At 44.5% G+C, this 72,089-nt stretch overlaps 3 protein-coding genes and 1 pseudogene across 5 annotated transcripts in view; 2 read left to right on the forward strand and 2 right to left on the reverse strand.

Moving 5' to 3' along the window:
• Nucleotides 1–3,413: 3,413 nt before the first annotated feature.
• Nucleotides 3,414–15,382, reverse strand: LOC133472595 (coagulation factor XIII A chain-like). 2 transcript variants are annotated; one of them, XR_009786764.1, is made up of 5 exons: nt 15,095–15,382; nt 11,073–11,263; nt 10,742–10,987; nt 10,193–10,318; nt 3,414–6,322 (listed from the first exon to the last, which is right to left on the reverse strand). XR_009786764.1 is itself a non-coding variant. In XM_061763667.1 (4 exons), the coding sequence occupies exons 1-4, from the start codon at nt 15,097–15,099 to the stop codon at nt 6,279–6,281; spliced, it is 486 nt and encodes a 161-aa protein (XP_061619651.1). In that variant the 5' UTR covers nt 15,100–15,382; the 3' UTR covers nt 3,414–6,278. The 2 variants fall into 2 exon arrangements, 1 of the variants encoding a protein (XP_061619651.1); XM_061763667.1 differs by lacking the exon at nt 10,193–10,318.
• On the forward strand, nt 6,804–22,991 carry LOC133472598 (calpain-1 catalytic subunit-like; annotated as a pseudogene).
• Nucleotides 22,992–29,879: 6,888 nt separating this feature from the next.
• Nucleotides 29,880–40,234, forward strand: LOC133472564 (zinc finger protein OZF-like). Of its 2 annotated transcripts, none has more exons than XM_061763586.1 (3): nt 29,880–30,333; nt 33,677–33,834; nt 37,192–40,234. In XM_061763586.1, exons 2-3 carry the CDS (start codon nt 33,708–33,710, stop codon nt 38,421–38,423), a joined length of 1,359 nt encoding a protein of 452 aa, XP_061619570.1. In that variant the 5' UTR covers nt 29,880–30,333; nt 33,677–33,707; the 3' UTR covers nt 38,424–40,234. The 2 variants fall into 2 exon arrangements, with proteins under 2 accessions (XP_061619570.1, XP_061619568.1); XM_061763584.1 differs by having other exon boundaries at nt 33,680–33,834.
• A 9,413-nt stretch (nt 40,235–49,647) lies between these two features.
• The window catches only part of LOC133472530 (oocyte zinc finger protein XlCOF6-like), a 26,682-nt gene continuing 4,240 nt past the window's right edge, over nt 49,648–72,089 (reverse strand). Inside the window, exon 3 of the mRNA XM_061763478.1 lies at nt 49,648–53,711. Within this exon, the coding sequence (XP_061619462.1) occupies nt 51,487–53,711 (2,225 nt within the window). The 3' untranslated portion in view covers nt 49,648–51,486. The remainder of the gene's footprint in view (nt 53,712–72,089) is intronic.

The following is a 72,089-nucleotide window of genomic DNA, read 5'->3' on the forward strand; positions in this document are numbered from 1 at the left end:
CATATTTACATAATGCGTGACATTCCAGCGGCACGGTGGACGCCTGGTTAGCACATCAGCCTCACAGTTGTGAGGACCCAGGTTCAAATCCAGCCTTCCTGTGAGGAGTTTGCAGGTTCTCCCTGTCTGCGTAGGTTTTCTCTGGGTACTTCGCTTTCTTCCAACATTACAAAAACATGCATGATAGGTTCATTGAAGATTCTACATTGCCCGTAGGTGTGAATGTGAATGGTTGTTTGTCTTTGTGTGCCTTGCGATTGGCTGGCGACCAGTTCAGTGTGTACCCGGCCTCTCGCCAGCTGAGAGAAGTTCCAGCTTGCTTGCGACCATGATGAGGATAAGCGGGACGGAAAGTGGGTGGATGGATGGATGACATTCAATCATAGTATATTGTGAATAAAAAGCTCTTAGCAGGCTAAAAACAGGGGCAGCTATCATGTAAGTATACGATGAGATTGTACTTTGATTATTTATTACTGTATTTACTTGTACACACAGATACAGCTGCGCGCACACACGCACACACACGCACACACACACAAAACAGCCTTCTGACTTCTGTAATGAAAGTTAAGTTGAGTGGATAACTAGTCTCAATTTAAAAGATGCTACAATAAAATAAATAACATGCACACAGTCGACAGTATTTTGACATGAAAATATTTTTTTTAAATGCGCATTTTTGCAACTTACTCTTAGAGTCGCATACTTTACAATAGGTACTTCTTTCCATGCTTAACAAAGGATTGGCACCTCCATAAATAAATGCCAAACTGCGAGAATGCAGGGGTCCACTGTATTACTATTATCGATACTTGTTGTTTCATGCATGTTATTATTTTACAATTATTCACATTTTATTGTTAATGTTGACCTGCCTATTTTTATTATATCCAATAAACCTTAACTCAACTGACTGTCCTAATAAACTTAAATATGAATATGACATATGACACAACATTTAAGTCAAACATGACAATTGACATGACCAAACCATGTGTGTTTGTCTTCTTGTGTCTTGCAGACATCAGTGAAGATCTTCGTCCTGGGCGGCAGGAGCAAGAGCCCCCTCAAATTAAAGAGGGAATGGAGGATGAAGGGGTCCACCGCATCAAAGAGGAAGAGAAATTGGAGCCCATTCCCATTAAAAAAGAGGATGAGGAAGAGCACCCCCACATAGAACATGAAGTGGCGGAGGACATCAAGTTTCCATCGACTGGTGTCCCTTTGAAGAGTGAAGATGAAGGTCAAAGTGAGGAGAGCAGAGGGGCGGAGCCTCCAAGCAGCAGCTCAAGTCAACACATGACAACAGAAGCTGATGGAGACCACTGTAGAGGATCACAAGCAGACGCTGTCAGATTGTGATGACACGATGTCACACCCTCCTCACACTGATGTTGATGATGGACAGAGTGAAGGTGATATGACATGTCACACTGAAAACAAACGATGGAAATGTGGGAAAATATTTGCTTTTCAGAGCAATTTGAAACGACACATGAAAATACACACAGGAAAGAAAGCTTTTGCCTGCTCAGTGTGTGGTCAAATATTCTCTCAGAAGGGAAACTTAGAAACACACACAAGAACGCACACTGGTGAGAAACCTTTTGCTGCTCACTTTGTGGTCAAGGATTCATTGAAAATGGAAACTTAAAAAGACACACAAGAACCCACACTGGTGAGAAACCTTTTTCCTGCTCAGTGTGCGGTCAAAGACTCATTGAAAACGGAAACTTAAAAAGACACACAAGAACCCACACTGGTGAGAAACCTTTTGCTTGCTCAGTTTGTGGTCAAAGATTCATTGAAAACAGAAGCTTAAAAAGACACACAAGAACCCACACTGGTGAGAAACCTTTTGCCTGCTCAGTTTGTGGTCAAAGATTCTGGCATACGTATCGGGCTAAAACACACAAGTTTGGAGTGAGAAAAGCAGTGATGAAGAAGCTTCAAATGAAAAAGTAAATGTTTAATATCAAAGGAAATTACGATCATTCTGATTTACAAAAATCGACATTCTTGTATTCTGTCTACCATCTTTTATTTTTTCAATCTTTTCATTTTCTTTGTATCTTCTAAAAGCCTCCTGTGGACAAATATTGAGAATTATCACTGGTGCCAAAATACTTTTGTCTAATGTTTTAAAATGAGCAAATGATTGATCGAACTAGAGTGTGATTCGATGTTTGACTTTTGGTGAAACGGTTGAAAAGTGTAAATGGGATCCTTCATAAAATACAATTCTTCCAACATTGAGAGTGACTTACTTGTCTTGTATGTCAAATTCAGTTTCCCCGTTGAAAAGAACTGAAACGCCTTTAATCCTTTCAAAACCCCCCAAAACAAAAATGATGGCAACGCAAAGCAAAAAATGGCCCAAGCGACAAGGCCGAAGTGGAAAACTGCTAAACTGGGGCACTGGTACGTCAAGGTAGTGTGTTACTTGGCTGACTTTAACCACAATTAAAAAAATCTGCATATCAAATAAGGGAGTGAGACTTTGGAACAGATTGAGCGTGGAGCTGAAACAATGTCCAAGCATGAACCAAATCAAAAACAAATGCAAACAAATTACCTCGACAAAACATGAGGAAATGTCATCTCAATATAAATATCTATCAAAACAAATTTTAAAACAGACAATTAAAATAGCCCAAAAAATATTCAAGAATCCACCCCTTCCCCACAATGTAAAATCAGAATCCGAATTGTCTTTATTTTGCCAAGTATGTCAAAAAGTTGGAGCCGATCTTGTACGACAACAGACAATTGACTTAGAATACTTTTGAGACATAAAGACATTGAGAAAAACAGTCACTGAGCAACAACAGGTTGCTAGTAATCTGGTAATGCCGGTACAATTTTTTATTATTTTTTTTAACCATTGTGCAAAAAGATGCAGAGTCCTCTAGCAATTAGAGCAGTTTGAATGACTAATATTGCAATAGTCCGGTGCAATGACCATTGTGCAAAGGGTGCCGAGACTTCAAGGAATGTACGCAGTTTAAAGTAACTAGTAGTGCGATCACCTGGGACAATGTTGATTGTGCAAATGTTGCAGATACTCCTCAGTCAGTGTGCAAGTGGTGCAGATGCTACTCTGGCATGAGTGGCAAGTATTGGTCAACAAGATAAACAAAAATAAACACACAAAAAAACACACGAAAACACCCACCCACACATACACAAGCACACAGCACACATAATAATAATTAATGATTATAATGATTAATAACGGTCGTTTAGCAATATGGTCAGGTAAGGAGAAATCATTATTATTATTATTATTATTATCTATCCATCCATCCATCCATTCAATTTCACTACTGCTTAATATTCACTAGGGTAGCGGGAGAGCTGGAGCCTTTCTCAGCTAACTTCGGGCGAGAGGCGGTGTACGCCCTGAACTGGTCGCCAGCCAATTGCAGATTATTATTAGAGGCATAACAATTCATTGTTTATATCGATGTATCGATTTATATTCCTAAAATCCAATTGGATCAATCTGTCCTCAGCTAAAACAAATAGATTTAGATCATTGTAGAAGACAACAAATTGATTGTATCGATACTCGGAAATAACGCAATTGGATTTCCGTACGGCAGACTTGATATGGGTGAATGTGTTTTTTTTAACCACTTTTAATAAAAAAGATGGTCAGCATTACTCGATTAAATTTCCTGTCTGAGAAGCAAATCAAATCTCTCATGCGCAGTGCAGGAAATATGACGGTGAATCAGTCACTGTGCAGAACGCAAAACTTCACGAGTGTAATCTGCAAAGGTTGAGTCAAGGCAACTGTACTGTTCTTGTTTGTTGAAGATGTTAGAGAACACCCACCAAAGTTTAAATCCGAAGTATGGACGCATTTTTGATTTGCAGTAATAAAAAAACGTTGGAGGAAATAACATGATGGCCATGCAATAAACTGTTTGCTGAAAGCCGCCGCTGTCGACAAGTTGTGGAATATAAGTAATATGAAAAGCCACAATCACCCGAAGTAAGAAGCAAGCTGAGGCCAAACATCAATTCGTGAGACATTTCAACCAGGTTTTCGCACGATGGAGAGCTAAAAGGTTGGTAAACACATTTGCAGCACGGTACAAATTTCCATCACATACTGTACTTCAGCAAAACGCTAACGCCGACACTTTACTAAGAGACAGACCAAAGCAGTCAAAGAGAGCATCGAGCAGGCAGACTGGAAAGTGTCTCACCCTGGACAGATGGGAACTTGGACGTTACAAGCTACTCAGAGCTACGTAACCACGACGTCACACATCGTGCCGAGTAAAAAATATAATTAGAAAATTTGAGCATTCCATGTTTTGTGTCCAACCACAACAAGATGATTAATTATTTTTATGTCGAAAAAGACATCAGTGTCATGGTGTGTCCCTGCAGTTCCCTTTTTGGAACTCTGGTGGCGCTTTTTGCCTCGCCTTTCCCTCCCTCTCTCTCTCCCTTGCAATCAGCACCTCATCCGCGCACCTGTTCCCAATCAGCACTCTACACTGCCAGCATTTAAGCCTGCCAGATCCAGGAATCCAGCGCCAGAGTATTGACGTTCATCTGTGGCCAACACAGGCCAACTTTCATGACTCCTCCTCGTAAGTTCCTCGACTACCTGCACTCGACTACCTCCACTTCCTACACCTTCCCTGTTTCAACGGACCACCATCACCCCTCGGATGTCCTACACGCTGAGCGATTAATTCCTCCGCTTCCGTCTCCTTTTGGGTCCAGTCCAACATCATACGATTACCAACTGTGACAATCAGAAGTCGCAGGTAAACCTACTATTCATCAAACCTGAAACCATTTGATTTGCACTTTATTCAAATAAAGTGGAAATGCATTTGTCATCATTATTTGCCATTATGTTTTTTTGTTCACACCTACGGGCAATTTAGAGTCTCCAATTAATGCGAGTGCGGATGGTTGTTTGTTTGTATGTGCCTTGCGATTGGCTGGCAACCAGTTCAGGGTGTACCCCGCCTCCTGCCCGATGACAGCTGGGATAGGCTCCAGCACGCCCGCAACCCTAGTGAGGAGAAGCGGCTCAGAAAATGGATGTATGGATGTGATAAACAGGAGGGAAATGTCAGAATAAAAGTATATGTTATCTCATGTTTACTCTAATCCTATTTCAAAGCATGCATTTAGCAGTATGATGTTGATTGAGTATAATGTTGATTGTATCATGTAAATTGAAGTTGTCTGTGAGTCTGTTTACATGTTGCTGCTATGTGCTCCCCCAACTTTATAGCAGCAACAGCTGTGTAACTAGGAACCGCCCTAAGAAAATAAAAAGAGAGGGATCGACAGAGTGTGTTCAGAGCGGTAGGAGTTTGTAAACTGCGAACAACTCTTAGCGTTCTCCTCGTGAGTATATGAACATTCTCGTCTTCCTTTCTTGTTTATTGTTTATTAAATGTTCTAGGTTTGAACCTGACAGCTGTTATTAGTACTATCTAACTCACAATTGCGGCAGATAGCCACTGATAGAATGACATATAGGACCAACGTTCGGTATGCAAGAAAGTCCAAGTGGGCTTGGTTTTAGCCACGAATAAAAAAATCCAGAGAACTGAAATGGGGAAGGAGTTTACACGGTCCATAATTCACTTACAAATTGGCTTAATGTATTTTTTGCTCAATACAATGAAATTGTCAGACATTTCTAACACCATCAATCAGTTTTGTCAATAATTCATTGCACTTTAAACGCACAGTTTTCCATCACAAAAATCGACCTGTCCTGGTGTAACATCAGTCGCAGAGCTGGACACCAAATTCACTGCATAGCTTGTGTGGAAAAAGGAATTTATTAAATTGGCAGTATTAACTCATATTTCATATAAAATCGCTGTCGGGCGGAATTTCCCCACCTCCAATTTGACCAGTTTTAACGAAAAAACAAACAAAATACAAAATCTTGCTTGAGTTTCCAAACATCGCTTTGTTCAAGTTGATATTATATTTTACATTGCTATCATATACTGTTGTACACTCACAAGAACACAGCATTAAAAAAAATTATGTTCAATCGCTAATTTAATATGCTGAAATTTTTTTTAATTATTAATTTATGCTGAAACAAAATTATAAGGGTGTTGTAGCAGCCTGGTTGAAATTAAGTTCCAGATTAATGATGGTCAAATGGCCTTTAATATCTATGTCATTCCTATGACCACCGTGGCTCGTTCTCCTCTTTTGGGCCACAAAGTTCCTCCTCGTACTCTGCTGTCCTTGCACACATTTTCACACGACGATCACAACACTTTCCGCTCTGCGTTGGAGGGATTGAGAAAAGCAACTGCAAATCAGATGTGAAACAATGACATTCAGGTTACGATTTGAACACTGCGGGTTAAACACTACGTTAGTTAAAATGGCAAAGCACCAAAGTCAACAAGAGGAAACAGAAGAACAGAATGATGCATTTTAAGAAATATGAGACAGAAAGAAAACAGCTCATTTGTGACATAGGGAGAGAACATTTGTGTTAGAACATTGTCGAGATTCTACAAATGGATTCATAAAATAGGTGTTACAGGATGTTATTTCAGTATCTCAGACAAACAAAGCTGATCATCGAGTTGTTTTTTAATCTAATTTAATTGTTAGTATTAGATATTCTGGTCCACGTCCTAACTAGTAGGTGACAGAAAGAAAAACACTTTACGCTCAGGCTTTTTCTCCGCTTAGCGAAATGTTGATCCCAAACGTGTCTCTTTGTTAGCATGCTAAGCTAAGCTAAGCTAAACTAAGCTAGGCCGAATGGCTTCAACGTGCACGAGACGACTCCAACCGGACACGAAGATTGCACGAATGATGTTTTAGTCCTGTGTGTCATGGTCTGCGTTTTGGTTTGGGTTGTGTTTAGTTTTGTTCCATGTTTTCCTGTGTTCCATGTTTGTCGTGTGCTCATTAGGTTGTTGTGTCCACCTGGTCTCGTCTACTTTGTGTCAACCAATCAGCTCTTTCCAGCCACTCGTGTCTTGTCCAGGTGTTCCTCGTTGTCTCGTCAATTTGTTTGTATTTAGTTCCCTGGTTTCTTTCAGTTCTTGTCGGTTCATTGTCGTTGTCACATGTCTTTGCCATGTCATAGTCGTCAGTTGTCTTTATCATTGTGGTATGTCATTGTCAGTTGTCATTTTCCCTATTCTATTCCACGTCTTACTCACAGGTCATAGTTTGTTTCCAGTTTTAGATATTCAAGTGTTTCTTTGTTTGATTATCTGTCGTGGGACTTCGTTCAGTTTTGCTTTAGCCAATATCCTTGTTAAAATAAATGGATTCAGGTTTCCCTTGCCCGGATGCGGGTCACCAGTTCCCCCTCTGGAGCCAGGCCTGGAGGTGGGGCTCGAAGGCTAGCGCCTGGTGGCCGGGCCTGCACCCATGGGGTGGCACAGCCCGAAAAGGTAACGTGGGTCCCCCTTCCCATGGGCTCACCACCTGTGGGAGGGGCCATAGGGGTCGGGTGCAGTGCGAGCTGGGCGGTGGCCGAAGGCGGGGACCTTGGCGATCCGATCCCCGGTTACAGAAGCTGGCTCTAGGGACGTGGAATGTCACCTCTCTGGCAGGGAAGGAGCCCGAGCTGGTGTGTGAGGTCGAGAAGTTCCGACTAGACTCGCCTCCACACACAGCTTGGGCTCTGGTACCAGTCCTCTCGAGAGGGGTTGGACTCTCTTCCACTCTGGAGTTGCCCACGGTGAGAGGCGCCAAGCAGGTGTGGGTATACTTATTGCTCCCCGGCTCGGCGCCTGTACGTTGGGGTTCACCCCGGTGGACGAGAGGGTAGTCTCCCTCCGCCTTCGGGTGGCACTGTTGTTTGTGCCTATGCACCAAACAGCAGTTCAGAGTACCCACCCTTTTTGGAGTCCTTGGAGGGGGTGCTCGAGAGCGCTCCCCCTGGGGACTCCATCGTCCTGCTGGCCGACTTCAATGCTCACGTGGGCAATGACAGTGAGACCTGGAAGGGCGTGATTGGGAGGAACGGCCCCCCCGATCAGAACCCGAGCGGTGTTCTGTTATTGGACTTCTGTGCTCATCACGGATTGTCCATAACGAACACCATGTTCAAGGGTGTCCACACGTGCACTTGGCACCAGGACACCCTAGGTCGCAGTTCGATGATCGACTTTGTGGTCGTGTCATCGGACTTGCGGCCGCGTGTCTTGGACACTCAGGTAAAGAGAGGGGCGGAGTTGTAAACTGATCACCACCTGGTGGTGAGTTGGCTCCGATGTTGGGGGAAGATGCCGGTCCGACGTGGCAGGCCCAAACGTATTGTGAGGGTCTGCTGGGAATGTCTGGCGGAATCCCCTGTCAGAAGGAGTTTCAACTCCCACCTCCGACAGAACTTTGCTCATGTTCCGGGGGTGGCGGGGGACATCGAGTCCGAGTGGACCATGTTCCGCGCCTCCGTTGCTGTGGCGGCCGACCGGAGCTGTGGCCGTAAGGTGGTTGGTGCCTGTCGTGGCGGCAATCCCCAAACCCGTTGGTGGACACTGACTGTGAGGGATGCCGTCAAGCTGAAGAAGGAGTCCTATTGGGCTTTTCTGGCCTGTGGGTCTCCTGAGGCAGCGGATGGGTATCGGCTGGCCAAGCGGAATGCAGCTTTGGTGGTCGCTGAAGCAAAAACTCGGGCATGGGAGGAGTTCGGTGAGGCCATGGAGAAAGACTTCCGGACGACTTCAAGGAAATTCTGGTCCGGCGTCTCAGGCGGGGGAAGCAGTGCACCATCAACACTGTGTATAATGGGGATGGGGCGCTGCTGACCTCAACTCGGGACGTTGAATACTTCGAAGACCTCCTCAATTCCACTGACACGCCTTCCCATGAAGGAGCAGAGTCTGGGTTCTCTGAGGCGGGCTCTCCTATCTCTGGGGTTGAGGTCACCGAGGTGGTTAAAAAGCTCCTCGGTGGCAAGGCCCCGGGGGTGGATGAGATTCGCCCGGAGTTCCTCAAGGCTCTGGATGTTGTAGGGCTGTCCTGGTTGACACGCCTCTGCAACATCACGTGGACATTGGGGACAGTGCCTCTGGATTGGCAGACTGGGGTGGTGGTCCCCCTTTTTAAGAAGGGGGACCAGAGGGTTTGTTCCAACTACAGGGGGCTCACACTCCTCAGCCTCCCTGGTATGGTCTATTCAGGGGTACTGGAGGGGAGGGTCTGTCGGGAAGTTGAATCTCAGATTCAGGAGGAGCAGTGTGGTTTTGGTTCTGTTGGCTTCATCAAGCCATGATCTCCAACTCTCTCTGGAGCAGTTCACAGCTGAGTGTGAAGTGGCTGGGATGAGAATCAGCCCCTCCAAATCTGAGACCATAGTCCTCAGTCGGAAAAGGGTGGCGTGCCCTCTCCAGGTCGGGGATGAGATCCTGCCCCAAGTGGAGGAGTTCAAGTATCTTGGGTTCTTGTTCACAAGTGCGGGAAGAATGGAACGGGAGATTGACAGGAGGATCGGCGCAGCGTCTGCAGTGATGCGGACTTTGTATCGGTCCGTTGTGGTAAAGAAGGAGCTAAGCCAAAAGGCGAAGCTCTCGATTTACCGGTCGATCTACGTTCCTACCCTCACCTATGGCCACGAGCTGTGGGTCGTGACCGAGAGAACGAGATCCCGGATACAAGCGGACGAAATGAGTTTCCTCTGCAGGGTGTCTGGGCTCTCCCTTAGAGACCGGGTGAGAAGCTCGGTCATCTGGGAGGATCTCAGAGTAGAGCCGCTGCTCTTCCACATCGGGAGGAGCCAGATGAGGTGGCTGGGGCATCTGATTTGGATTCCTCCCGGACGCCTCCCTGGTGAGGTGTTCCGGGCACGTCCCACTGGGAGGAGACCCCGGGGACGACCCAGGACACGCTGGAGAGCCTATATCTTTCGGCTGGCCTGGGAATGCCTTGGGATCCCCCCGGATGCTGGATGAAGTGGCTGGGGAGAGGAAAGTCTAGGCGTCCCTGCTAAATCTACTGCCCCCGCGACCCGACCTCGAATAAGCGGTAGAAAATGGATGGATGGAAAATGTATGGATAATCTTAAAAGATGTCTCTCTAACTTTGTTCCTCATTAGATATCTCTTCGGTAGGAGCCAGACCTGGGTCCTGACCCATCAGTTGAGAATCATGCACTCGACCACTCCTGGGGCCTCATGTATAAAAGGTGCGTATGCACAAAAATTTGGCGTACGTTCTTTTTCACAGCAAAGTTCAGATGTATCAAGAGTGAAATGAGCGTGCCTCACGCCAACTTCATGGCTGGCGTACGCACGTTTCTGAAGTTGTTGGTGCTTTTAGGCGACACGTCGAGGTGATGCTGGGAAGGGTTAGAGAGACACATGGATTAAAGCAATTCTGGAAGGCAGACTGGCCCAAAATATCATTGACAGTTATAGAAAATGCGTGACTTGAGTTATTGCTGCTGAGGGTGGCCCAACCAGTTATTAGGCTTGGCGGGCAATTACTTTTTCACACAGGGCCAGGTACCTTTGAATAGTTCTTTTCCCCTTAATAAATAAACTCACCACTTAAAAACGGCATTATATATTTACTCGGGTTATCTTTGATATTTACACTTGCTTGATAATGTTAATATTGATAACTTTACAAAAAGCTACTGAAACACGATCATGTGAGAGCTTTTCAGTGGTGTCAGTGATAATCCTAATTCAAGTAATCCTGAATTACCTATCGGCCCCTTATTTCTCCAGGCCAATATACTAGAGCAGGCTGAACTCACCTGCCTCCCATGGATTGACGTGAACATAGATGTAACGACTCTTGTACCGCTTGGTCGTGCGGATGCCGTATAGGTTCGCCTCAGCGGCATACATCTGGTACTTGCCCACGATGCAGTTGGCAGCGGGCATGACAACCACGGTGAGAACGTCAGAGGTCCGGATGACACGGCCCGGCCAGGAGCTCTGTCTGTCCTCGGTTGAGAAGACAGGAACGTAGGTGTTCTTGCTGTACTGAGGATTGGAAACTGGGGGATGGTTGACAACATAAAAAAAAATCAATGGTGGAAAGTAACCAAGCACAAGTACGGCTGTGTGGATGCGTTCGCTCACCGATGACAAGCTCCACGGCAAACTTGTCCTTGTTTGGGTTGTACAGACGGTTGAAGGTGATGTTAACCTGGAACTCTTGCCCTCTTTGGACAATGAGATTCTCCGAATGGTAGAGGGCCGTATGGTCGAGAATCTTGTTGGTCTCATCTCGTTTCTTCATGTCCACATCCCAGATGTCGAGGAACTCAATTCTACGAGCAATTTGTAAATATTATTTAAAATACTCAATAAGTCTTGGGCATCCCCTAAAATTGTTGTATTCTCTTGTCCCTCCCTTTGTTGACCAACTTAAATATCAAATATACCAGTGAAAATTTGTTGGAAATCAGCTTTTGTGATTTTGTTGATACATCTTCCTTGTCGTGACTAAAACTTTATTTGAAATAGTAATAATTATCCTCTCAAGTTATGGTTCCCAACATGTCAACGCAACACTGTTACTAAACCTTTTTCGCCATCTAGTGGGAGAGAAAAAAAAAAGTGAGCTACATGAAAGAAGCTCATTGCTCTGAGGTAAGTCCTCTCTCCCATTTCGTTCTATTTTTTTTTCAAATGAAATGTCACTCAAACCACTCATCAACAGAAAAAGACATTAATACACTTTCCATCCCCCCTGGTTTATTATTATATAGCTAAGTTTGTTCTTGACCAGTTCAGCGTAGCAACTAACACCTGTTCCTGCAATACCGTAAACCTTCCTGCAATACCGTGAGCTTTCCCACGATATCGCATTAATTATCATACCGTGACATAAATACCGTAATAGAATTGAAACCATGAGATATCTTCATCATTACATCCCTAATATAAATATATGTATACATATATATGTGTGTGTGTGTCTGTGTGAGTGTATATGTTGCAAATTAAATAACTTAATGGTTGAACTGGATGATCAAAGTTGGTTTGATGGTTTGTCAGCTGTTTTTCATGAAAAAATATTAATGCTAAAATGAATGGGCAGTAATGTAAAAAATTGGGGCCGCCATAAGATAAGTAGAAAAAATTAGAAAAAAAAATGGTCAGAATAATGTATTTTTCTTATTGTAATGGAAAATGTCTCTACTTATCACAAGTGAAATTTAGCTTGACAAAAGTGACAATTGTCTAAAAACAACTTTTTAGGGGATAGGGTCTTAAAAGATGTTATCTGGCAGCACAATGACAACCACGTTACATGTTTGGACGATGATTAGCCATGCGAGTTATTAGCATGCGTAGCTGTCTGCTCAGCCGTCTGACAAAAAAGCCTTCTGTGACGAGGTGACAGGAGCAGAGTTCATCCTGTTTGACTGTCAATCATTGGGTCATTCATCTTGTCAGTCGTATGCACAAAACTCTGGCATGTTTCCGACAAGATAAGAAGTTGCGTTCTTCGGCAGAGGTAGCAAAATTACTCACCCTAAGTGTTTAAGTAGATAAAAAAATAAAAACTTCCCAGCTGAAGTACGGCGTCAACATCAGTTCCTTAAATAAAGGTAAAACGTACAGACTGAAATTTACTTAGTACAAAAGTGAAAATGATTTCATCATATTCACTACTCTTTTGTATAACACTGGACACAGCTTTGCTGCAAGATAAATTTTGACAGGTCTTGCATGAGCAAAACAAAACGAAAAATACTAATACATTACATACACATACGATGTATCACGCCCTTTCTGCATGATATAGGTTTTAACTTCAAATAATAAAGCATTAAAAGTGCTGTATTTTGTTGTTATTATTATTATTAGTAGTAGTAGTATTTTGTATTATTTTTTTTCCCTCTTATCTTTGTTTTCCTTTTACAGAGGAAGTAAGCATTTTCAAATGTTGGGAGTAAAAGTATAAAGTCAGAAAAATAAATACTCAACTGAAGTAGAGATACCTGAAAAACTTACCAACCCGTCCGGTCGGTCTCTACACATGCTATTCGTTTCTGCTTTGCTTTCTTTTTTTTTTTTTTAAAGGTGCCCTTCCATCAGAATAATTTTTTTTTGCTACTGTTTTATGCTTAATATAGGTCAAAATGAGTCTGTGACATGGTTTAAGGTTGACATCTATGCGGATTGTTTATTTGGAAACTTTTGAACAAATTTGGAATAGGAATGAGACGGGTTCATTTTAGGGCACTACTTGTTCAATTTCAGGCACTTCCTGTTCAATTTGAGGCACTTCGGGGTCACTTCTTGTCCATTTTGGGGCACTTCCGGGTCATTTCCTGTAGAATTTTTCGGCTTTTATTTTGAAAATCTAGGGAATCAGCAATTTGGAATACTTCATGGTTTGTATGAAATGAACAAATTAAAGTTGGAACGGTTCAAATCGATTGGAAAGGTAAATTCATACAAATTTTGCATTTCAGGCTTTTATTTTGAAAATCTAGGACATTTTAGTAGTTTTGTCTAGTTCATCGGATGGCTTGAATGAGCTGAACACTTTGAAGTTGGAGCGGTTCGAATCGTTTGCGAAATAAGCAGAGGTGGGTAGAGTAGCCAAATATTGTACTTAAGTAAGAGTACTGTTACTTTTGAATATGACTCAAGTAAAAGTAAAAAGTAGACCTCCAAATAATTACTTGAGTAAGAGCAAGAATGTATTCTGTATAAAAACTACTCAAGTAGTGAGTAACTAGTGAGTAACATGATTTATTTTTTAAATCAGCGTATGAACGTAAAATAAAAATAAATTAATAAAATATTATTGTGCAAATTCAGATATTGCTCAACAATATCACTTATAATCTAAAAAACAAATACAATTTTAGAAAATCTAATTTTTGTAAAATAACTAATTTAGGCAAATTCAGCTCCAAGGAAATGGTCTTATACTTGACTGTTTCTACTTGTTAAACAGCAATAGTGTAGGCTCACCAAAAACGGGAACAAGGCTGCAGCCAACACCCCTGTTCAAATGCCAGGGTTTCGTGTTGATAAAAATAATTAAATCCTATTCGACAAACAAGTGCAAGAACCAATCAAGAATAGGTTAAATGCACAAATCAAATTAAAACAATTAAAAACAATAGCACAATGTACGCAGAAACACAACTGCAACAATTTTTCAACAATCACAAAAAAATCCGCTCACACAGTTATCCACTCACACACACACACACAAGCTATTCACTCACACTCTCTCTGTCCACCTTACCATTACCTAACTTGCCTCTTTTTAAAAATAAGTAATATCTTGTCCCCCTGTCTTTTCATTTCTCAACGGACCCGATGAAAAAATAATAATAATAACAATAATAAAATAGGCCAGTTTTGTTACTCTTAGCATCACTTACAACTGCACAATGTGAACAAATCCCAACTTCAAGCCTAAAAAAAATTGTCAGGGTAGATAGACCTTCTTCTTCTTCTTTTCCTTTCGGCTTGTCCCGTTAGGGGTCGCCACAGCGCGTCATCCTTTTCCATGAGAGCCTATCTCCTGCATCCTCCTCTCGAACACCAACTGCCATCATGTCTTCCCTCACGACATCCATCAACCTTCTCTTTGGTCTTCCTCTAGCTCTCTTGCCTGGCAGCTCCATCCTCATCATCCTTCTACCAGTATACTCACTCTCTCTCCTCTGGACGTGTCCAAACCATTGAAGTCTGCTCTCTCTAACTTTGTCTCCAAAACATCGAACCTTGGCTGTCCCTCTGATGAGCTCATTTCTAATTTTTATCCAACCTGGTCACTCCGAGAGCGAACCTCAACATCTTCATTTCCGCCACCTCCAGCTCTGCTTCCTGTTTTCTCTTCAGTGCCACTGTCTCTAATCCATACATCATGGCTGGCCTCACCACTGTTTTATAAACTTTGCCCTTCATCCTAGCAGAGACTCTTCTGTCACATAACACACCGGACACCTTCCTCCACCCGTTCCAACCTGCTTGGACCCGTTTCTTCACTTCCTGACCACACTCACCATTGCTCTGGACGGTTGACCCCAAGTATTTAAAGTCCTCTACCCTTGCCATCTCTTCTCCCTGTAGCCTCATTCTTCCCCCACCACCCCTCTCATTCATGCACATATATTCTGACTTACTTCATCTAATCTTCATTCCTCTTCTTTCCAGTGCATGCCTCCATCTTTCTAACTGTTCCTCCAGCTGCTCCCTGCTTTCACTGCAGATCACAATGTCATCTGCAAACACACTTTTTTATGAAGTAAATAAAAAGGCAGACTTCTTGAATCAAATAATAAAATGAAAGAGACAAAATACTGAAATAAAAAGAGGGGGAAGAGAGGAAACGTGCATCCGCGCAAGTAACAATTCCGCACTCTTTCACTTGCTAAGCTTTCCTTGACGTCCAACACTTCCGCAGCCTTCCGGGGGCCACTTCCACTGGCCCACCACCCAGTTGACCTCTGACCTATTATCTCTGCAACCGTGTGTGTCGACATGCTTTCTGTGTATTGAAACATGATGAGTGTCATGTAACACTAAGAATTGCGATCAGTTGCGTGAGAGCGTGTGCGTGTTTATAATAACGCAGGAAGGCATATTTGTTGGCATAGTCACGCGTGGGCTGCAATAAGCTCGGGCGTCGGTTGGCACAGGAGCTCGCGAACCTGGCGTGTGATAGACAGCCGCTGTCATCCAGGAAATTTGCTTCTGAGCCCACTACTGACAAATCCCTGACTGGGGCAGGTCTTTTCTTAATTGTCTTCTCTTGTTTACTTGCAGGGGCGGCGTAACATTCCATCGGGTTCTGACCCGTTTACGAGACACATCGGAACCTGACACATTTCACAACACACGCACACGTGCACAAGATGATGGAGCCCATAGGTGCCACGGGTGTGGCGGCGAAGCTGCGTAATCACAGGGACCGGCAGGAAGGTCTGGGCCAGAACGACAACGCCATCAAGTTCCTGGATCAGGACTACGAGAGCTTGCGGGCGCGATGCCTCCAGAGCGGGAAGCTTTTTGAGGACAGCCTGTTCCCCTGCGCCCCGTCCTCCCTGGGCTTCAACATGCTCGGACCCAAGTCGTCCAAGACGGACGGCGTGCGCTGGATGAGGCCCGCGGTGACATGCGGCAAAACGGAAAGTATCTCCGCGTGCTTCTGAGACAGTGATTCTCAAAGTCTGCTATTCCCTCCAGTGCAGCGGCTGTCAAAGTTGATTCACAAAGTACCAATTCCAAAAATACTTCTAGCTCTCCAAGTACCACCATCATGACCAACATTATACTTGTAGCGTAGTAGGCCTCAGTGGTTATGAAAAAACAGGCAGAGGTTTTATTCCTAAAAACTATATTTTTTTTATTATTGTAAACCAATGTAACCTTATGCTCAGTTTAAACTCGGCATGGGCCAGTTACTGGTTTCATGGCATATTATGGTTTTAAAAAGTCATAGTTTCTAAACTGTTAAAACTTTCCAGCAGTGGTATGAGCTGTTTTTGTTTGTTTGTTTTTTGAGTCATCAGCACAGTCAAAGTGACTCTCCTCCTCATGTTGTGGGTGCATTTCGAATTGAAATATTTTTTTTGAAATATTTCATTTGATACCATGATCACAGTTATTACACTGTCAGAATCTTAATCATTAACACTACCCTAAAATGTAGAAAAATGAAAAACTGTATTTAAATGACTTAATTGAAATGTATTGCACAGAAGTCAAATATAAAAGTAACCTAACTGAACTGAGTTCTAAAAGATGAAATGCAACAGTTTTGTACTTCAAAGTTAAATACAACTGAATTGTATTTGTGCACAAATTGAACATTTTATTCAGTGCTTTTTCACATCCTGTACGACTAGAGGGCGGCCACAGTTTGAGAACCGCTTCAGTAGCGCGCTCGTCGTATTGACAAACCTGTAATGATCTTTGCATTGACAAACCAGTGATCACTGACACGAGAGACCCTTTCTCTCCGCTACCATCAGTGATTCCCAACCAGTGTGCCACCTGAATTGATCCACTTTCACTTATTTGGTTCAAAAATGATCTAATCCCTGCAAAGGATGTAACTTTGTTCATCTACAGTATCTATGTCAGCAACATATAGTGACTTACACACACTGGCAGAAGGATACAAAATTAACGTGTATCCACCTTTTTGACATTTATTAGAATGACTGTCTTACTGGTAACTTTTTTTTTTCACGAGTGCCTTCCACTACTTTATGATATTCGTGCACACAGGTAGGACAACGTTGGCAACTGCATGTCAACTAGTAAGGCAACATTTTACTAGTTGACATCTGTGCGCTACAAGAACTGCTTGGGGAAAGACTATATCTGAAGAGTTTTATGTCTCTCGTAGTAGGAGTAGCACACAGTTGTCAACTAGTACACAGTTGCGCTGTGCCTCACTGGTCACATATACTGTATGTACTGTAGTTGTTGAACTAGCATGTCAATGTTTTCCTACTAGTTTGCAGAAATGCCCTGCTACTTACCTTGACTAGTTGTGTGAATGAAATGCATACTAGTAGCGTAGGGAAAGTTATTTGAACATTTATTCAATATCCTTGATATAAGGTTGTACTAGTAGACCGTTACAAGTAAGACATAGACATTCTAGTTGTTCTACGAGTGCGCCGAATTGAGCACATAGAGTGTGCTAGTGCTCAAAGGCTTTTCCATCCGGAGCCCAGTCGTGACATTGTACGCGTGTGCAGGCGACTGCTGGCTGCTGGCGGCCATCGCCTCGCTGACCTTGAACGACACCCTCCTTGCACCGAGTGGTCCCGCACGGACAGAGCTTTGAGCAGGGATACGCGGGAATGTTCCACTTCCAGGTGATTCTTGTGTGGTAAATGACTTTTTGGTTTTGGGTCTGGAACCCCAACATTGGAACACTATTCCCAAGTACACTAAGGCCAATTCATTAAAACTACCATGTGTACCCCTAAATGCCAAGCATTAGTTTACCACCACTTGATTAAGTGCATGTATTTCAATGATTATCCATCATCGGTAGCTCGAAGCGCTCTGCGTCAAGTGATTCGCAAGTAAAGTGACTGATGCAGGGATGACCGATTTACACCATGCGTCACTGTCGGAACAGAGCTTTTAATTTCCCAAAGCTAAGCTAGGGAAGAGTACAGTGTTCCCACACATACTTGTTATTTGCAGATTTGTTTGTTATTTTTGTGCTCAGGCCCAAACCCTAATATTAAAGTCTCGCTTTGGCGCCATCTTCTGTCATCTTGCGGCATCACCAGAGTAGGAGCTGTAGAATAGGATCAAGCTTAAAAGCAAAGATGAAGAAGAAGACCAGCAGGGGGCGAAGGCAGGACAGAGGATGTTGTTTATCTTGCGTTGGCATGGTGACGAGCGCCTTGCACGGCATCCTGTGTTCACAGTTCTGGCAGTTCGGCGAGTGGGTGGAGGTGGTGATCGACGACCGTCTGCCCGTGAAGAAGGGCAAGCTGCTCTTCGTCCACTCGGCGGAGGGCGGCGAGTCCTGGAGCGCGCTGATGGAGAAGGCCTACGCCAAGTAAGAGGAGCGGCCGAGTCGCCATCCGGGTCGGAGTCGGGCTCCGCTAAAGTCACGTGTGGACTCTGCCCGCCTCAGGTTGAACGGCTGCTACGAGGCGCTGTCGGGGGGCAGCACGTCCGAAGCCTTCGAGGACTTCACGGGCGGCGTGATGGAAACGTTCAAGTTGAGCAAAGCGCCCTCCGACCTCTTCAGCATCATGGGCCGCGCCATCGAGAGAGGCTCGCTGCTCGGCTGCGCCATTAACGTGAGTAAGAACTTCACACACACCTCTCATATTGGGGAGTTCAACGGCTCTGTATTACATAATATGATTATGTATCCCTTCACCTGGGCTCACCACCTGTGGGAGGGTCCATAAGGGTCGGGTGCAGTGCGAGCTGGGCGGTGGCCGAAGGCAGGGACCTTGGCGATCTGATCTCCGGCTACAGAAGCTGTCTCTAGGGACGTGGAATGTCACCTCTCGGGCAGGGAAGGAGCTCGAGCTGCTGTTTGAGGTAGAGAGGTTCCGACTAGATATAGTCGGACTCGCCTCCACACACAGCTTGGGCTCTGTTACCAGTCCTCTCAAGAGGGGTTGGACTCAATGGGGTGGGACGTCAATGCTCACGTGGGCAATGACAGTGAGACCTGGAAGGGCGTGATTGGGAGGAACGGCCCCTCCGATCAGAACCCGAGCAGTGTTCTGTTATTGGACTTCTGTGCTCATCACGGATTGTCCATAATGAACACCATGTTCAAGCATAAGGGTGTCCACACGTGCACTTGGCACCAGGACACCCTAGGTCGCAGTTCGATGATCGACTTTGTGGCCGCATGCCTTGGACACTCGGGTGAAGAGAGGGAAGGTGAAGAGCTGTCAACCGATCACCACCTGGTGGTGAGTTGGCGCCGATGGTGTGGGAAGATGCCGGTCCGAGGTGGCAGGCCCAAACGTAGAGTGAGAGTCTGCTGAACGTCTTGCAGAATCCCCTGTCAGAAATAGTTTCAACTTCCACCTCCGACAGAACTTTGCTCATGTTCCGGGGGAGGTGGGGGACATCGAGTCCGAGTGGACCATGTTACGGGGAGGGATGCCGTCAAGGAAGGAAGAAGGAGTCCCATCGGGCCTTTTTGGCCTGTGGGACTCCTGAGACAGCTGATGGGTACCAGCTGGCCAAATGGAATGCACCTTTGGTGGTCGCTGAAGCAAAAACTCGGGCATGGGAGGAGTTCGCTGAGGCTATGGAGAAAGACTTCCGGACGGCCTTGAGGAAATTCTGGTCCACCATCCGGCGTCTCAGAAGGGGGAAGCAGTGCACCATCAACACTGTGTATAGTGGGGATGGGGCGCTGCTGACCTCGACCCGGGACGTTGTGAGCCGGTGGGGAGAATACTTCGAAGACCTCCTCAATTCCACCGACACGTCTTCCCATGAGGGAGCAGAGTCTGGGTTGTCTGAGGCAGGCTCTCCTATCTCTGGGGTTGAGGTCACCGAGGTGGCTAAAAAGCTCCTGGATGGCAAGGCCCCGGGGGTGGATGAGATTTGCCCAGAGTTCCTAAAGACTCTGGCTGTTGTGGAGCTGTCCTGGTTGACACGCCTCTGCAACATCGCGTGGACATCAGGGACAGTGCCTCTTGATTGGCAGACTGGGGTGGTGGTGCCCCTTTTTAAGAAGGGGCCCCGGAGGGTGTGTTCCAACTACAGGGGGATCAAACTCCTCAGCCTCCTGTAGTCTATTCAGGGGTGCTGTAGAGGAGGGTCTGATAACAATACAAAAAGTAAAATACATCATACTTAACCACAGATGCTAATTATTAAATGTATAATTGGAAGCGGATCACCACAGATGTGTTTTGTTAGTCGAACCTGGCTGCAACAAGCTTTGCTCTGACCATCCAATCAGAAGACAGAAAAATGCTGATGTCTTTGTCCCTCTAAAGGCCCTGGGCAGATTCATTTGACATAACATGTAGAGGCTGAAACCTGATTGGACAAAAAAATCCATCATCCAAATACATACTTATTGTTGAGGCAAGCAGAGAAGGCCTTGGTGGTCCACCAGTGGGAGAACTCAACACTCGTCGGTTCCTCATCGGGCTGCCATCTCAGCATCAAGGCTTTTCTTGTCCTTGCAGAAATATTTGGACGAGAGTCAGATTGATGCCGGCTTCAAGAGTCTCTTCCGACAGCTGGCTGGTCCGGTAAGCACATATGCTCCTTCTTGCTTCAGCTTCCTGTCTGACCTTTGACGTTACCTTTGTCTCGTGTGTGCCTGCGCCGTGGAGGACATGGAGATCAGCATCAACGAGCTGCAGACCATCCTGAACCGCATCCTCAGCAAGCGTAAGTACATTATCGGCGCTCCTTCAGCTCACGCGCATGGACGTAAACATGGTTTCCGTGGCAACAGACAAAGACCTCAAGATGGACGGCTTCACCAGAGGCGTGTCGCAGCATGATCAACCTCATGGACGTATCCTTGCCGCCATCTTTGCTCAGGGACTCTCCCGTCTCCTTTTGAGGCCGAGTCATGTGGCTCGAGTCCCCGAGTTCTGCTGCTTTCCTCAACGTCGTCGCAGTCGGACGGCAGTGGCAAGCTGGGCTTGGTCGAGTTCAACGTGCTGTGGGAGAAGATTCAACGCTACGTGGTAAATGTTCACACACACACATGCACGGCTCACTGTGGAATCAAATGCCCTCTCCTGCTCGTGGACAGACCATATTCAGGAACTATGACCTGGACAAGTCAGGAAGCATGAGCTCCTACGAGATGAGGAAGGCGCTGGAGTCCGCAGGTGTGATGCCTAGCCGTGTGCGTACGCGCGTTTAGTCGTCACGCGCACGCTAACGTTTGCCTACTCGCGGCAGGCTTCAAGCTGACCAATCACCTGTTCCAGCTCATCATCCTGCGATACACCGAGGAAGACATGGCCGTCGACTTTGACAACTTCGTCACGTCTCGTCCGCCTAGAGTCCATGTTCAGTGAGTGTTGTCCGTGACTCCGACCCCCCGCCACCGTCCCGCACTGACCTCCCTGCGCTCGTTGCTTTGACAGAAACATTCAAGATCATGGACACGGATGCAGACGGCGTCATCTCACTCAACTTCTCCCAGGTAACAGGAAATGTGCTAATTGGTTGCTCACTTCCTGTTGCTCACGTCTCGCCGCTTCCCGTTTCCTGCAGTGGCTCTCCCTCACCATGTTCGCCTAGACCCCAGCGGGCGGCCTATCTGGTGCCTTCAGATGCCGTGACCTCATCACCGCACGGTGTCTCGCTGTCATATTGCGAACAACGTAAATTGCCATGGAGCACGGGTGTCAATTTCGCTTTTGTCACGGGCCACGTCGTAGTTACAGTTTCCCTCGAGGGCCGTTACGACAGTGAAAATCATTCTCACCTCATCACATTACTGCAAATACACAACTGCCCCTGCAATTGATAGTAATGCCTTACTTGCATACTCTACTTATCAAAAGTTAGGGACATTCGGCATACAGGTGAAAATACAGGATGAACCCTAAAAGCAGTATAACCTTTCGACGGGGAACTTTATTTGACCTTTTCTGAGCTTAAGAATGTTCAACTCGGCATTATATCAGTACTTTTTGCACAAATTGCTGTTCTCTAACAAGGAGCTGAACAATAAAAATTCACAATGTGTTTGATTCGTGGACATTTCCAAGCATATACACTCCTATGCCTTTCTGTGCCTCTTCCAGTTGCAACCTGCTGATAACTTCTGGGTGACACTTGAAATGGCAAGGTACTGTTGATGAATCGTTAGGGGGGGTTTGGTCTTATGATGTCAAAATGTTACCAGCATAACATCAAGATTTGTTAAAGTACACATTTTAATTGAACCAGGAAATGTATTAGGCTATTTATTGTGATGTTGTCGGCAAGTTGTGCAAAAAAGGACTGAATCATTGAACAGTTGGACATATTGGAATTAAAATGTTTGGTAAAGGTCAAATGAAGTTCACCGGGGTTTAAAGATCAACATGTATTTTAGGTTTGTCCTGAAATTTTCCCCTTTCCCCAATAGCGCTAATTTTTCTCAAGTAGTGTATATTGTTAACAACAAATTAATTTTAAAATCAGAAGTCACGGAAAATTATGGTATGTAAATATTTAAGTGTAAAACTACTGTTCCACTTTAGTTAAGAGGGATTTGGTTTAAAAAAAAAAAAAAAAAAAAAAAAAGAGAGTAAAGAAAAAAGGCAATTTTGCGACAGATTTTCAGCCCAAAAGAAAATAACCAACCCATTGATCAAGAAACATTCACCTTTGTGTACCTTTGCGTTATTCTGCGTCAAGCCAAGCCCGAGACAAACAGAGAGTAGTTGCAGGCGTGAGGTGTAGACACGGCTTCCAGCTATGCTTCCTGTGCCAAACTGGTCGCCATTTTTTGGAGCACCAAGTATAACCGTAACAATGAAGACGTGCATGTGTAGCTTTTTTCTATGGTGGAACAAAAAACACTTTTGTAACTCTTAAGAAGAACATCCTGTTTACATGCATTGTAACAGCCGATCAATGTCACAGAGTGTGTCGTAATAAATAACTTTTATTAACAGCAGAAAAAAATGTTGGAGTCAATCACATTTGTTGATCTTAATCAACTGTTAATTTACAAATAAATTAGGAGGAGGATGAACGGAATGGACCGGAATGCAAGTTTGACCTTTGGGAGAAGGAAAGATGGCTCAGGCTCGCTGTTGTTGTGCTCCATCCTGGTCACCATGGTGAAGATGAGCCGCTCCAGCTGCTCCGCCCTCTGATTGGAGGACCTCCTTGTGGTTGGCCTTCTCCTCGCTGTGTAGTCCATCACCGCCTGGTTGGTGATCAGCGACAGGGCGAAGACGCTCATGCCGCAGTGGCGAGCCACGATCACCTCGTAGACCGTGCTCAAGGGAAGTGTCACTCCAGTCACAGATTTGAATCCAGTCAGACTAAAGTGGGACTTTTGACTTGCTTGTCTAATATCTTGACTCTTAACGACTTGCTTGACATCTAGTAAGGACTCGACTTGCCACTCATGCGACTTACTCCCACCACTGACAAGCACTAGTAAGCGCAACTCACGGCAAACTTGAGTTGCGCGAGGCACAAACAAACAAAAAAAATAGTCCTATTAATAGCAGCAAGGACATTCCCAAGCAGCTACAACAGCTGGCTGCGTAGCTGGTGGGAATGTCCTGATTATGGACCTCATGATCTGTTTTTTGGGGTTTTGGCTTAAGAGTGTGGGGAGCAAGAGGACAGCTGGCCATCTCCCCCGTTGGTCTCCTCTGCTTCTTTTTTCCCCCCACTTCTTTTTTGTTCATATGATGTAAATAGCTTTTTGCATATAAAAACAAAACAAAAACATAAAACAAAGACAAAACAGCTTTCTTCCTTATTCTGTCAGAAAAAGATTTGCCCAAAAAATTGTCATAAGAATATTCTTAGTTGAAGATTTTTTTGGCAAGTCTACCCACCTCTGTACATCATTACATGCAATGAACATGATCCTTTTACCTTCCGAAGGAAGCAAGACCTTCCTTCATCCATTCTGCAACACACCAACAGCCTGCTGATCTATGATGGTGAACTTTAAGGGTTTGGCTCAAAGGCAAGTAAGACTGTGTGCCACCTTGTTTAACAAAACGCCACCGACCTTATTACTGTGTTGGAGGTAGTGATACGCCTCCGAGCCGTCTGAAGCGACAGTTGAAAAAGTAGCTAGCTACAGACGCTACATATGTTTTACGTCATCTCTGGCCACTTCTTCATGTCATCCGCCCACCCCGCAGTGGGCTGTCCTCGCACTTTTGCTCCCCTGAAGCAGCCTGCTCAGATGAGAGGCGAAACTTTCATTGATCACTGCTATTCTCACCAACACACTTGTTACTCTTAGCCAGATACTTATGAGAGAACCTCTTTCAACAAACTGAACCGGAAAAAGACTTCTTGAGTGTGTTGTCAAAAATCCTTTTCGAGAGAATCTTTGCCCACAAATTGCGCAAGAAAAAAGTTTATCGCCAGTGTGGGTTCTCGTGTGTTTTCTTAAGTTTCCCTGATGAGAGAATCTTTGACCGCAAACTGAGCAGCCAAAAGGTTTCTCACCTGTGTGGGTTCTAATGTATCTTTTTAAGCTTTGCTTTTCAGGGAATCTTTGACCACAAACTGAGCAGGCAAAAGGTTTCTCGCCTGTGTGGGTTCTTTTATGTCTTAAGCTTCCATTTACGGCAAATCTTTGGGCACAAACTGAGCAGGAAAAAGCGTTTTCTCCAGTGTGTGTTCTTGAGTGTGTTGTCAAATATCCCTTTCGATTGAATCTTTGACCACAAATTGAACAGGCAAAAGGTTTCTCACCGGTGTGGCTTCTTGTATGTCTTATTAAGTTTCCATTTACGCTGAATCTTTGGCCACAAACAGAGCAGGAGAAAGGTTTGGTCTCCATAACCTTCTGCTGTCATGTGTTGACTTGAGCTGCTGCCTGGAGGCTCCGCCCCTCGTCTCCCCTCACTTTGACCTTCATCTTCACTCTTCAAAGGGACACCAGTTGATAGAAACTTGATGATTTCCTCCTGCTCTTCCTCTTTAATGTGTGGGAATTCTTCCTCCTCATCTTTGATGTGTTGAACCTCTTCATCCTCGTCTTCCTCTTTGATGAGAGGGGACACTGACTGCTGCTGCTCCGGGTGAGGATTTTCACTGATGTCTGCATGACAAAAGAAGACAAACACAGATGGGTCAAATCTCATTTGTTTACAACCTCCTCGATCCTGTTTACACGTTAGCGATCCCATCGAGGAGACGACTAGAACAACAGAGAACTGCTTAACTTGCTGGCTCGTTACCTCGTGGGCTAGAGAATGTAATAAACAGTTAATTTTCCCTGAAGTGTCGCCGTTGTCTGAGCCCACGCATGTTCCATGTGGTCTTGGTAAATTGGACGGCTCCGACACTGGTGTCTCCCTCCGTGTGCACGTCGCCGGTGTGGAGCGTGGCCGTCCAGTTCGCCACTGCCTCGCTCCATGCACCACGCGTGGGTGCACACGGCAGACACAAGGTAGCCCAAATAACATTAAACTTCAGGGAAGATGTATTTGGGGGATTTTAGGCTAGTTAACTGCACATTGTAGTAGTATAAATGGGCTGTTATTATTACCAAGTAACTCACAATCATGGCGGATAGGCACTGATAGAATGACAGCGCCTGGTGCTTACAAAGTGAGGGAGGACCAACTTATAGTTTGCAAGAAAGTCTAAGAGGGCTTGGTTTTAGCCACAGGGGGAAAAAAAAAAACAGAACTGAAATGGGGAATGAGTTTAAAGGACCTGCCTAAAGGACCTAAAGGGTTTAGAGTGTCCATAATTCGCTCACAAGTTTTCTTTTTGTATTTTTTGCTTTAGAAAATGAAAACTATCAGTCATTTTCAATAACAATCAGTCTGAAATGCTCCACACTTGCGGCATTTCATCTTTTCCCCCTCGCATTTATCTTCTCTGGCACACCTTTGCCGTGTTTAACGCGGTTTGCAAACTATATTAGTTCATTTTCGCCATATTCCTGAACTATGTTTGCTTCACTTTCACCCCCTTTTCCCCACATTGATGACCTAAGCGCGTTTTCGTCGTGCGTTCGCGTTGTTCAGCTTCACAAATAACACTTTCTTGCCATTAACAGGCAACTACTGAATATACCAATAGGGTCAAACTGGGAGGGCTGGCAGTGAACGAGTTAAATAAACGGATCCCCCAGGCAGAAAAAAATCCTCGAGCATTTGTTGTCCTTCAAGTCCTCAAAAAATTCGACTACTCATTGCAGCCTTATATGGGATGACATAAAATCAATTGGGAATGGTATAATATCCATAGGAATGGGTGCAGTCATATGTGGTTCAGTTATTGGCTATTAGAAATGGTTCTAATGGAATATTAGCATTTGAATCCTGTGCAACGATTTATTCTTCTCGGGTCGTAGCGGACCCTTTTCTCCTAATGTGGTTTGAAGAAAGAAACGCCAATGTCAATGTCTAGTTTAATATCAAATCAAAACAGGCAGAAGATTAGAACATAACAGAGAAAAGTGAGAGACTTTATCGCTTGTAACAGCATGTGGTTGTTTCTAAGTAAAGGCCAGAAAGGCTGTCTACGGATACAGTGCCATGAAAAAGTCATGGTACCTATCACAAATTCTTAGATTTTTGCATAGTTTCCCCACTTTAATGTTTAAGATCATCACGCAAATGTAAATATCAGACAAATATAAACCATGTGAACTTAAAATGCTGTTTTCATTTATTAAGAAAAAAAAATAAATTCAAAGTCAACTGGCCCCCTTATTAAATTGTGAAATAATTGCGGCTCATCATAATTTTTGGTTAATTTTCACTGATCACACCCAAGCATGGTTACCTCCAGACCTGGTCAATCAAGAAATGACAAACAGAATCTGTCCTGACAAAATCAAGTCGGACAAAAGATCTTTTAAAAAAGCTGCAACAAAATGACACGATCCAAAGAAATTCTAGCACAGTCGATAAATCAAGTCATTGACATCTATCAGTCTGGAAAGGGTTAACAAAAGCTATTTCTAAAGCTTTAGGATTCCAGCGAACCATGGGGAGAGCCATTTAACCTCAAATGGAGAAAACATGGAACAGTGGTGAACCTACCCAGAAGTGGCCAGCCTCCAAAGATTACCCCAAGAGAACTTCAGCAAAGCAATTTTCAGTATAATTTGATTGACAGGTGAAGGTCTCACATTACAGGCCAGCAGGTCGAGGGCAGGCCTTATTTTATCAGATCAAAGGCATGAAAAAGGTGGCAAAAAAACATTGTCGGAGGTCTGGGGAGCTGATAAATAAGCAATCATTGCTAAATAAAAGTTGCGAGCAACATTTAGATCATTGTAACGGAGTAAAAGTACCTTTACTTCTTAACAGCAGAAGCGCCGGAAGTGTTTTTTTCTGGTCTCGTCAACTCCTGTGACTTATCCAAAGCAGGTCCCGGGCGCACACGTGGAACCTCTGGCCGAGCCGCTCACATATTAGTCCGCCGCGGAGTAATATTCAGAAATTTCACGTGTGTGGATGGTAGATGTGTGGAATGGATCTAGCTACCGGCGTTCCAAGGAGTAAGAAACAGCCTATGACGACAGGCCCCCCGCCCCCCAAACGACAAATTTTGCCAAAAGGATTTGCATGTTAAATATTAGCTAAAAAAACAAGTATACACAAAATGCAGTTTTAAAATGTTTTTTTATTAAGGGAGAAAAAAAGACAAACCTTTCTGCATTTCAGAAAAAGGACCTCATACATAAAGGAAAACAAGGTGGTGGTAGTGTGATGGTCTGGGGCTGTTTTGCTCCTTCAGGATCTGAAAGACTTGCTGTGATAAATGGAACCAATAATTCTGTTGTCTACCAAAAAAATCCTGAATGAAAATGTTTGTTGAGCTCAAGCTGAAACAACCTCGGGTTCTGGAGCAGGACAACGACCCAAAACACACCAGCAAGTCCACCTTTGAATGGCACAACACACACCAGCAAATAGCATTTTGAAAGCACGTCTGCGCAGCTGCTAACGAGCCGCTAGCAGTTGTCACAGACACGCTCCGACCTCCTGATTGGCTCAAACATGGAGGGTTTGACGACATGTCTAATCCTGTGTATATAAATCCTCATCCCGCTGGTATTCCAAATTGTAGCTTCACGTTCAGAGTAAGTCCTCGATAAAACCATTTTTTGGACAAGTTAGAGTTTACACCTTGTTGTAAATGGCATGTATTACAAAACATTAACAATCAAAAGATGAATTTTAAACGACAGTCATAAAATCCTTGCACTCTGACCTTAAAAAAAATTGTGGCTAAATAAAAGTTTTTTAAAAAGGCAATTCGTAAAGATTAAACGCAGATGCATTGTACCCAAAAAAGGTAACTAAAACTTTACTTAAGCAGTGATTGTTTCGCCTACCACGAGCGGAGCCCACGTACCACACTTTGAGAATCATTGCCATGAACCAGTTATTCGGTTTAGGGGGCAATCACTTTTTCCATGGAGGGCCATGTAGGTTTGGATTTTTTTGTGAATGTGAGAAAACGAATGGGTGTTTGTCGATATGTGCCCTGCGATTGGCTGGCGACCAGTCCAGGGTGTACCCCGCCTCTTGCCACAAGTCACCTGGGTTAGGCTCCAGCACACCCGCGACCCTAAAAGGATAATTGCTGTAGAAAATGAATGAATGGTTTGTAAGCTCGTGAAACCTCAACAAATTTGATGGAAATCGTCGAGGCTTCATTTGGCCGTCACTATGACATATAGATATGAAAATTCCATTCAAATATGAGCGCAGGAATATTTTTTAACACAAGAAGGTATTTGGTAACGAAACAAGTGAGAGTAAAAAGAGTCCAAACCTGCTCTGTGTAACACAACACGAGGCTGCATGCGAACAGCGTCCACAAGTTGACGTTGTGGCTCGTCCTCCTCTTTCGTTCCAGAAAGTTCGTTCTCGCACACATTTTTCATACGATAATCACAGGCGATCTCTCATTTGCGATGTGTTGCTGACAAACGCGTCTCTTTGTTAGCGGCTAGAGAGCTAAGCTAAGCTAACTAGCACGAGAAGCTTCAACGGCCGTTCAAACCTCTATTAGTGACTGGTTCTATTCTTCTGGTCGAGGTGATTATTCAATGATTAGGCCGAAAGAACAGTTGAATAATGTATTCGAAACTACAGAGTCAAACAATATGGTTGGTGAAGGTTCAGGGTTTGGCTTTTCCCGGACGTACCGTCCGGACGAAAAAAAGCGCGGAAGCTTTTTTCAACTTGTTTTGTGGCCAACCCTGCTTCCTGTCATGACGTAATGTAGTCTCGGACCAATCCGATCTCGCCTCGGTGTCTGGGTGCGTTCGAACACTCGGTCCGAGGATTGCGGTACTCACAGAGACAGAGCGTGCTTCATTTTTGATAACTTTACTCATGAACGTGTTGGCTATTGGCAGGGATACGTCAGTACATCCGCCATATTGAATGTGTCCGTTCTGCTCGTATCGAACGGCACCCTCCAACAAGAGCTGTGAGTTCCCGAAGTTTCCGGGGTGCAGAGAGTGAATTTCCAAGCGCACCCTGTGTTGATATGTTGCGTGTTTGTTGTGTCGGTGCGACTGAGTGGAATGCAGCTATATGTTTATAAGGAAATCTGGGTGTGTATGTGTAATGGGATGTATCAAACATAACTCCATGCCGTGATGTCAGCGTGCAGCCAATCGGTCGCAGGCGAGGATTGATTGCGTTTGCATGACGACACTCACAGATATCTATGATAGGTAGATGCGACACGCCCATTTTGAGTTCTGTACAGACAGTGACGCTAAACTCGGGAGGTCAAAGTCGTCAGCGCATTCCACGTGTGTGGACGGCAAGAAAACCAAAAGACCAAAGATGCCGGTACACTGTCCCATTGTGCTGCACACGGTTACGTAAAACGAAAACGCTGCTCAATTATTGCACGTGACTGGGAGTCCCTGTCACGTGTAAAATGTGATATATTGATGGCTTACGATTTGGCGTTGACAAAAAAAAGTCACCCTCGTGAATATCGGTTAAGAAATTAGCAAGTTACGACTTAATTTTAATGTCATTCATTGTATTCCATGGGAACAACGACCTTTCCAACATGGCCGCCATTGGGCACGTTGATGAGCCAGACTTCTACAGTGCTATTGCTTATCTAAGCTTCATATCTATGGCCAACACTCGTCTCAACCGTAACCACACGCGCTTACACGTGCTGCACTTAAAAAAAAGTCCTGAACTTGTACCAAACGTGCGGAATCCTCGTCACAGTAAGTCAATCTCTTCTTTACTGGACTAAGACATCATTCGTTCGGTCTACGTGTCCGGTTGAAGTCGTCTGGTTGCACGTTGAAGCCTCTTGGCCTACTTTAGCTTAGCATGCTAACAAAGAAACGCGTTTTTTTTTTTGTGATCAACACTTCGCCACGTAGAGCTCAAGTGTGAGCGAGACGTGTTCTTTTCCCGTCACCTACTAGTAAAGCGTGTGGACCAGAATATAGAATATCATATTAACACCATACGTTTGATGAGTCTCCAAAAGTACCGAAGTCACTGCAACTGCTTATTGAATGAAAATCATTTTATTTAATCTCCTTAATTTGAACATTGAAATCTCAGTCCTGTTAAAAATGTAGTTAGCAATGTGATCCAAGTACCATTATATTAATGTAACTTCTTTTCCTTTCGGCTTGTACCTTTAGGGGTCGCCACAGCGCGTCATCCTTTTCCATGTAAGCCTATCTCCTGCATCCTCCTCTCGTACACCAACTGCCCTCATGTCTTCCCTCACGACATCCATCAACCTTCTCTTTGGTCTTCCTCTAGCTCTCTTGCCTGGCAGCTCCATCCTCATCATCCTTCTACCAATATACTCACTCTCTCTCCTCTGGACATGACCAAACCATCGAAGTCTGCTCTCTCTAACTTTGTCTCCGAAACATCGAACCTCGGCTGTCCCTCTGATGAGCTCATTTCTAATTTTATCCAACCTAGTCACTCCGAGAGCGAACCTCAACATCTTCATTTCCGCCACCTCCAGCACTGCTTCCTGTTGTCTCTTCAGTGCCACTGTCTCTAATCCATACATCATGGCTGGCCTCACCACTGTTTTATAAACTTTGCCCTTCATCCTAACAGAGACTCTTCTGTCACATAACACACCGGACACCTTCCTCCACCCGTTCCAACCTGCTTGGACCCGTTTCTTCACTTCCTGACCACACTCACCATTGCTCTGGACGGTTGACCCCAAGTATTTAAAGTCCTCCACCCTGGCTATCTCTTCTCCCTGTAGCCTCACTCTTCCCCCACCACCCCTCTCATTCATGCACATATATTCTGACTTACTTCATCTAATCTTCATTCCTCTGCTTTCCAGTGCATGCCCCCATGTTTCTAACTGTTCCTCCACCTGCTCCCTGCTTTCACTGCAGATCACAATGTCATCTGCAAACATCATGGTCCACGGGGTTTCCAGTCTAACCTCATCTGTCAGCCTATCCATCACCACTGCAAACATGCAGGGGCTCAGGGCTGATCCCTGATGCAGTCCCACCTCCACCTTAAATTCGTCTGTCACAACTACAGCACACCTCACTGCTGTTCTGCTGCCCTCGTACATGTCCTGTATTATTCTAACATACTTCTCTGCCACTCCAGACTTCCACATGGAATACCACAGTTCCTCTCTGGGTACTCTGTCATAGGCTTTCTCTAGATCTACAAAGACACAATGTAGCTTTCTGACCTTCTCTGTACTTTTCCATCAACATCCTCAAGGCAAATAATGCATCTGTGGTGCTCTTTCTAGGCATGAAACCATACTGTTGCTGGCAAATACTCACTTCTGTCCTGAGTCTAGCCTCCACTACTGTTTCCCACAACTTCATTGTGTGGCTCATCAACTTTATTCCTCTATAGTTCCAACAGCTCTGCACATCACCCTTGTTCTTAAAAATGGGCACCAGCACACTTTTCCTCCATTCCTCAGGCATCTTCTCACACGCTAGAATTCTATTGAACAAGCTGGTCAAAAACTCCACAGCCACCTCTCCCAGATCTTCCATACCTCCACAGGAATGTCATCAGGACCAACTGCCTTTCCATTTTTCATCCTCTTTAATGCCTTTCCAACTTCCCCTTTACCAATCATTGCCACTTCCTGGTCCACCACACTTGCCTCTTCTACTCTCCCTTCTCTCTCATTTTCCTCATTCATCAACCCCTTGAAGTATTCTTTCCATCTATCTAGCACACTACTGGCACCAGTCAACACATTTCCATCTCTATCCACACCCTAACCTGCTGCACATCCTTCCCATCTCTATCCCTCTGTCAGGCCAAACTGTATAGATCCTTTCAGAATCATCTTTATTTGCAAAGTATGTCCAAAAAACACACAAGGAATTTGTCTCCGGTAATTGGAGCCGCTCTAGTAAGACAGTAGACAGACAATTGACAGAGAACACTTTTGAGACATAAAGACATTGAGAAAAACAGTCACTGAGCAATAAAGGGTTGCTAGTTATCTGGTAATGCCGGTAATTTTTTTATTATTTTTTTGACAATTGTGCAAAAAGATGCAGAGTCCTCGAGGACTTAGAGCAGTTCGAATGACTAATATGGCAATAGTCCGGTGGAATGACCATTGTGCAAAGGGCGCCGAGACTTCAAGCGATTAGTACGATAGTCTGGGACAATGTTGATTGTGCAAATGTTGCAGATACTCCTCAGTCAGTGTGCAAATGGAGCACATGCTACTCTGGCGTGAGTGGCCAGTATTGGTCAACAACAGATATGCAAATAGTGCAGCGTGGTGAGACTACTACAGTGAGTGCACGAGTAATATATAATTGGCCCGACAGAAATGTGACAACAAACTCAAGACAAAAAGAAAAACAATTGCCAGCGTGTTGCAATGGAATTGTAGATTAGGTGTTTAAGAAGTTGATTGCAAGAAGGGAAGAAGCTGTTGGAATGTCTGCTCTCATTTTCCACATTCATCAACTCCTCGAAGTATTCTTTCCATCTAGCTAGCACACTGCTGGCACCAGTCAACATATTTCCATCTCTATCCTTAATCACCCTAACCTGCTGCACATCCTTCCAATCTCTCCATGTCAACCAACTCCTGAGATTTTTCTGTCATAGTCCCAACATTCAAAGTCCCCACATTCAGTTCTAGGCTCTGTGCTTTCCTCTTCTCTTTCTGCCGAAGAACCCGCTTTCCACCTCTTCGACTTCGACCCACAGTAGCTGAATTTCCAACGGCGCCCTGCAGGTTGACGCCGCCGGTGGCGGACGTTGTTAACCCGGGCCACGTAATCCTGTGAAATAATCCACATTTTTAATATATGTAGCTGTCATCTGGTTACATGTCGTTTTTCAGTAAAGACTGGATTACAGTTTATTTTGTTATAAATCCTGAATACATAGCGGCGGTACATGTATTCCGTGACACCTGTCCAAGCCTGTTTCCACGTAACCCGGGTAATGTGCTCGTGTACCCCTGGTTGGGAAACACTGGTTTAACCCACATTGTCCAAATCTTCATCTTGATATAATTGTTTGACATGTCCGATTCACACTTGCTTTTCTCATCCCTCTAACTTGGAGCGTAAAGTGCTGCTATCGTCGTGTGAAAATGTGTGCAAGAAGGACAGCAGAGTACGCGGAGGAACTTGGTGGACCAAAAGAAAAAAAGGAGCCACAATGTCAACTAGTGGACGCTGTTTTCAAGCTGCAGCCTCAAACTGTGCAACGCAGAGCAGGTCGGTTCACTTCTCTCTCACTTGTTTAGGAAATGCATTCTAATGTGAATAATATTCCTGTGTGTATTTAAGGGCACTGTGTGACATTACATATAATTAGGGCTGCATTGATGAATCAGTAAAATCAATTAAAAAAAATGATAATTATCCATCCATCCATTTTCCATACCGCTTATCATCACATGCTGGAGCCTATCACAGCTCACTCTGGGCGAGAGGCGGGAGTCGATAATTAAGATTTGGCACCAAATTTCGTTATCGATTCGTTATGTCCCGTGATTATTACTTTAGCAACCCGTGACGTCATGCGATGAATGCTGCTGTAACAACACAGAAAGGGGGAGGGGGAGACACAGAAGACAAGGTGTGCCGTCCAGTTGTCTCGAGCGGATTCAAATATGGATGAGCCAAGGCAAGGCAAATTTATTTATATAGTGGATGTAATACACAAGGTAACTCAAGGTGATAGGTCTAGAACAGGTGTGTCAAACACATTTTTGTCGCGGGCCACATTGTAGTCACGGTTTCCCTCAGAGGGCCGTTGACTGTGAAACCATATAAATGTTTAGTCTCCTCATTATTACATACACACAACAAATTGATGGATACTTAGTTTTGAAATCAAAAGTCAATGATAATAGTTTGTTCAACTATTGTTCAAGTTACCATAAACAGAAAATGCTTGCAATGTCTCAAAGCTATTTATTTTATGAGAATTTGCGCAATAATCATGCAAGTTGACACAGATGATTTGCTTTCGCGGGTCACATGAAATGACTTGGCGGGCCAGATTTGGCCCCCGGGTCTTGAGTTTGACACCAGCGGTCTGGAAGGTTCATCATGTCTTCTTCTTTTGAAGGGTTTTTGTATTTCTTTTTTTCAGTCTTTTTTTTTGGTTAACATACATGCAAATCAGTCACCATTCGGCGAAATTCGCCGTTTTGAACTCAAAATAGGCCATTTCCGTGAATCGTATCCGGGATCTTGTTCTTTCGGTCACGTCCCACAGCTCGTGACCATAGGTGAGGGTAGGAACGTAGATCGACCGGTAAATTGAGAGCTTCGCCTTTCGGCTTAGCTCCTTCTTCACCACAACGGATCGATACAAAGTCCGCATCACTACAGACGCTGCACCGATCCGCCTGTCGATCTCCCGTTTCATTCTTCCCTCACTCGTGAACAAGACCCCAAGATACTTGAACTCCTCCACTTGGGGCAGGATCTCATCCTCGGCCGACCTGGAAAGGGCACGCCACCCTTTTCCGACTGAGGACCATGGTCTCAAATTTGGAGGTGCTGATTCTCATCCCAGCCGCTTCACACTCGGCTGCGAACTGCTCCAGTGAGAGTTGGATGTTACGGCTTGATGAAGCCAACAGAACCACATCATCTGCAAAAAGCAGAGATGCAGTACTGAGACCGCCAAACCGGAAACACCCTCTACGCCTCGGCTGCACCTAGAAATTCTATCCATTAAAGTTATGAACAGAATCGGTGACGAAGGGCAGCCTTGGCGGAGTCCAACCCTCACCGGAAACGAGTCCGACTTACTGCCGGATATGCGGACCAAACTCTGACTCCGGTCGTAGAGGGACCAAACAGCCCGTATCAGGGGGTTCGGTACCCCATACTCCCGAAGCACCCCCCACAGGACCCCCCGAGGGAAACGGTCGAACGCCTTCTCCAAGTCCACACAACACATGTAGACTGGTTGGGCGAACTCCCATGCACCCTCGAGGACCCTGCCAAGAGTGTAGAGCTGGTCCACTGTTCCACGGCCAGGACGAAAACCACACTGCTCCTCCTGAATCTGAGAATCCACCACCCCAGTCTGCCAATCCAGAGACACTGTCCCCGATGTCCACGCGATGTTGCAGAGGCGTGTTAACCAGGACAGCCCTACAACATCCAGAGCCTTGAGGAACTCCGGGCGAATCTCATCCACCCCCGGGGCCCTGCCACCGAGGAGCTTTTTAACCACCTCGGTGACCTCAACCCCAGAGATAGGAGAGCCCGCCTAAGAGAACCCAGACACTGCTCCCTCATGGGAAGGCGTGTCGGTGGAATTGAGGAGGTCTTCGAAGTATTCTCCCCACCGGCTCACAATGTCCCGAGTCGAGGTCAGCAGCGCCCCATCCCCACTATACACAGTGTTGATGGTGCACTGCTTCCCCCTCCTGAGACGCCGGATGGTGGACCAGAATTTCCTCGAAGCCGTCCGGAAGTCTTTCTCCATGGCCTCACCGAACTCCTCCCATGCCCGAGTTTTTGCTTCAGCGACCACCAAAGCTGCATTCAGCTTGGCCAGCCGGTACCCATCAGCTGCCTCAGGAGTCCCACAGGCCAAAAAGGCCTGATAGGACTCCTTCTTCAGCTTGACGGCATCCCTCACTGTTGGCGTCCACCAACGGGTTCGGGGATTGCCGCTATGACAGGCACCAACCACCTTACGGCCACAGCTCCGGTCGGCCGCCTCAGCAATGGAGCCGCGGAACATGGTCCACTCGGACTCTATGTCCCCCGCCTCCCCCGGAACATGAGCGTTCCCAGCACAATTTGGTATATATACTTTTTTTGTTTTGTTTGTTTTTTAAACAACTCTATTTGCTGTCGAGGCTACTGCAGCAACCCACTCCAAGCAAAATTATCCACTACATTATTGTATGTGAGAATAGCAATTATAGTCCCAAGACATGGTATTGAATAAATTAAACATCCAAACTGAAATAAAAAGTTACAAATCACAATTATGTCATTTGAAATTATTCAAAGAGGGGCTGATTGAAAGCAAAATAAAAGCAAATACAAACAAACCAAACTGTACAATGTGATATATACATATTTACAAAATAATGACATTCCGTAATAGCACATGTTGAATAAAGGGTTCATAACGAGCTAAAAACCGGTGCAGCAATCATGTACAATATCCCTCCAAAACCTGTTAAACGGCGATGTTGGGATGAATGCGGTGAGGCTTTGTAAAATTATTTTTAACTGCATATTATGGTATTCACTTGACTGCTGCTGAAATTATTTTTACAAGAGGTCGTTGTTACATAAAAAAGCCTATACAGAAAAATTAGCAAATGCCAATCCGGGGGGTAGGCAGGGGTCCCACGATATTACCTTTTTTGATACTTTCTTCACTTTATTATTTTACACTTTTTCACATTTTATTGTTGTTGACCCGCCCAGTTTTATTCTTTCCAACATATCAAACTCATCTGGCTTATACATCAACCTGAAATTAAAAATCTAAACCATAATACACATTTAAGTCACAACATGAGGAAAGACTTACCAAACCATGCATGTTTGTCAAACCATGCATGTTTGTCTTCTTGTGTCTTGCAGACATCACTGAAGATCTTCTTACTGAGCGGCAGGAGCCAGAGCCCCCTCACATTAAAGAGGAAGTGGAGGACGAAGAGGTCCACCACATCAAAGAGGAAGAGGAGCCCATTTCAATTGAAAAAGAGGAGGAAGAAACACGCCCCCACATCAAACGGGAAGAGGAGGCGGAGGATATCACCAAGTTTCCATCGACTGGTGCCTCTCTGAAGAGTGAAGATGAAGGTCAAAGTGAGGAGAGCAGAGGGGCTGAGCCTCCAAGCAGCAGCTCAAGTCAACACATGACAACAGAAGGTGATGGAGACCACTGTGGAGGATCACAAGCAGACGGACTCTTAGCTCCACTATCAGATAGTGACGACATGACGTCGCACTCTACACACACTGATGATGATGACGATAAACAGTCTGAAGTTAATGTGACATTTCAGACCGACAACAAACGATGGAAATGTTCTCAGTGTGGGAAAACATTTGCTAATAAGTGTAGTTTGAAACAACACATGAGAACGCACACTGGTGAGAAACTTTTTTCCTGCTCAGTTTGTGGTCAAAGATTCTCTAGGAAGGGAAGCTTAAAAATACACACAAGATTGCACACAGGTGAGAAACCTTTTTCCTGCTTAGATTGTGGTGAAAGATTCTATAAGAAGGAACACTTAAAAAGACACACACGAACCCATACTGGTGAGAAACCTTTTTCCTGCTCAGTTTGTGGTCAAGGTTTCTCTGAGAAGGGAAGCTTAAAAATACACACAAGAAAACACAGCACTGAGAAACCTTTTGCCTGCTTAGTTTGTGGCCAACGATTTACTCAGAAGGGAAACTTAAAAATACATACAAGAACCCACACTGGTGAGAAACCTTTTGCCTGCTCAGTTTGTGGTCAAAGATTCACTCAGAAGGGATATTTAAAAATACACACAAGAACCCACACTGGTGAGAAACCTTTTTCCTGCTCAGTTTGTGGTCAGAGATTCTCTGTGAAGGGAAACTTAAAAAATCACACAAGCACGCACACTAGAGAGAAACCTTTTTCCTGCTCGGTTTGTAGTCAAAGATTCTCTGCGAAGGGAACGTTAAAAATACACACAAGAATGCACACTGGTGAGAAACCTTTTTCCTGCTCAATTTGTGGCCAAAGATTCTCTTATAAGTATCAGGTTAAGACACACAAGTGTGCTGGTGAGAATAGCAGTGATCAAGATGCTTTTAATGAAAATGTAAATGTTTAATCTAAAAAGTAACTACTATGCTACTGACTTACAAACAGCTATTATTGCGGGCAAATGGAGAGAATTAGCAGTAGTGCCAAAATACTGTAAAGGGACTAGTTAAAGGTGAGAGAATGGGCACTTATTCCATCGTGCTGGACTCAAAAATGTCTACTGAAAAAAGTCCTCCAAAATACAGTCCGTAGTCATTTTAGAATCATTTACTGATGAAATATTTGATTTTCAACCAGATTTTTGCCCGCCCACATTTGGGACTTGTCAGTCTGTCACAGCTTGATACATAACAAGCAGGAGCCGATTGCATTTCCTCATTGAACTTCTGTGTTTTCCAGAGTGTAGTTTTTGCCCATATTCAAAGTCTGGATGAATTTTTTGGACATTACATTATTATTAACGCAACTCCAAATACTGAGTGCAAAGTGGCTAATGTGCGAATAAATGTGACTTTTTTTTTTTTTTTTTTTTTGCATCAGTAACTTGAAAGTTATGACTAAAGAAAAAAAAAAAGAAGCTTATTAAAGAAGCATAATTTCATATAAAAGGACCAGGACAGGACAATAATGACCTGTATAGTTAAAGATTTACAGTATGTAGTCTTGTTTTGTGTGTGCACGTCTACATCTAGAAAGGTTGTTTATCGAGTTCTTTAATCTAGCTTTAATCATATTAAACCTATTTATCCAACACAAAATTGGGTCTAGTTAAAATGCTGAGTAGCTAGTAACTCTGGGCAGCCACTAGCCACAGTGGCTGGTGAGCAAAAAGTTCATGTCAAGCCCTGGACCTGATGAATGGGAATATTTACATTGGCATGATGTTTGATCTTGAAACTAATGACTAATTAGTGGCCCAGGGTGCAGAAGAAGGAGGGCGTGCGGAGGCCGAGGCTGCGACCCACCGGAGGGGCGTCACCCGATCCGGAAGCGACCAATCAAGACCATAACAAGCTCTTATTCATGCCACCTTTGCTCAACCTTTGTGGAACATCTCATTGTTTTACAAAGGATGAATTCAACTCCACCGTGCAACTCGTTTTCTGGAGATGTATTTGCGCTTGTATTTATCTCATTCAGGTTGTCGCCGACGGTGAGAATCACTTCAAAGGCAAAACTTACAATGTTGTGGAAATTCTGTCCCCCAGTAGTCTTTATTAAATGTGAAGTTTGCATTATATATCCGATGGCGTACATTATAGGCTAAAAAAATTAATGTGATGTCGGACCTATATTATCAGCTATTAACCTTCGGGGTTTCCATTATGTTAGACACTGTCATGGTAAGACCTGACCGCGTTGTGTGAGTTAGCGTTTAAGGTGAACGTGTCAAATACAGCATTCTGAATTGGGTTTAAAACCGCATGACTTGCAAAACTTTGCACGAGCTAGCCAGGAGTTGAACCGAGAAGCTTCTGATCTGTAGTCAGACCCGTTATCCATTGCTCCACAAAGGTATTGGGCCCTCTGTAACCCCCTGTGGAGTATTTTCACTGTTCCACAAGCAAACTTCAGCAGCACTAAAGAAAGTCACTGCAGGGTCGCATTCCTGTCGTGACCCGGATTTGAACCAGGGTTGCTGCGGCCACAACACAGAGTATTAACCACTATGCAATCACAGGTTGGGTTGGTGGAACCTGGTGCGAAAGTTGTCTGTCTAAAGATGCTCCTGTTCCATTTAAATTTGCTCCCAGAAAATTTATTTCACTCCCAAATCATTCTCTGCTGCCTTAACACTAATTTCAGTCCTTTCTGTTTTACTGTGATTTCCACACCATTTATGACGTACGCCATAAAGAGAAAAACATTTTCTGTTGACATGGCAATATTATCACTTTGCTTTGCATTTTGGAGCCTCTTCACTGCGTCGGCATCACTGATTTTATTGACCACTTTAACCGGACTGATTTTGTCTTTCTTACTTTGCATCCACACCCAAGTGTCACCCTGTGTTGTCCTCCACAATGACAGCATTTCTCCTCCACCTTTTGGGCAACTCTATCTCCCTTGACGCACTTCCCGCAATGTGTCCATATCGCAAACCACGGACAACCGCCCGCTGACAAGAAAGAGACGAAAAAAAGCTGTTTCCACCCAAGGACCTTTCACATGTGAGGCGAACATGATAACCACTACACTATGGAAACTGCTGCTGTACCTGTGAACCATGGCGGACTGGGCCACAAATATGCTAAAAGAAGCTGCCAGCAAGTTTCACGTAACCTGGGGCCTCATGTACAAAAGGTGCGTCATTTCAATGGGATTTGCATATTCAAATATGAGCTACTCCGACATGTGTGCTCATTTCCACGTTAATTGGAATGTACGAAGGAAATGTGCTTGGATTCATGAGTATGCAGTTTCATACATCTGAATGTTTTTGTGGGTACGACGTTTTCTGGATTTGAGCGTCCGCCATGTTTTAGGAGGAAGGTCTTTGTACATGAGGCCCCTGGTGACTTGTTTCTCCTGGATGTGTAGACAGCCTCAGGAGAAACAAGTCATCAGGGGCCTCATGTACAAAGACTTGCGTGGATTTCCTACTGAAACATGTCGTACGCACAAAAATATCCAGGGGCCTCGTTCAGCCACAGTCGGCTTGGCGGGGATTTCGGCAGGGTCGGACCATCGACTTTTGGATTCCCATAAAAATGACTCGCAGTCAAGTCATCATCCTGATAGGAAACTGCAGCATTGGCATAAGAGGATGTCAAGATTGATTGGGTCAAAGGCTTTTGATAAGTCCAAAACAGGTGGGCTGCCAGGTTTACAGGTGGTGGGTCACTTAGTGGAGGGTCTCTCCTCTTTGTCTCATTTGGATGTTTAGGTTGCTGTAGATTTTACCGTGTGTGCCTTTTTATTTTGTTGTGTGTGTGGCCTGTCCTCCCTTGTACCTGGTCTTGTGAGTGACCCCCCCCCAATTACGTTTTAGTTTTCAAATAAACAGCTTGAAGCATTTTTTTAAATGTGTGTGTGACCTGTCCTCCCCTGTACCTGGCATTGTTAGTGACACCCTTTTCCTCACCCTTCACTCTCAGACGGGAAGCTTAGAAAAACATACAAGAACCCACACTGGTGAGAAACATTTTGCCTGCTCAGTTTGCAGTCAAAGTTTCTCTCATCAGTCCATCCATTTTCAACACCGCTTATCCTGGTCAGGGTCACGGGGCGCTGGAGCCTATCCCAGCCAACTTCGGGCAAAAGGCGAACTACACCCTGAACTGGTCGCCAGTCAGTCACAGGGAACATGTAGACACAGACAACCATTCACACTCACATTCATATTCACATTCACACCGCTACTGAGTGGGAACTGAACCCACGCTGCCCACACCAAAGTCAGGCGAGTGTACCACTACACCATCAGTGAACCTTCTCTCGTAAGGCTCATGCTAAAAAACAAAAGTGTGCTGGTGAGAACAGCAGAATCTTTAAATGAAAAAGTAAATGTCATCTATCATCTTTTATTTTATCAATCGTTTAGTTTTCTTTGTATCTTCTAAAAGCCTCCTGTGGACAAATGTTGAGAATGAGCACTGGTGCCAAAATACTTTTGTCCAATGTTTTAAAATGAGCAAATGATTGCTCGAACTCGACTGTGAAGCGATGTGAAAAGGTTGAAAAGTGTAAATAGAATCCCGAATAAAATAAAATTCTTCAAACTGTGAGAGTCACTCAATTGTCCGTTGAAAAGAATTGAAATACCCTTAATACATTTGAAACTCTCCAAAAACAAATGCTGGCGAAAGAAAGCAAAAAATGGCCCAAGCGACAAGGCCTAAGTGGAAAATTGCTCAGCTGGGGCACTGGTACAGCAAGGTAACGCTTTACTTGGCTCACTTTAACCACAATGAAAAAAAATCTGCTTGTCAAATAATGGAGTGAGACTTTGGAACAGACTGAGTGTGGAACTGAAACAATTTCCAAGCATGAACCAAATCAAAAACAAATACAAACAAATTATATCAACGTATCAATTTACAGTATATTGCTATGATCCAATTGGATCGATCTGTCCTCAGCGAGTTAGCCTTCTGGACGAAAACATATTGATTTATCCATCCATCCATCCCTTTTCCAAGCCACTTATCCTCATTTAGTGTGCCCAATTAACCTACCACAGAGTAGAACTCTCCCCTTTATACTAGATACAGGCAGTGGTTTGAATGCCAAAGCTTTGGTTGGAGTTTTACACACATTTGCAGTTTTGTATTGCTTAAAAACGCTTCCCAGCGCCTGCTGTACACGTTTTCTATTTTGACTCATAACTTCACAAAGGATGCTTTCCCAGTAAAATCTCTTGCAGTTTAGAGTAGAACTCTCGCCGTTATACTAGTTACAGGCAGTGGTTTCAATCCCAAAACTTTGGTTGGAGTTTTACACACATTTGCTGTTTTTATTGCTTAAAAATGCTTCCCAGCGCCTGCTGTACACTTTTTTTATTTTGACTCATAACTTCACACAGCATGCTTTCTAACTAAAGTCTATTTCATTTTAGAGTAGAACTCTCCACTTTATACGAGTTACAGGCAGTGGTTTGAATCCCAAAGCTTTGGTTGGAGTTTTACACACATTTGCTGTTTTTATTGCTTAAAAATGCTTCCCAGCGCCCGCTGTACACTTTTTTTATTTTTACTCATAACTTCACACAGCATGCTTTCTAACTAAATTCTATTTCATTTTAGAGTACAACTCTCCCCTTGATACTATTTACAGGCATTGGTTTGAATCCCAAAGCTTTGGTTGGAGTTTTACACACATTTGCTGTTTTTATTGCTTAAAAATGCTTCCCAGCGCCTGCTGTACACTTTTTTTATTTTGACTCATAACTTCACAAAGGATGCTTTCCCAATATAGTCTCTTGCTTATTTAGAGTAGAACTCTCACCTTTATACTAGTTACAGGTAGTGATTTGAATCCCAAAGCTTTGGTTGGAGTTTTACACACATTTGCTGTTTTTTATTGCTTAAAAATGCTTCCCAGCTCCTGCTGTACACTTATTTTATTTTGACTCATAACTTCACACAGCATGCTTTCTAAGTAAATTCAATTTCATTTTAGAGTAGAACTCTCGTCGTTATACTAGTTACAGGCAGTGGTTTCAATCCCAAAACTTTGGTTGGAGTTTTACACACATATGCTGTTTTTATTGCTTAAAAATGCTTCCCAGCGCCTGCTGTACACTTTTTATATTTTTAATCTTAACTTCACACAGCATGCTTTCTAAGTAAATTCTATTTCATTTTAGAGTGGAACTCTCCACTTTATACGAGTTACAGGTAGTGGTTTAAATCCCAAAGCTTTTGTTGAAGTTTTACACACATTTGCTGTTTTTATTGCTTAAAAATGCTTCCCAGCGCCTGCTGTAAACTTTTTTTATTTTGACTCATAACTTCACACAGCATGCTTTCTAACTAAATTCTATTTCATTTTAGAGTAGAACTCTCCACTTTATACGAGTTACAGGCAGAGGTTTCAATCCCAAAGCTTTGGTTGGAGTTTTACACACATTTGCTGTTTTTATTGCTTAAAAATGCTTCCCAGCGCCCACTGTACACTTTTTTTATTTTCACTCATAACTTCACACAGCATGCTTTCTAACTAAATTCTATTTCATTTTAGAGTAGAACTCTCCCCTTGATACTATTTACAGGCATTGGTTTGAATCCCCTCCTTGAGCCGTCACCTTGTCGTGGTGGAGGTGTTTGTGTGTCCCGGTGATCCTAGGAGCTAAGTTGTCTGGGGCTTTATGCCCCTGGCAGGGTCACCCATGACAAACAGGTCCTAGGTGAGGGACCAGACAAAGCACGGCTCAAAGACCCCTAATGATGACGACAAACAATGGACTTCGTTTTCCCTTGCCCAGACGCGGGCCACCGGGGCCCCCCACTGGAGCCAGGCCTGGTGGTGGGGCTCGAAGGCGAGCACCTCATGGCCGGGCTTGCACCCATGGGGCCCGGCCGGGCACAGCCCGAAAGGGTAACGTGGGTCCCCCTTCCCATGGGCTCACCACCTGTGGGAGGGGCCATAGGGGTCGGGTGCAGTGTGAGCTGGGCGGTGGCCGAAGGCGGGGACCTTGGCGATCCGATCCCCAGCTACAGAAGCTGGCTCTAGGGACGTGGAATGTCACCTCTCTGGCAGGGAAGGAGCCCGAGCTGGTGTGTGAGGTCGAGAAGTTCCGACTCGATTTAGTCGGACTCGCCTCCACACACACCTTGGGCTCTGGTACCAGTCCTCTCGAGAGGGGTTGGACTCTCTTCCACTCTGGAGTTGCCCATGGTGAGAGGCGCCGAGCAGGTGTGGGTATACTTATTGCCCCCTGGCTCGGCGCTTGTACGTTGGGGTTCACCCCGGTGGACGAGAGGGTAGCCTCCCTCCGCCTTCGGGTGGGGGGACGGGTCCTGACTGTTGTTTGTGCCTATGCACCAAACAGCAGTTCAGAGTACCCACCCTTTTTGGAGTCCTTGGAGGGGGTGCTGGAGAGCGCTCCCGCTGGGGACTCCATTGTTCTGTTGGGGGACTTCAATGCTCACGTGGGCAATGACAGTGAGACCTGGAAGGGCGCGATTGGGAGGAACGGCCCCCCCGATCAGTACCCGAGCGGTGTTCTGTTATTGGACTTCTGTGCTCGTCACGGATTGTCCATAACGAACACCATGTTCAAGCATAAGGGTGTCCACACGTGCACTTGGCACCAGGACACCCTAGGTCGCAGTTCGATGATCGACTTTGTGGTCGTGTCATCGGACTTGCGGCCGCATGTCTTGGACACTCGGGTGAAGAGAGGGGCGGAGCTGTCAACTGATCACCACCTGGTGGTGAGTTGGCTCCGATGGTGGGGGAAGATGCCGGTCCGACGTGGCAGGCCCAAACGTATTGTGAGGGTCTGCTGGGAACGTCTGGCAGAATCCCCTGTCAGAAGGAGTTTCAACTCCCACCTCCGACAGAACTTTGCTCATGTTCCGGGGGAGGCGGGGGACATCGAGTCCGAGTGGACCATGTTCCGCGCCTCCATTGCTGAGGCGGCCGACCGGAGCTGTGGCCGTAAGGTGGTCGGTGCCTGTCGTGGCGGCAATCCCCGAACCCGTTGGTGGACACCAACGGTGAGGGATGCCGTCAAGCTGAAGAAGGAGTCCTATCGGGCCTTTTTGGCCTGTGGGACTCCTGAGGCAGCTGATGGGTACCGGCTGGCCAAGCAGAATGCAGCTCTGGTGGTCTTCTTTTCCTTTCGGCTTGTCCCGTTAGGGGTCGCCACAGCGCGTCATCCTTTTCCATGAGAGCCTATCTCCTGCATCCTCCTCTCGAACACCAACTGCCATCATGTCTTCCCTCACGACATCCATCAACCTTCTCTTTGGTCTTCCTCTAGCTCTCTTGCCTGGCAGCTCCATCCTCATCATCCTTCTACCAATATACTCACTCTCTCTCCTCTGGACGTGTCCAAACCATTGAAGTCTGCTCTCTCTAACTTTGTCTCCAAAACATCGAACCTTGGCTGTCCCTCTGATGAGCTCATTTCTAATTTTATCCAACCTGGTCACTCCGAGAGCGAACCTCAACATCTTCATTTCCGCCACCTCCAGCTCTGCTTCCTGTTTTCTCTTCAGTGCCACTGTCTCTAATCCGTACATCATGGCTGGCCTCACCACTGTTTTATAAACTTTGCCCTTCATCCTAGCAGAGACTCTTCTGTCACATAGCACACCTGACACCTTCCTCCACCCGTTCCAACCTGCTTGGACCCGTTTCTTCACTTCCTGACCACACTCACCATTGCTCTGGACGGTTGACCCCAAGTATTTAAAGTCCTCTACCCTTGCCATCTCTTCTCCCTGTAGCCTCATTCTTCCCCCACCACCCCTCTCATTCATGCACATATATTCTGTTTTACTTCGGCTAATCTTCATTCCTCTTCTTTCCAGTGCATGCCTCCATCTTTCTAACTGTTCCTCCAGCTGCTCCCTGCTTTCACTGCAGATCACAATGTCATCTGCAAACATCATGGTCCACGGGGATTCCAGTCTAACCTCATCTGTCAGCCTATCCATCACCACTGCAAAAAGGAAGGGGCTCAGGGCTGATCCCTGATGCAGTCCCACGTCCACCTTAAATTCTTCTGTCACACCGACAGCACACCTCACCGCTGTTCTGCTGCCCTCGTACATGTCCTGTATTATTCTAACATACTTCTCTGCCACTCCAGACTTCCGCATGCAGTACCACAGTTCCTCTCTGGGTACTCTGTCATAGGCTTTCTCTAGATCTACAAAGACACAATGTAGCTCCTTCTGACCTTCTCTGTACTTTTCCATCAACATCCTCAAGGCAAATAATGCATCTGTGGTACTCTTTCTAGGCATGAAACCATACTGTTGCTCGCAAATACTCACTTCTGTCCTGAGTCTAGCCTCCACTACTCTTTCCCATAACTTCATTGTGTGGCTCATCAACTTTATTCCTCTATAGTTGCCACAGCTCTGCACATCACCTTTGTTCTTAAGAATGGGCACCAGTACACTTTTCCTCCATTCCTCAGGCATCTTCTCACGCACTAGAATTCTATTGAACAAGCTGGTCAAAAACTCCACAGCCACCTCTCCTAGATGCTTCTATACCTCCACAGGAATGTCATCAGGACCAACTGCCTTTCCATTTTTCATTCTCTTTAATGCCTTTCTAACTTCCCCCTTACTAATCATTGCCACTTCCTGGTCCACCACACTTGCCTCTTCTACTCTCCCTTCTCTATCATTTTCCTCATTCATCAACTCCTCGAAGTATTCTTTCCATCTACCTAGCACACTGCTGGCACCAGTCAACATATTTCCATCTCTATCCTTAATCACCCTAACCTGCTGCACATCCTTGCCATCTCTATCCCTCTGTCTGGCCAGCCTGTATAGATCCTTTTCTCCTTCTTTAGTGTCCAACCTGCCATACATGTCATCATATGCCTCTTGTTTTGCCTTTGCCACCTCTACCTTTGCCCTGTGTCGCATCTCAATGTATTCCATTCGCCTCTCCTCGGTCCTCTCAGTGTCCCACTTCTTCTTAGCTAACCGTTTTCCTTGTATGATTTCCTGTACTGTGAGGTTCCACCACCAAGTCTCCTTCTCTCCTTTCCTGCCAGAAGATACACCAAGTACTCTCCTGCCTGCTTCTCTGATCACCTTGGCTGCAGTGGTCCAGTCTTCTGGAAGCTCTTCCCGTCCACCGAGAGCCTGTATCACCTCTTCCCGAAAAGCTGCACAACACTCGTCCTGTCTCAGCTTCCACCACATGGTTCTCTTCTCTGCCTTTGTCTTCCTAATTTTCCTCCCCACCACCAGAGTCATCTTACACACCACCATCCTATGCTGTCTAGCCACACTCTCCCCTACCACTACCTTACAGTTGGTAACCTCCTTCAGATTACATCGTCTGCACAAGATGTAATCCACCTGTGTGCTTCTACCTCCGCTCTTGTAGGTCACCCTATGTTCGTGCCTCTTCTGGAAAAAAGTGTTCACTACAGCCATTTGCATCCTTGTTGCAAAGTCTACCACCATCTGTCCCTCCAAGTTCCTTTCCTGGATACCGTACTTACCCATCACTTCTTCATCACCCTTATTACCTTCACCAACATGTCCATTACAATCTGCACCAATTACGACTCTCTCTCTGTCTGGGATGCTCAGAACTACATCATCTAGCTCCTTCCAGAATTTCTCTTTCACCTCTAGGTCACATCCTACCTGTGGGGCATAGCCACTAATCACATTACACATAACACCCTCAATTTCAAATTTCAGCCTCATCACTCGATCTGATACTCTTTTCACCTCCAAGACATTCTTAGCCAACTCTTCTTTTAAAATAACCCCGACTCCATTTCTCTTCCCATCTACACCATGGTAAAATAATTTAAACCCTGCCCCTAAACTTCTAGCCTTACTGCCTTTCCACCTGGTCTCCTGGACACACAATATATCAACCTTTCTCCTAATCATCATGTCAACCAACTCCCGGGATTTTCCTGTCATAGTCCCAACATTCAAAGTCCCCACATTCAGTTCTAGGCTCTGTGTTTTCCTCTTCTCTTTCTGCCGAAGAACCCGCTTTCCACCTCTTCTTCTTCTTCTTCTTTGACTTCGACTTCGACCAGTCCAGTTCAATCAATCATTCATTTATTTGATATGGACATCACTAAATTATTGGAAAACAAGGCATGCATTACTTTGTGTATTTTGGCACCAGTGCTAATTTGTAACATTTGTAACGGAACGTTTTTAGAAAAGACAAAGACAACACGATGATGAATGTGGTAGATAAAATACACGAATATAGATTTTTGTAAATCCTTATGATAGTCATTACTTTTGATATTAAACATTTACAATGTCAATGAAAGCTTCTTGATCGCCGCGATTCCCACCAGCACACTTTGTGTTTATTAGGCCAATACTTTGTAGAGACTCTTTGACCACAAACTGAACAAGCAAAAGCTTTCTCTCCAGTGTGTCTTCTCATGTGTCGTTCGCTCTTACAAGCAAAGGTTTTCCCACACTGAAAACATTTCCATCGTTTGTTGTCAGTGTGACATGCCATAACACCTTTGGACGTTTTATCATCATCATCTTCATCAGTGTGAGGAGTGTGATGTCATGTCGTCACTATCTGAGAGTGGAGCTAAGAGGCTGTCTGCTTGTGATCCTCCACAGTGCCCCAGCTTTGCAGTTTTTCCACTTAGGCCTTGTCGCTTGGGCCACATTTGCTTTAAGTTGAGAGCATTTTTTTTGGAAGGTTCCCAATGGATTATCCATCCATCCATCCATTTTCTGAGCCGCTTCTCCTCACGAGGGTCGCGTGCGTGCTGGAGTTTATCCCAGCTATCATCGGGCAGGAGGTGGGGTACATCCTGAACTGGTTGCTAGCCAATCGCAGGGCACATACAAACAAACAAACATTCACACTCACATTCACACCTACGGGGAATTTAGAGTCTCCAATTCATGCATGTTTTTGGGAAGTGGGAGGAAACCGGAGTGCCCGGAGAAAACCCACGCAGGCACGGGAGAACATGCAAACTCCACACAGGCAGGGCCGGGGATTGAACCCCGGTCCTCAGGACTTGGAGGCTGACGCTCTAACCAGTCGGCCAACGTCCCGCCTCCCAATGGATTAAAGACATTCAATTCTTTTTAATGGGGGAAATGGATTTGATGTACAAGCAAATTGAGTCACACTCACTGTTTTAAGAAATGTATTTTATTAAAGATCACAAATACACGTTACAGTTTACCACCAAAAGTCACATTTTCTTTCCAGTCTTATTTCAATCAATCATTCACTTATTTGATATTGTAAACACTAAAACAAAATGCATGCATTCCTCAAAGGAAGTAATGGTCCAAATTTCACAAACAAGTTTATTTTATGTATTTTTTGCTCAAGCAAATTAAACAGGCAGTCATTTCCAATATCAATACATTTTAGAGCAATTGGTGAATAACGAATTCTCTTTCGAACGCCCCTTTTCTCATCACCAAAATCAAAGATTGGAAAGTACTGGCATAGCTGATGTGGGAAAAAGCAATGTACTATCCTATGAAATGGCAGTAATTGGTCATATTTGAAACATCGTAGCTGTCAGGTGGAATCCCGTCACCTTCAAAATGACAACTTCCATCCATCCATCCATTTTCTGAGCTGCTTATCCTCACAAGGGTCGCAGGAGTGCTGGAGCCTATCCCAGCTATCATCGGGCAGGAGGAGGGGTACACCCTGAACTGGTCGCCAGCCAATCGCAGGGCACTCAAATATTCAAACAACCATTTGCACTCACATTGACCCCTATGGGCAATTTGGAGTCTTCAATTAACCTACCATGCATGTTTTTGGAATGTGGGAAGAAACCGGAGCGCCCGGAGAAAACCCACGCAGGCACGGGGAGAACATGCCAACTCCACACAGGCGGGGCCGGGGATTGAACCCGGGTCCTCAGAACTGTGAGGCAGACGCTCTAACCAGTCGAAAATGACAACTTTTCAGGAAATTAAAAAAAGAACAAAATACAGCTTGGTTGAGTTTGCAAACACCGCTTTGTTCAAGCTGGTATTTTCTCTTTAATTGCGGTCATATAATCATTGCACCACATGAACAACAGTATAAGGTGAAAATTATGTTCAATCACTAATTTAATGTACTGAAAAATCAGAAATTTATTATGGTCATCATAAAAATCATACAAACACGGCAGGTGAGTGCCACATCCTTGCAAGCCTCATGCATGAACTCAATAAAAGCAGATTAATATCCAAAAACTGTCAACAATCATCAACCAAATTTGTGCGGCCATCTCTACTCATGGCAGCTTCATCCTCTGAAAATATTCCAACAATCAGAACAATTTTTTAGATTTTATGGATCAGATAAGATCAAATCAGATCAACTGCAGTTTCGGGACGTAACACGTTCGGCCGGGAGACCCTCGTCATAGGTCATCCGACGTTACGACAGCCAGCCAGAGTCCACGTCTGTCACAAAATGCCATCCACAGAAAAGCCTTTGTGATCAATACATAAATTGAGCTGACGTATGAGTAAATAAATCTGCAAGCATTACTTGACGTGGGATGACGTGGCTGAACAAGATCCCGGATACAAGCGGCCGAAATGAGTTTTTCTTCCGCAGGGTGTCCGGGCTCTCCCTTAGAGATAGGGTGAGAAGCTCGGTCATCCGGGAGGATCTCAGAGTAGAGCCGCTGCTCCTCCGCATTGAGAGGAGACAGATGAGGTGGCTGGGGCATCTGATTCGGATGCCTCCCGGACGCCTCCCGGGTGAGGTGTTCCGGGCACGTCCCACCGGGAGGAGACCCTGGGGACGACCCAGGACACGCTGGAGAGACTACGTCCTTCGGCTGGCCTGGGAACGCCTCGGGATCCCCCTGGAAGAGCTGGATGAAGTGGCTGGGGAGAGGGAAGTCTGGGCGTCCCTGCTAAAGCTACTGCCCCCGCGACCCGATCCGGATAAGCGGTAGAAAATGGATGGATGGATGGACGTCCCAACTTCTTTGAAATTGGGGTTGTAAATTAAACATTTACATTTGCATTAAAATCTTCTTGAGCACTGCTATTCTCACCAGCACACTTGTGTGTCTTAACCTGATACTTATAACAGTGGCCACAAACTGAGCATGAAAAAGGTTTCTCACCAGCGTGGGTTCTTGTGTGTTTTTTAAAAACAACCTTCTGAGTGAATCTCTGACCACAATCTGAGCAAGAAAAAGGTTTCTCACCAGTGTGGGTTCTTGTGTGTTGTTTTAAGTGTCCCTTCTGAGTGAATCTCTGACCACAAACTGAGCAGGAAAAAGGTTTCTCACCAGTGTGCGATGTTGTGTGTATTTTTAAGGTTTCCTTTCTAGAGAATCTTTGACCACAAACTGAGCAAGAAAAAGGTTTCTCGCCAGTGTGGCTTCTGGTGTGTCTTTTCAAGGTTCCCTTATCAGTGAATCTTTGACCGCAAACTGAGCAGGAAAATGGTTTCTCACCAGTGTGGGTTCTTGTGTGTTTTTTTAAGTGTCCCTTCTGAGTGAATATTTGACCGCAAACTGAGCAGGAAAAAGGTTTCTCACCAGTGTGGCTTCTGGTGTGTATTTTCAAGGTTCCCTGATAAGAGAATCTTTGACCACAAACTGAGCAGGAAAATGGTTTCTCACCAGTGTGGGTTCTTGTGTGTTGTTTTAAGTGTCCCTTCTGAGTGAATCTTTGACCACAAACAGAGCAGGAAAAAGGTTTCTCACCAGTGTGGCTTCTGGTGTGTATTTTCAAGGTTTCCTTATGCGTGAATCTTTTACCACAAACTGAGCAGGAAAAAGGTTTCTCACCAGTGTGAGTTCTTGTGTGCATTTTTAAGTCTCTCTTCACAGAATATCTTTTACCACAAACTGAGCAGGAAAATGGTTTCTCACCAGTGTGGGTTCTTGTGTGTATTATTACGTTTGCCTTCTGAGTGAATCTTTGACCACAAACTGAGCAGGAAAAAGGTTTCTCACCAGTGTGGGTTCGCGTGTGTATTTTCAAGGTTTCCTTATGCGTGAATCTTTGACCACAAACTGAGCAGGAAAAAGGTTTCTCACCAGTGTGAGTTCTTGTGTGCATTTGTAAACCTCTCTTTACAGAAAATCTTTGACCGCAAACTGTGCATGAAAAAGGTTTCTCACCGGTGTGGGTCCTGGTGTGCATTTTCAAGGTTCTCTGATAAGTGAATCTTTGACCACAAACTGAGCAGGAAAATGGTTTCTCACCAGTGTGGGTTCTTGTGTGTATTATTAAGTTTCCCTTCTGAGTGAATGTTTGACCGCAAACTGAGCAAGAAAAAGGCTTCACACCAGTGTGTGTTCTTATGTGTATTTTTAAGCTTCCCTTCACAGAGAATCTTTGACCACAAACTGTGCATGAAAAAGGTTTCTCACCAGTGTGGGTTCTGGTGTGCATTTTCAAGGTTCCCTGATAAGTGAATCTTTGGCCACAAACTGAGCAAGAAAATGGTTTCTCACCAGTGTGGGTTCTTGTGTGTATTGTTAAGTTTCCCTTATGAGAGAATCTTTGACCACAATCTGAGCAAGAAAAAGGTTTCTCACCAGTGTGGGTTCTTGTGTGACTTGTTAAATATCCCTTTCGAGAGAATCTTTTACCACAAACTGAGCAGGAAAAAGGTTTCTCACCAGTGTGGGTTCTCATGTGTATTTTCAAGGTTCCCTTCTGAGTGAATCTTTGACCACAAACTAAGCAGACAAAAGGTTTCTCACAAGTTTGTGTTCTCATGTGTTGTTTCAAACTACTCTTATCATCAAATGTTTTCCCACACTGAGAACATTTCCATCGTTTGTTGTCAGTCTGAAATGTCATATCAATTTCAGACTGTCCATCATCATCATCATGAGTAGAGTGCGACATCATGTCGTCACTATCTGATAGTGGACCTAAGAGGCCATCTGCTTGTGATCCTCCACAGTGGTCTTCATCACCTTCTGTTGTCATGTGTTGACTTGAGCTGCTGCCTGGAGGCTCCGCCCCTCTGCTCTCCTCACTTTGACCTTCATCTTCATTTTTGAAACGGACACCAGTCGATGGAAACTTGGTGATATCCTCCTCTTTTTCCTGTCTGTTGTGGGGGTGCAGTTTTTTCTCCTCTTTTTTAATTGAAAGGGGCTCCTCTTCCTCTTTGATGTGGTGGACCTCTTCGTCCTTCACTTCCTCTTTAATGCGAGGGGGCTCTGGCTCCGGCCGCTCAGTACGAAGATCTTCAGCGATGTCTGCAAGAGACAAAAAGACAAACACACATAGTTTGCTAAATCTTTTCTCATGTTGGTACTAATGTTGTGTATTATGCAGGGATCTCGTTTGATGTGCGTACCGCGTCTCAGATGCACAAAAATTAGCAGTGGCGCATAAAGTACATCAATCTGCGTCTTCGGACAGGCCTAAACACATTTAATACACTGAGAGAGAACAAGAGCAATGGATAAAACAAAAATAATGGACAGTCTACATAATAAGGTAACACCTGTTAAAAAAAAAAACTGCAATATTGTGGGACCGTGAAGCAAGAACAGTGATATAGCGTAGGATTACTGCATCTGTATTCCGTGATGAGTTCCAGGGACTCATTGTTTCCATGGCATGTCCATCCTCACATAGTCTCAAGTGTAAAATTGTTTATATTTATAATTAAGGTTAATATGAAAGCAAGATGAGTTTGATATGTTGGAAATAATACAATTGGGCAGGTCAACAAGAACAACAATGTGAAAAAGTGTAAAATAATAAAGTTAATAAAAACACAAGTAAGAATAAAGGTAATACAATGGACCCCTGCATATTCCCGGTTTGGCACTGGCAAATGTTTTGGTATAGTTTCCTTGTGACAGTGGCCTCTTGTAAACATAATTTCGGCAACCGTGGCCAAGAAGTACCAAGAAAAACCTACCCCCAACATTCCCCGGACCCACGGCTGTGATGTCTTTGAGCAAGACACCAATACTCCAAACTGCTCCCCAGGCGCTTAAAGGTCAGAGGACAAAGATTTAAAAAAAATTCTTGATAACTCTCAAACCCCTTTCCAAACCACCACTGCCGTTGCGAAGTGATTATATAGGAGATATACAGAAGTTAAATCGATAAATATGATGCAGAATGCGCCTACTGCTTTTTGCATCCCGCGCCTTCCGGTCTTCGTCTCTTTCCGGCGCTGTGACGTCACACAAGCCAAACATACTGTTCATTTGGCGTTGTGTGCTATTGTTCCATGCTGTTGTTCCCATCCTTGTATATTTATTGTCGTACGATTTAACAACGTCACAATGGTTTATTGTGTGGCATTTGGTTGTACAAATGGTTCAGCCAGCGGCAAGAGGTTTTGTTTTTTTTGGCTTTGCAAGTGAAAAAGGAATATGTGACCATTGGGTAAGGAAAGTCAATCAACAGAGGAAGAAACGTGGTAAGCTATGGGTGCCTAGCAAGCATTCCAAACTGTGCCGATCACTTCGAACCGGCGTGTTTTGACAAGCATTGGATAGCTGCGGTGCCAACTATTTTTCCTACGGACATCGGGACCTCAACCGGCAGCAACAGAACTAAATCTCGCTGCCGCCACAGTGCAGCAGCGAAGCGGCGCAGACAAGAGGTGAGCATTTCCTTGTGCAAGCCCAATTCCAATGAAGTTGGGACGTGTTGCACAAATGAAAACTGAATACAATGATTTGCAAATCACGTTCAACCTATATTTAATTGAATTCACTACAAAGACAAGATATTTAATGTTCAAACTGATAAACCTTATTATTTTTAGGAAATAATAAGCAACTTAGAATTTTATGGCTGCAACACATTCCAAAAAAGCTGGGACAGGTGGGAAGAAAGACTGAGAAAGTTGAGGAATGCTCCTCAAACACCTGTTTGGAACATCCCACAGGTGAACAGGCTAATTGGGAACAGGTGGGTGCCATGATTGGGTATAAAAGGAGCTTCCTTGAATTGCTCAGTCATTCACAAGCAAAGATGGGGCCAATTTCACCTCTTTGTGAACAAGTGCGTGAGAAAATAGTCGAACAGTTTAAGGACAATGTTCCTCAATGTATAATTGCAAGGAATTTAGGGATTTCATCATCTACGGTCCATAATATCATCAAAAGGTTCAGAGAATCTAGAGAAATCACTGCATTTAAGCGCAAGGCCGAAAACCAACATTGAATGCCCGTGACCTTCGATCCCTCAGCCGGCACTGCATCAAACACCGACATCAATGTGTAAAGGATATCACCACATGGGCTCAGGAACACTTCAGAAAACCAATGTCAGTAAATACAGTTCGCGCTACATCCGTAAGTGCAACTTGAAACTCTATGATGCAAAGCAAAAGCCATTTATCAACAACACCCAGAAATGCCGGTGGCTTCTAAGATGGACTGATGCAAAGTGGAAAAGTGTTCTGTGGTCCGACGAGTCCACATTTCAAATTGTTTATGGATCGTGTCCTCCTGGCCAAAGAGGGAAAGAACCATCCGGACTGTTATGGACGCAAAGTTCAAAAGCCAGCATCTGTGATGGTATGGGGCTGTGTTAGTGCCAATGTCATGGGTAACCTACACCTCTGTGAAGGCACAATTAATGCTGAAAGGTACATACAGGTTTTGGAGAAAAATATGCTGCCATCCAAGCAACATCTTTTTCATGGACGCCCCTGCTTATTTCAGCAAGACAATGCCAAACCACATTCTGCACGTGTTACAACAGCGTGGCTTCGTAGTAAAAGAGTGCGGGTACTAGACTGTCCTTCCTGCAGTCAGGACCTGTCTCCCATTGAAAATGTGTGGCGCATTATGAAGCGTAAAATACGACAACGGAGACTGTTGAACAGCTGAAGCTGTACATCGAGCAAGAATGGGAAATAATTCCACCTACAAAGCTTCAACAATTAGTGTCCTCAGTTCCCAAACGTTTATTGAATGTTGTTAAAAGAAAAGGTGATGTAACACAGTGGTAAACATGACCCCGTCCCAGCTTTTTTGGAACGTGTTGCAGCCATAAAATTCTAAGCTAATGATTATTTGATAAAAGCACTAAAGTTTATCAGTTTGAACATTAAATATATTGTCCTTTTAGTGTATTCAATTAAATATAGGTTGAACATGATTTGCAAATAATTTTATTATGTTTTTATTTATGTTTAACACAACGTCCCAACTTCATTGGAATTGGGTTTCTATGTAATACATGCATGTAACTTCCAGGAAGTTTTCAACCATAGTTTAGCTCAAAACGAGGTTTTTATGACAACCGAACATACCGGAAGGTCAAGACACCGGGGGTGTGGTTATTCTATCCACTGCAAGGGTTACCAGAAGTGACGTTACAATTGTCAAACACAGCGCGCTACACACTAACGACGTGCTGGAATATGTGGAGGAGGATTTAGACGTACAGGAGCACCCAACTGAACTTGGCATCGTCAAAGGGTACGTTTGAGCCGATCAGACAGTGACAACGACGAGCAGCCAAGTAGCAGCTGTACAACAGAAAAAGAGAGTGGCCACTGGCTCCATGTCCAAAGCATGTCTTTTTATTAGACTTTACACTGATTTTAATCGGGCTGATCGGTATCGGATGATATGTAGCATTTTATACTGATCGGCTTTAATGTCATAATTCGCCGGTCCGATCAATGACGTCATTGATTGGCTCCGCAAAAGACATTTACTCCACGGCGCCATCGTGCACAGTATATTTGAATCCAAAAGCTAGTTTATTTTTAGTCTTGCCGCGTCTTTCGATATAGTATTGGAGATAGACGACGGCCAATAAAGTTATTTAAAAATCATTTTTCAAAAACGTCGCCGGTGTGGAACAGACAAGACGTCTGAGACAGACAACACGTAATAAAACTACAAGACAAATTTGCTCTTTCACGATTGCACTGTCAGACTGTCATGGGTGTGTGTTCCGGTTTTTGTCTTCCTCCTGTTTCACACACACCTGCTCCTGTGAGCATCTTCACCACCTGTGCCTCGTTCACCCTAATTACCTCTTGTATTTAACCTCGTGTCTCATTCCCTCTCGTCGCCAGTTCGTTGTACCTTGTCGTCGCGTTCCAGCATTCCTTGTTTCCACGTCACAGACTCACAGTAAGACTTGACCCTGTTCCGATTATTGACCTCGCCTCTTTGCCTCATGTTTTTGGATACTGTTGCCTTTCTTGGATTGCCTGCCTGTGTACCGACCTATGCCCGTATATTAAACCTCTCTTTTTGGAAACTGTCCATTTGTTTTGGAGTCGTGCATTTTTGGGTCCTATCCTCTGTTCTGTTCATGACAGAACGAACTGGCCATAACATGGACCCAGCAGACTCGCCGTAAAAATCGACAAGAGGCTTTTGGATCGCGAGCTGGATGGAGATCGGCGGAGGGCTGCGTCACCGCGCACTTGGAGGACGAGCCTCGGTGACCAGCCAAATCAAGGCAGATCCCCTGTGTCCGGTCTCAACCCACTGGCTAGCGTCCCCAGGGATGAACCCATGCAACTGGGCAGGTTGCATGGGTTCCTCTCCCCTGAGGAACATCAACACCGGCTGAGGGAAGGGCGGTGCTTCTACTGCGGTCAGTTGGGTCATTCCGTGAGCAACTGTCACATCAAAGTTGCCAGTGCCGGTAGCAAGGGCACGGGAGAGGTGAGTCTAAATTTCATGAAGGAAGACCCTACCCGGGTTCTTCCTAAAGTGACACTATGCTCTCCGGATCAAGAAATTCATACACCTGTATTTATTGACTCTGAACCTGACTTGTCTCAAGTGCCCACCTGTTACCATGACATTAAAGACGTTTTTTCCAAGTCCAAGGCCAAATCCCTTCCACCCCAAAGACCTTATGACTGTGCTGTTGACTTGCTGCCTGGAACCACACCCCCACGAGGGAGGATGTTCTCTCTTTCAGGGCCGGAACACAAGGCCATGAAGGAGTATGTGGAAGAATCACTGGCAGCCGGGATCATTCGCCCATCTTCATCCCCTGCGGGAGCAGGATTTTTCTTTGTGGACAAAAAGAACAAGACCCTGCGACCCTGTATCGATTACCGGGGTCTCAAAGAGATAACTGTAAAAAACAGGTACCCTCTTCCGTTCATCTCAACCGCCTTTGAGTTCCTGGAGGGAGCCAAGATTTTCACCAAACTAGACTTAAGAAATGTGTATCATCTAGTCAGGATAAGGGAGGGGGATGAATGGAAAACAGCATTCAACACACCAACGGGACATTATGAGTATTTGGTAATGCCTTTTGGATTTACTAACGCTCCAGCTGTTTTCCAAAACCTTGTCAATGATGTCCTGCGTGACATGTTGAATGTGTATGTTTTTGTTTATTTGGATGACATTTTGATAATCTGAGACTCACATTATTCATGTCCGCTCTGTATTGCAGCGGTTACTGCAGAATCAACTATATGTCAAGGCTGAGAAATGTGAGTTCCACAAGGAGTCAGTTTCTTTTCTGGGTTTTGTCCTGGCTCAAGGTGAAGTCAAAATGGACCCTTGCAAAGTTGATGCCGTTATTAATTGGCCTAATCCCACGTCACGCAAAGATGTACAAAGGTTCTTAAGGTTCGCTAACTTCTACAGAAAAATTATCTGAAATTTCAGTTCTATTGCCTCTCCTTTGCATGATCTTACCTCGCCACACAGACTTTTTGTATGGAACCCGCTTTGTCAGGCAGCTTTTCAGAAACTTAAATCGAGCTTTACCTCCGCTCCCATCCTTACTTTGCCAGATCTCAAACAGCAGTTTGTGGTAGAAGTCGATGCGTTTGATGCCGGAATAGGAGCAGTGCTCTCCCAGAAATCTCTCAAGGATGGTAAATTACATCCTTGTGCTTTTCTCTCCAAAAAACTGACCCCAGCTGAGAGAAATGATGACATTGGCGACCGTGAACTGCTGGCAGTCAAGGTGGCTTTGATGGAGTGGAGGCACTGGCTAGAGGGGGCACAGACTCCATTTTTAGTATGGACAGATCACAAGAACCTTGAGTATATTAAATCTGCTAAAAGACTAAATGCGAGGCAAGCTAGATGGGCTCTGTTCTTCACTAGATTTAATTTCATGTTATCCTACCGACCTGGTTCTAAAAATGGTAAGCCAGATGCTTTGTCACGTATTTTCTGCGAAGAGAATTCTTTGTCCGACCCTGAGACTATTTTGCCCAAGTCATGTTTCATTTCCGCTTTTGTTTGCGACGTTGAAACTGCGGTTAAAGAGGCTCTGAAAAACACTCTTCGTCCTGAAGATTGCCCTGAAAACAGGCTTTGGTTCCGACCTTAAGGGGAAGAGTCATCCACTGGGCTCACACGAACCGTACTGTATGTCACCCAGGCATTGCCAAAACGCAATTAGTGGTCGAACAGCGCTTTTGGTGGCCTAATGTTAGAAGGGATGTTATCGATTACGTCAATGCTTGCCAGGTATGTGCTGCTAACAAGCCCTCTCGTCAACGTCCTTCTGGGGAGTTGCGACCCCTGCCAATACCACAACGTCCTTGGTCAGACATTTCCGTAGCCTTTGTGACAGGATTAACGGCCTCGAAAGGAAATATCACAATTCTCACAGTTGTTGACAGGTTCTCTAAAATGGCTCACTTCATTGCACTCTCGAAACTCCCCTCAGCTAAAGATACTGCAGAGTTAATGATCAATCACATATTCAAATTCGATGGTTTCCCCAAGAATGTGGTGTCTGATAGGGGTCCCCAATTCATTTTGCAATTTTGGAAGGAGTTTTGCAATCTCATAGGTGCTACCGTCAGTCTGTCATCTGGGTTTCACCCTGAAACCAACGGCCAAACCGTGAGGCTGAACCAGGACCTGGAGACTGGGCTCCGATGTCTCGCTTCACAGGAGCCGCGATCCTGGTCTCAGAAACTGGTTTGGGTCGAATTCTCCCACAATTCCCTCCCCTCTGCATCCACTGGTCTATCGCCTTTTCACGTTGTTACCATGACAGTGGTTACCAACCATCTCCGTTTCCTGCCATAGCCCCAGAGTCCACAGTTCCAGCGGCATTGACCTTGGTGAGACGCTGCAGGAGGACCTGGGAGCGAGCCCGCCAGATGCTGCTGCGCCAGGGACGGTCCTACAAAGCCGCTGCTGACCGTCGGAGGACACCGGGCCTGAACTACAAAGTGGGTCAGCGAGTTTGACTCTCGACCAAACATATTCCACTCCGGGTGGAGTCCAAGAAGCTCGCTCCCAGGTTCATTGGGCCCTTCCCCATCACAAAGATCATCAACCCTGTCACCATGAAGCTTAGGCTCCCAAGGTCGATGCGGGTCCACCCTGCTTTTCATGTCAGCCTACTTAAGCCAGCCCAGGAGTCCCCTCTGGTCCCGCCTTCCAGGCCCCCTCCTCCCCCCCGGTTTGTGGGTGGGGGCCCTGTCTTCTCTGTGAAGCGGCTGTTGTCGTCTCGTCGGAGGGGGAGGGGGTTCCAATATCTGGTGGACTGGGAGGGCTACGGGCCTGAGGAACGTTCATGGGTGCCGTCTGCGTTTATCATGGATGACTCGCTCATTCGGGACTTCCACGTTGCGCATCCAGGGGCCCCAGGGCCGCCTGGGGCCGCCCGTTAAGGGGGGGGGGGGGGGGGGGGGGGTACTGTCATGGGTGTGTGTTCCGGGTTTTGTCTTCCCCTCGTTACACACACACCTGCTCCTGTGAGCATCTTCACCACCTGTGCCTCGTTCACCCTAATTACCCCTTGTATTTAACCTCGTGTCTCATTCCCTCTCATCGCCAGTTCGTTGTACCTTGTCGTCGCGTTCCAGCATTCCTTGTTTCCACGTCACAGACTCACAGTAAGACTTGACCCTGTTCCGATTATTGACCTCGCCTCTTTGCCTCATGTTTTTGGATACTGTTGCCTTTCTTGGATTGCCTGCCTGTGTACCGACCTATGCCCGTATATTAAACCTCTCTTTTTGGAAACTGTCCATTTGTTTTGGAGTCGTGCATTTTTGGGTCCTATCCTCTGTTCCGTTCATGACACAGACTACTGCAATGAAATCTTGTATTCCGATACCGCCGCATCCCGTTTTTTACGATCATTGGGCTTTATCTTGTCAACTTAAATGCGACCGGATACACTCGTTACCGTGGCGACAACAACAAGAGTGGAGCGCGCCGACAGTATTATAAGGACAAAATGGGGAAAAACGTGTGTTGGTGGTCACCGGTGCTCAGGACAGGAGAGGACGTTCGTTTTAAGGGTTGGTTGAGGTATGTTCACGTACTTTTAATACGACACGGCTCGCAAGCAGGCAACAAAACGTTATGTAGCCGAGCAAGCTAGTGGTACCACGAACGGTTGGACGTAAACATGCCGCCGTTCTGTCGAATCATGCTCTCATGTTTCGGTGTGGGTGAAGTAATTTAATTAAAAATAAATTTATTTAAGCCAAGCATATTTTACAATTGAAAAATCTCACGGAACACCAACAAACAAAAATGTCACAAAAGGTGGATACATTAATTACTGTATTTACTTCCTGCCATCTAATAGAAGACCATTCATTTGTTCTGTCTGTCACTGTGCTTCACTGGCATAAATAGAGGAACAAAGATACATTATTTATTGTAAATATAATTTTTTGAGCAATTAGGTACACAAGTATATACAGTAAATGAACAGGGGGCTCATGTACAAAGACTTGCGTGGATTTCCTACTAAAACATGGCGTACGCTCAAATCCAGAAAACGTCGTACGCACAAAAATATCCAGATGTATGAAACTCTGCGTACTCATGAATCCAAGCATGTCCTTCGTACATTCCAATCAACGTGGAAATGAGCGCACATGTTGGAGTAGCCGACTCCTCCCTGTCCACGCCCACATATGAATATGCAAATCACATTTAAATGAACCCTGCACCTGAGATGCCGATCTCTGCATGATCAGGAAAAAAAGGAAAATGAGCAAGGTAATGAAGAAAAATATTTTTTCTGGATGTGAAGTTGCTCAATGAAGTGGAGGTCCGCAAGAAAATCCTCTTTGGCACGCTGTCCTCCAGCGTTAACATGCGAAAGAGGAGTGAATGGGACAGCGCGTGTGCGGCTGTCAATGCTGTGGAGACAGAATAGCGCGCACACGCTGAACTAAAAAAAAGAAGTGGTCAGACATTAAGGTGGATGTGAAGCGGAGGACAGCTGCCCACCGCCAAAGTGTGGCCAAAAAAAAGTGGAAGAACCGGCGTGGAGGGCCTCACCCCGTTCGATGAGAGAATTGCTGCGATCATGGGTGACGCTGCTCAGGACGTGGCTGACTGATCACCTCACAAGGTTAATACCAAATGTGTTCATACAGTAACCTACACTCAGCCCTGTGAGATAAAGGTTCATGCGTAAATGTATGTGTGGTATTTGTAAAAAAATCTTTTGAATTTAAATAGAAGCACATCACCATATCAAAGAGGATTTCAAAAACTTTGAGTCCTTGTTCATCAGTGCTAATTGTTCATGTCTCTCTGATGTGCAGATTTATGAGAACAGTTTCCCAGCATCACCTCTAAGTGTCGCCAAAGCACCAAAAGCTGCAGAAACGTGCGTACGCCAGCCATGCAGTTGGCGTGAGGCACCGCACATTTCCACGGTCAAGTCACTCTTGATACATCTGAACTTTGCCGTGTAAAAGAACGGACGCCACATTTTTGTACGTACGCACCTTTTGTACATTTAAATAGACATGTTCCTCTATCATGTGATCGGATTGGTGATTGGTTATCGTTTTGTCAAACTCGCTGATCGGCCCCAAAAATCCTGATCGTGTAAAGCCTACTTTTATACACTCATGGCTTGAAATAATGCCACCCCAGGGGTGCCAATATTTTTGAGCACAACTATACATATTATATATTCATATACGTTTCAGTGAGACATCACAAGCTTTTACATAGGATACAGTGCTCCTACATATTGTGTGCCCCTCGCTCAAGTTGCGTTATAACACGCCGCACAGAAAGTCTTTAGCGTCTCTGTTGGCTTGTCATACAGGCAAAAGTACAGACGACAGTACTGAAAAGTACTGCGTGGGTCTTTTTTTCCGACTGCCCAGTGCATAGTAACCATAATAGAGTCGTATGTATATACAACCCCAATTGCAATGAAGTTAGGACATTGTGTTAAACATAAATAAAACCAGAATACAATGATTTGCAAATCATGTTCAACCTATATTTAATTGAATACAGTACAAAAAAAGATATTTAATGTTCAAAGGGATAAACTTTATTGTTTTTAATCAAATAATAATTAACTTAGAATTTTATGGCTGCAACACGTTCCAAAAAAGCTGGGACAGGGTCATGTTTACCACTGTGTTACATCACCTTTTCTTTTAACACCATTCAATAAACGTTTGGGAACTGAGGACACTAATTGTTGAAGCTTTGTAGGTGGAATTCTTTCCCATTCTTGCTTTATGTACAGCTTCAGCTGTTCAACAGTCCGGGGGTCTACGTTGTCGTATTTTACCCTTCATAATGCGCCACACATTTTCAATAGGAGACAGGTCTGGATTGCAGGTAGGCCAGTCTAGTACCCGCACTCTTTTACTACGAAGACACGCTGTTTTAACATGTGCAGAATGTGGTCTGGCATTGTCTTGCTGAAATAAGCAGGGACGTCCATGAAAAAGACGTTGCTTGGATGGGAGCATATGTTTCTCCAAAACCTTCAGCATTAATGGTGCCTTCACAGATGTGCAAGTTACCCATGCCATTGGCGCGAACACAGCCCCATAACATCACAGATGCTGGCTTTTGAACTTTGTGTCCATAACCAGTCCGGATGGTTCTTTTCCTCTTTGGCCCAGAGGACATGACGTCCACAATTTCCAAAAACAATTTGAAATGTGGACTCGTCTGACCACAGAACACTTTTCCACTTTGCATCAGTCCATCTTAGATGAGCTCGGGCCCAGAGAAGCCGGCGGCGTTTCTGGGTGTTGTTGATAAATGGTTTTTGCTTTGCATAGTAGAGTTTCAAGTTGCACTTCTGGATTAGCGCCGAACTGTATTTACTGACATTGGTTTTCTGAAGTGTTCCTGAGCCATGTGGTGATATCCTTTACACAGTGATGTCAGTTTTTGATGCAGTGCCGCTTGAGGGATTGAAGGTCACGGGCACTCAATGTTGGTTTTCGGCCTTGCCGCTTACATGCAGTGATTTCTCCAGATTCTCTGAACCTTTTCAGAATCAGGATAATCTTTATTTGCCAAGTATGTCCAAAAAACACACAAGGAATTTGTCTCCGGTAGTTGGAGCCGCTCTAGTACGACAACAGACAGTCAATTGACAGAGAAAACTTTTGAGACATAAAGACATTGAGAAAAACAGTGACAGGTTGCCAGTTATCTGGTAATGCCGGTACTTTTTTTTTTTTTTTTTGACAATTGTGCAAAAAAGATGTCCTCTAGCACTTAGAGCAGTTTGAATGACTAATCTCGCAATAGTCCAGTGCAACGACCATTGTGCAAAGGGCGCAGAGACATCAAGGAGTGTATGCAGTTTAAAGTGTCGAGTAGTGCGATAATCTGGGACAATGTTGATTGTGCAAATGTTGCAGATACTCCTCAGTCAGTGTGCAAATGGGCATGAGTGGCCAGTATTGGTCAACAACAGATATGCAAATAGTGCAGCGTGGCGAGACTACTACAGTGAGTGCACGAGTAGTATATAATTGGCCCGATAGAAATGTGACAACAAACTCAAGACAAAAGAAATTGGCAGCATGTTGCAATGGAATTGTAAGTTAGTTGTTTAAGAAGTTGATTGCAAGAGGGAAGATGTTGGAATGTCTGCTAGTTCTAGTTTGCATTGATTGGTAGCGCCTACCTGAGGGAAGGAGCCGGAAGAGCCAGTGACCGGGATGTGGAGGGTCCGAGAGGATTTTGCACGCTCTTGTTTTAGATGATATTATGGACCGTAGATGATGAAATCCCTAAATTCCTTGCAGTTGTACGTTGAGGAACATTCTCCTTAAACTGTTCGACTATTTTCTCACGCACTTGTTCACAAAGAGGTGACCCTCGCCCCATCTTTGCTTGTGAACGACTGAGCAATTCAGGGAAGCTCCTTTTATACCCAATCATGGCACCCAGCTGTTCCCAATTAGCCTGTTTACCTGCGGGATGTTCCAAACAGGTGTTTGATGAGCATTCCTCAACTTTGTCAGTCTTCTTTACCACCTGTCCCAGCTTTTTTGGAACGTGTTGCAGCCATAAAATTCTAAGTTGATTACCGTATTTTCCGGACTATAAGCCGCTACTTCTTTCCCGCGCTCTGAACCCAGCGGCCTATGTCAGAATGCGACTAAAATATACATTTTTTTTTTTTCGCTAATGGCTACTAGGCGGTGCAATAAGTGCAAAAACAAGACAGGCCCAACGCATCTGAACGTACAACAAAAACATGACCGTTTCCCATAATGCACTACGGTTTGGGCATGCGCAGATGCCTCCAATGTGTAGAAGACGATGACGCTAGTTTTTTGGCGCGCTCGAAGCAAAACGCAGCACGACAGGCACAAACGCAAAATATGTTTTATTTTTCACACCCTCCTCATGGAAAGTACAAGAAGAAAATCGTATGATGCAGCTTTTAAGTTGAAAGCCATCGACCTGTCCATCCAGGAGGGAAATCGAGCTGCTGCACGTAAGCTTGGCGTTCACGAATCGATGGTGAGGCATTGGACACGGCAGCGTGAAGAACTGATGCAATGCCAAAAGATAAAGGCTTTCAGGTCATAAGAGCAAATGGCCCAAACTTGAAAATGTTCTTGAGGACTGGGTGAACACAGAGAGAGCAGACGGCCGAGGTGTATCCACCGTGCAGATCCGACTGAAAGCTAAAAAACAAAAACGAAAAAAAATAAAAAAATAAATAAAAACAATCGCCAGCGAAATGTGTGTTGAAGCTTTTCAAGGTGGACCGTCATGGTGTTTTCGATTCATGACACGAAAAGGTTTGTCCATCAGGGCACAGACGACTGTGTGTCAACAACTCCCTCCCGACTACGAAGAAAAAGTTGCAAACTTCCAAATTCATTGCAACAAAAATAGCCGAGGGTTCCATCGGACCAGACGACATCATAAATATGGATGAAGTGCCTTTGACGTTTGACCTGCCCCTAACTCGAACTTTTCACAAAACAGGAGCGTCATCCATTATGGTGAAAACAACTGGCCACGAGAGAACGCATTTCACGTGTGTTTTGAGCTGCACCGCTTCCGGAAATAAGCTTCCACCAGTGGTGATTTTTAAGCGGACGACAATGCCAAAAGAAAAACTCCCAAAAGGCGTAGTCGTTAAAGTTAACAAAATAGGGTGGATGATGGAAAGCTTAATGAGTGAATGGCTGACTGAGTGTTACAGTAGGCGTCGGGGAGGATTTTTTCACCGGGAAAAAAAGCATTGCTTGTTTTGGACAGTATGAGGGCCAATATAACAGATTCTGTGAAAGCAGCCATCAGGAGATCGTGGAGCAGTGTGAAAGAATCTACGATCACCAACGGATTTCGAAAGGCTGGACTGCTACGTGATCTTTCTGTGTAAATATTTAATTTCACAACGTATATATCCGCGGCCAATATATGAAAACAAACATTTTTTCTCTCCACAAAGTGGGCGTGGCTTATAAATCCGATGCATTCTATAGTCCGGAAAATACTGTATTTGTGTACATGTTCAGGATTAATAAAGATGATACTGATTATTATTATTACATTTTTTTTGGAGGGTTTGGGTGGGGGGGGGGGGGGTTAATCCTTGGTCACTCACAGAAAGACTTGCCTCTTCTCATTTTTCAGTTACGTGCCAAGAAATGTTCAGTGTTTTTTCAATCTATTTTCATGTCATAATACAAAATGCGGTCTGTATACAACATGGTGCCTCTCTTAACCAAACTTCCAATGAAAGTCAGAAGGCTCTTTTCTGTGTGTTTGGTAGGGGAGCAGAAATACAAAATAATTTTACAAAGCCTCACCGCATTCATCCCAACATCATTTTTTCAAACTTTTGTGAGGGAGACTGGACATGATCACTGCATTTGTTTTTAGCTTGTAATGAACCCTGTATTCAACTTGTGCTATGATGGAATATGATACATTATGTAAATATGTAACTATATCACATTGTACAGTTTACTTTGCTTGTATTTCCTTTTATTTTGCTTAGGTTTACTCACTTAAATCAACCCCTCTGAATAATTTCAACTGACAAAAAACTGACAACTTGTTCCTTTTTATTACACTTTTGATGTTTAATTTATTCAATACCATGTCTTAGCCCTTTATCGCTTTTCTAATTTAAGATAATGTAATGACAGTTTTACTTAAAGAATGACAGGTTAGAAGAAATATCAAGTTTCGAAATATGTTAACTGAGTTACTTAAGTAGAGTTCCAAGTCAATGAAAACATGATGCGCCAGTGAAATTATTATGTGGTTTCTCGCAGCCTGGATAATTTGACTGGTAATTTCAGTGGGTTGCTGCCAGCAGGTTCAACAGCGAACAACATTTACGTAATAAATCTTGGGGTGTATCCCGATTCTGGCCAATGACGGAGGATTGTTAACCTGACGTGCAAAAAAATTGTGCAGTGCAGTACAATAGTTCAATCGATCTAAGTGGATAAAACTCAAAACACTTGGGGTAAAAAGTAAGATTGTAGGACTGGGCGATATGGCACTTTTTATTTTCTGGATAGTGGCATCTGGTAAAAGAGAAAAAAGATTTAGGAATACATACACTAGATTACTCATGCATCCAACTAAACTTTATATTTTATAAATATCCGTTGTGACTAAAATATAAGCAAAATGACACAAACATCAAAAATGTAATCCAAAAAAATACCCCAAAATGTATTTTATATGATGTGAGACCAAATTAATGCAGGTTGGCGCAGAATGTGTTTGTCTACAGAGGCCAAACAAAGTTTGTCTAAGTCGAGTTCCCATAATACATCCACTGTAGAGCTACTTTCCAAATTACTACTGCATTGAAGGCTTGACACAGTAGATCCATCACTACTCTCACCGCACGAAAACATAATTCATCAAATCTTGGTCCCGGTAAACTAGTCTCGATGCATTTAGAATCTTCCCAAGATAGTTTAGCCTTACTTTGCTTGCTAGCCGCACACAAAGAGAGACATTTGTTAGAAAAACATTGATAAGCAAAGATCATGTGTGAGGATAAAGTGTTGTGATTGTTGTGTGTAATGTGTGCAAGTACGACAGCAAAGTACGTGGAGGGTTAGCTCACTTAACTCACGCTCAGTCACTCCGCACTCAAATTGACTAACTTGAGCCAACGTTCCAGCTGAAATGTTCCTTTGCCCTTTCATCTTTGCTGATGTCACAACCGCCAATCAACAGGGCCCGCCAATCAACACTCAAGACTTCAGACATTACACTGTACACTATCGAACAAGTAATAACAGGGGAACTACTAATAACCTGAACCGTGAGGCATGCTGGGTCGCCGTCAACTTTGCTGATGCTACAATATGTTGACAAGACGATGGGACATTACTTGGGCAGGCCGCCCAAGAAGACGAAACATCCAATGACGCATACAAAACGGCAGCGCGGCAAAAGACTCAGTCGCGTGGACAGCTCCGCAGCTCTGCACTGTGATTAGGTAGCTAGCGTCAACAATCATCACGTCACTAAGTTACTATTCATCGCCTCGCTTCGTCACTGGCACAAGCTGGCAGCACGAAATGTCCCTGCGGAAATGCCAGAGGGAAGCTGCCTGCGTGATGAAGTTACAGTCGCTGATCATCGTGCCACTGACTCCCTAATCATTGCCTGAATGTTGGCAGATTATTATGTCCAATAATACACGGACAACAACTGTGCGCTAACAAGAATTTTGTCATCATAGTTGGGTTAGGAGGAGGCATGGCACACCAAAACGGAATGACACTTTACGGCACTGGGTAGTAATTGCAGTATCGCATGTTGGAATATGGCATACGGCCATGAGACAGGCAACGATTAGGTATCTTCAAATACAACCCCAATTCTAATTAAGTTGGGATGTTAAAACAAACAAAAACAGAACACAATGATTTGCAAATCATGTTCAACCTATATTTAACTGAATACACTACAAAGGAAAGATATTTAATGTTCAAACTGATAAACTTTATTGTTTCGATCAAATAATCATTAACTTAGAATTTTATGGCTGCAACACGTTCCAAAAAAGCTGGGACAGGGTCATGTTTACCAATGTGTTACATCACCTTTTCTTTTAACAACATTCAATAAACGTTTGGGAACTGTGGACACTGATTGTTGAAGCTTTGTAGGTGGAATTCTTTCCCATTCTTGCTTGATGTACAGCTTCAGCTGTTCAACAGTACGGGGTCTACGTTGTCATATTTTACCCTTCATAAAACGCCACACATTTTCAATGGGAGACAGGTCTGGACTGCAGGCAGGCCAGTCTAGTACCCGCACTCTTTTACTACGAAGCCACGCTGTTGTAACACGTGCAGAATGTGGTTTGGCATTGTCTTGCTGAAATAAACAGCATGAAAAAGACGTAGCTTGGATGGCAGCATATGTTTCTCCAAAATCTGTATGTACCTTTCAGCATTAATGGTGCCTTCACAGATGTGTAAGTTACCCATGCCATTGGCACGAACACAGCCCCATATCATCACAGATGCTGGCTTTTGAACTTTGCGTCCATAACAGTCCGGATGGTTCTTTTCCTCTTTGGCCCGGAGGACACGACGTCCACAATTTCCAAAAACAATTTGAAATGTGGACTCGTTCAGACAAATTCACATAACACTTTTCCACTTTGCATCGGTCCATCTTAGATGAGCTCGGTGGCATTTCTGGATGTTGTTGATAAATGGCTTTTGCTTTTCATAATAGAGTTTCAAGTTGCATTTATGGATGTCGGTTTTCCATGCATTGCCGCCTGAGGGATCGAAGGTCACGGGCATTCAATGTTGGTTTTCGGCCTTGCCGCTTACATGCAATGATTTCTCCAGATTCTCTGAACCTTTTGATGATATTATGGACCGTAGATGATGAAATCCCTAAATTCCTTGCAATTGTACGTTGAGGAACATTGTCCTTAAACTGTTCGACTATTTTCTAACGCAGTTGTTCACAAAGAGGTGAACCTCGCCCCATTCTTTGCTTGTGAATGACTGAGCAATTCAGGAAAGCTCCTTTTATACTCAATAATGGCACCTACCTGTTCCCAATTAGCCTGTTCACCTATGGGATGTTCCAAACAGGTGTTTGATGAGCATTCCTCAACTTTCTCAGTCTTTTTTGCCACCTGTCCCAGCTTTTTTGGAACATGTTGCAGCCATAAAACTCTCAGTTAATGATTATTTGCTAAAAACAATAAAGCTTATTAGTTTGAACATTGGGTCTTGTGCCATTTGTGTGATCGTCAAGCCTTTGGACAACTGCACTGAGGAGTGGCACCCTGGAGAGGGCACCAATGCCCTAGGTGAAGGTGCCTCCCTCAGAGGAAGAAGAAGGGGGCGGGATAAAAGAGACAATGAGAAGGCAATGTATAGTGCAAAGATAATGGCAGAAACGAGAAAAGACAAATTAAAAAAAAAAAAAATAAATAAAAAAAAAAAAAAAAAAAATCGATATTTTATAAAAAAAAATTTTTATAAATAAATAAAGCTTTCGGTACTAGAAATTTACTGTGCCAATGCAAGACAAATATTCCTGCAACTGACGGGAATTACGCCTTAGATCTTGCAGGGGAATACAGGATGACGTTGCGAGCTAATCGCTTTGTTCCAAAGCTATCGCCCAAAATGCCGGGCCATACATATGGCGAGATGCTTACGGCCGCTTGCCGGCTGATCGTCTGCCGACCAGGATTTGAGTAAATGGGATCCGGAATCGTCAGATAGTGAACTCCCTCTGGATAGCCAGCCAAGCTTCCTCCGACGAAGTTAACTCGTTTGCAGCTAGAGTTAGCTACATTTCGCGAGCAAACACGCTCCTTCAATCCTTGTTACATAAAAACATAATTTAGTCCCACTAGTTCACATTACAATGTAACATCTGCTGCAGTACTGATTTGAATTTTACATTTACAGCTCGTCCATCTTGGAGGAATTCAAGACCCGCGAGTCGAACATCTTTTAGGTTTGTGACTGAAATGTTTTTTGGGTTTTCTTACCCTTGCAAAACACGTCATCAATAAAAAGGATTCTCTTGTAATCGTATGTATTTTTTAAAACTTACAGGTTATGCATCTAGCAGCCGTTCGACTCCCATTCCAGTATGCAGTGCAGACAAAAAAGGTAATTGAAAGCTTTTTTCCTCCATGTCCCACGACAGCAATTTCAACAATGTATTTTTATAGTAATAGTTATATGACTAAACTGCACAGGTTGTGCTTCGAGCAGAAGTAGGGACTGGTTTCAAGGAAAGTAACAACCACACAAGATCCCATTCACTGTCAACAAAGAATTAAATCCAGATGTGGATAAAACTTTGCTAAAGTCTATGCGCACAGTAATAAAAACCTGGACTACAGAGCAAATGGTGGCGGAGGAGAATTACGAGGGAGAAAGAAAGTATGGGAGCCCCATGTTC

The sequence above is a fragment of the Phyllopteryx taeniolatus genome, chromosome 23 (assembly GCF_024500385.1).
Source record: "Phyllopteryx taeniolatus isolate TA_2022b chromosome 23, UOR_Ptae_1.2, whole genome shotgun sequence".
NCBI classification, from domain to species: domain Eukaryota; kingdom Metazoa; phylum Chordata; class Actinopteri; order Syngnathiformes; family Syngnathidae; genus Phyllopteryx; species Phyllopteryx taeniolatus.

Coding starts and splice junctions, on each gene's coding strand:
- LOC133472595 (XM_061763667.1), bottom strand. Junction 10,988..11,072: donor TGCCGTGGAGCTTGTCATCG/GTGAGCGAACGC, acceptor ACCATCCCCCAG/TTTCCAATCCTCAGTACAGC. Junction 6,323..10,741: donor CGTCAATCCATGGGAGGCAG/GTGAGTTCAGCC, acceptor TCTGATTTGCAG/TTGCTTTTCTCAATCCCTCC.
- LOC133472564 (XM_061763586.1), top strand. CDS start 33,708: ATGTGTGCAAGAAGGACAGCAGAGTACGCGGAGGAACTTGGTGGACCA. Junction 33,835..37,191: donor AACTGTGCAACGCAGAGCAG/GTCGGTTCACTT, acceptor TGTGTCTTGCAG/ACATCACTGAAGATCTTCTT.